Raw genomic sequence first — 72,089 nt, 5'->3', positions numbered from 1 at the left:
CATCCGAGCTTTCCCAATGCCTCGCAAACCAGCCAGGAGTTTATTTTTGCGCTTAGCAATTGAGCCAAAAGTTGATCTATTCCATTCTTCTAAAGCACCTTGCAAGGTCTTCAAGTTTTTCGCAATGTCCTCACTATTCGCCCAAGAAGACTGCCACCAAAGTCGCAATGAGTCTGCCAGGAGAAGACAAAATTTTAATATGTTTTTGGAACATTTTGTTTTGCATGCAGAAATTTTATCACGTTGAGTGTATTAAAACTGTGACTACAAGTTTGTTAACATACAAAAATTTAATAATTTCTTTTTAATTTATAACTGAACCTGTAAATCACGAAATCGTTTTGAAAATTACTCTAATGATTAACATGATTCTTGAGTTTCGATCGTTACATTTGGATTGAGTCCAAGGGTTATAAACTTACAATACATGAATCTAGATTTGATACATTTATGTGCAAAAGTTGTTAACTATAAGCAGTTTAATTAAAATCAAAACATATATATTCAATGATAAAATATATTAAGGTCTTTCTAAATATGAATATATTTATATATTTGTACATCAGGGAATATTTTCACTCAAGCATGTGGTGAATTAGCCTCTCATTTGCCAGATATATGGATTTGAGTATATACGGATTGATTTTTTTATGATCATTTGTTTACCCTTGTCCTTTAACTTCAATTGTAGTGAAATGGTATTCAGACTTTACATTACTTCTCTTAATCTTGTTCAATTATTGTACTAAAAAAAACCTAATAAGAAGAGGAAAAGGACAAGGAGATGATTAATGTCACGTGCATGGATTGTTTAGTTAATTTCTTTTTGTTTCAAAAGTGGTTTTCATATACTATTTTAATGTAAAATTAATCTAGTTTTATATATTTATATAATTTTATAAATATATTAATAGATCAATAGTTAGATTTAATAACATAAATGATATTCATCTACATATTAAAGGGAAAGTAATTAGGAATCACACTGAGCTGACAAGCCAGGTATGTCTAGTTTAAAGGCCTTTCCCTTTCACCTGTTCAGTTTTCTAAGCCCTTTCGATTTTAATCCCATGAGCATCTTGTAACAAAAATGACATACATATAATTAAATGAACATGGATGAATGTTAAGGAGGTACTCGATTGTGATTCACGTGCCCTGCCACATGATTATGATATTTTTAATCCACATGAAGCCAGAAATGAAGTGTATTAATTAATAGTCAAATTCTGCACATCACATGCTTGGCACTTGGCAACTTCAAAGTTAAATGTCCGTGAAAGAGATTTGATGAATATATCAAGTAAATACTGATACCTGATTGCCCAAATATGTATATTTGACTTGGTTGTCATTTCATATGGCTCTTCTAGAAAACAAACACAAGGCATCCAATTTCCTTCTTGGAAACATAAAATCAATCATCAATGTTTAACCGTATATAATGGGAAAAAATATATCTAGTAGTATCTAACTATTACTTTTGTTTTATTTTAGTTATTTAATTATTTTTTATTTCAAAATAATGTCTTTTTGGTATTATTTTGGTCATCTAGCATTAAAAAATTAACAATAATAGTGGCATGACATGAAATCATAAAATAATGTCATGTCACTATTAACAATAATTTAAAAATACTATATCAACAATTATGTTACTTTTTAATGACGGATGCCTTAAATGAAACAAAAATGTAACATTAGATATTGTTTTGAAAATAATAATAGCTAAGTGATTAAAACAAAATAAAAGTGATAATTAGGGTATTAAATGTGTAATTTATCCTAAACATAAATATTAATTTTATGTTAAAGGTAGTGGGTTTATGACAAACCACGTGCAAAAGAACTCGCATGCATGACTTCCCTTATAAACCTGTTTTACATCCTTTGAATGATTTCTCATTCACCATTTTCATTTTTGCTTCACTGAACCTCCATACTGATGAAGATCAGTTCCGTAAATTTGACTGCGTTAGTTCTACTTCACATCCTCATCTCATGCTCCTCGTGGTGTCTCGGCCACGGCGAAGTCGTCGTTTCCTCCGGAGAAACAAATCGGATTGCTATCTCGAGGAAGGTGCTGTCATCGGTGGCTTCATTTGCCACCGGTAACGGAGCAGCCGTGAGAGAGCCCAAGAAAGCTGTGGAGCCAAGTCTGAGGAAAGCGCCACCCAGTGTCCCAAATCCTACCCAGAATTAGCTTTCTTATGATCTCTCAACCATGAGTTGAAGGATTCATAGATTTTTGTTTTATGTTTTTTTCAAGCTTTGGATCTCTAGTTTTGAAATTTTTTATTCTTTGATTTCATCTCTCTCGGGATATAATGAATTTCTTTCCTACAGAAACCAGATTTTGATCAATGCACTAAAAAGTAGATCAAATGCAAACCCATTCCTAAGTATTGAAATGAGTTTTTCCAAATTCAACCCTTCAAGACTAAAGATATTTTGATAAATATTTTTTGTTTAAATCATGAAATGACACTGTAGTTGTCAAGTTTTGCCAAACTGGTTCCCGAAGTTTTTGGGTCAAATTGGCCCTTAATTTATTTTGGGATCAAATCGATTCTTAACTTGATAACTTCCATCAAGTTAACTCCTGACTAAATAAGTTGTTGTAAAAAGTTAAGACCAATTTGATTTTTAAAAACTGAGTTAATCGAATCACATGTCCTCAAAGTATGAAACTCATTTTAAATTGGTCCCTAAACTTTTAAATATTTCAATTTCATACCTAAACTATGACCAACATTCAAAATTAGTCCTCAAACTTTTGAACATTTCAATTTCATCCCCAAACTATGATCTTCATTCTAAATTGGTCCCAAAACTTTTTAAATATTCCAATTTCATCCCAAACTAGACATATATACTAATCACACACCTTGTTAATAAAATCGTTAGGACAAGTTATATTATTATATGTTTGGAAAAAAACAAAATTTAAGTTAAACTATTGTTGAAACTAATTATATATTTGGATAACTTTGTGGATGGAATTGAAATATTCAAAAGTTTGGGGACTAATTTAGAAAGATATCATAGTTTAGGGATCAAAATAGAATGTTCAAAAGTTTAAGGACTAATTTAAAATGATAGTCATAATTTAGGGATAAATTTAAAATATTCAAATGTTTAAGGACTAATTTAAAATAAAAGTTATAGTTTTGATGACATGCAATTAACTCTAAAAGTTTAGAGATTAATTTGACCAAACTTATCAACTTTATAAAAAAATTAGACCCTATCAAGTTTAAGACCAATTTATGTTTTAAGTTGAAATGTTTTTAGTATTTTTTAAATTAAATATTTTAAAAAAAATTATTTAAATATTTTTATAATTAAAATATTATTTTTACTTCCCTTCCTCATATTATACAAAATTATGGTTTATAAAATTTTTAGGTAAAAAGGTATTAGGAATCCTTGTACTTTTAAAGAAAAATAATAATGTGACCCTCGTATTATTTTTTTCTCTCAATGTGACCTCTAACTCAGAAAACAGATTCAATGTGATTCATTGACCAATGTTTTCTGTCATTGACCATTACGGTGATGATACAAGGCCTATAACCTAATTATTTCAGAAGGTATCAATACTCTTATTTTGGTATCGATATCATCCTTCAGTAAAGATACTAAAATGAGCCTCAAAATGAATTTAATGAAAATGGGTATCAATACACTTATACCAGTATCTATACCGCCCCATTAGGTATCTATACTCACCTTAAGTATTAATACTAATTTAAGCTTTAAAGTTTCAAATTTAAAATAGGTATCGATTCCACCATATGTATCGATACTCTACTAGAGTACCAATACTATTTTTCACTCTCGATGTTTGATTAAATCCCTAAATATTGATAACATGTCATCAGTATCGATACCCTAAGAGTAATATCGATAATGTGAAAAATATATCGTAATCAAGGCATATTTTGTTTAGATTTTTATACTCGTTCAATTTGTATCTAGGGATGGAAATTTCACCCGCATCCGACATGCTTCAACCTGATCGGGTCTTTTTTTTAAAAAATCGGGTTCGGGTTGGGTTCAGCTGGAGGGTAAAAAAACTCCAACCTGACATGAGGATAATAATGTAATTTCCTTAAAATCTTTATTATTTTTTAAATAAATCCTTATTTTATACTGTGTCGGGTCAAATTTATACTCTAAAAAACCAGGTTGGGTTGGAGTCGGGTGGATGATATATAATCTTCAGTTCAGGTCGGATGTAAATTTTTTTGGCCGGGTTGGGTTTGGGTAGAGGATGCATATTTTCGTGTCGGGTTAGTTAATCAATAACCTGAACCTAACTCGACCCATTATCATCTCTATTTGTATCGATACTACATGAAGAATATCTACACTAAAACCGAAAATGTTGTTTAGTACATAAATATCCCATGTTAAACATCAAATCAAACACCCAAACTACAATTCATGTATATCTATGATAATCATGCTTCAAATTATAAACTACCTCATGACATCATTTTTATGCTAGTGATGATACAATAAGGGATTAAAATTATACTACTTTTCTTAAAATAAACTAATGAAGACATTGAGTTAATTCCATCCAAACTTTTCCTTGCCTCTAGGCTTAAAAGATTTTTTATTCTCTTTCACTAATCAAACAACATCAAAAGATGATTCTAGTCTTTCACGGACAAATTTTATAATCATTATATGCTCTAAATCTCCCTCTAACTAGCCTAGAGCCTTAAATACTTCTAAAACCTCTTTCAAGTTAATGCTGTCAAAATGAGCAATATGGAATTCATTTTGAAGCCCATGAAATTCTTGTATTGTTTCTTACCTGAGGAAGACGAGATTTTTTTTTCCCGAAGTTGCTAAGATGAAGGACTTTACTCTAGGAGAATGAGAGAGAGAAAAATAGTTATAGAAAGATGAAGAAGAGTAGGTGGAAAAACAAGGATTTCTCGATGTATGTCCCACGGTGAGGTCATCAATTTTAGTCCCAAATCAACCACAAAATATTCAATGGGCTAATTCTCTACTTTGCCCCTCAACCTTAGAATCCTCATAAAAATTCCCTTTTCTAGGCCCAATTAGATCCAATTCTAACCCAAATGAGGTCCAATATACTCTAAAGGTACAGTTAAGCTCTTAAACTGACCAAAAGATATATCCCGTGTCAACTCTCATACTCTTGCGACTACAGAAAGATTACTTCTCATACATTTAGATTGGATCTAAAGGATACACATAGAATCTTCCGGCTCCAACATTGCCTTTTCCACACCATGGTTCATCCATAAAACCTTTATCAACAGACTTCGCTTGCTTCTGAGCTCTTTTGCCTCTCGAGCTAAGATTCTCACTAGTTTTCTTCATACAACAAGTCACGACTCATTTCGATTTGTTCTACTAGAATGATGTGTGAAGGTCTAAGCGATGTATCCTCAACATAGACCCAAGGAATACAATATGGATCTACTCCAACTTGGCTGACAAAGTCAAACGATAAGCCACCGACTCAACCCTCTCTAGCACTTCATTGACAAATAAATCAAAGGATCAATTTTCCTTTGCACCTAAAGCGTATAAACTCTCTTCCGTGGTAACAACTTAAGGAAAACTTTATTCCATACCTCAAAATCTATGTCGTTATCTTCAAATCTGCGTAAGACTTTAAGCGATCAAATGTTCCCTTTAATCTTTCATGAATCAAGCGAACTTTCTCCTCAATTTCTCAAATCAAGTTGGGTCTAACAAATTTCCCCTCACTAAGTATGTTCCAAAAAAATGAAATTATGCACTTCCGACCATACAATGTCTCTAATTGAGCCATATGAGTACTCAATTGATAGTTGTTATAAGAGAACTTGACTAGCAGAAGGTTGTATTTTCAAATAAGAGAACTTGACTAGCAGAAGGTTGTATTTTCAACCTCCCTCGAAGTCAATAATGCAACTACAGGTCATATCTTCCAAAATATAGATGACTCACTCTGATTGTTTGTAAGTCTGCGAGTGAAAAACGATACTAAAATGTAATTGAGTGTCTAATGCCTCATGAACCCTCTTCTAGAATTACGAAGTGAAGCAGGGATATCTATCTGATTTGATTGGAGTTGGCACACGATGCAATCTCACAATCTCCTCGATGTACAATCGAGCCAATCTATCAAGAGAAAAATCCATATGAATTAGTAAGAAGTGTATTGTCTTGATCAACCAACCTATCATTGTGACAGTCGATCGAAGACGTGACAACAATGACAGTACCAGAAAATGTTTCAACGAATGCTAAACTCCAACAATCCTTCCTTTCTGCCTTTATTATCATTAAACAAAAAAATTAAAATAATGGGGACAACTGTCAACATTCAAGGCAAGAACATCTACAATGTCTTAATCAGGGACGTACGCAAGATTTTATGTTATGGGGGTGAATTTAAACTTAGAGGGAGAACTTGAATTTATAAAATTTCAAGGGACGAAAACATATTTTCAATAGAAAATACATAAAAAAAAGTCTAAAATATATAGTAATTTTAAATTTCCAGGGGTTGGCTGCCCCCACCTTCCCTCTTCGATCCATCAATGGACTTAGTATTTATATTCTAGGGGTGAACTAGAAATATTATCAATAAAAATACAAATAAAATATCTAAAATATAAGATAAATTGAAATTTTCAAGAGAAACAACAGGTCGGGTAATCCCTGGGTACAAAGATCAATTGGGACTTTATATCACCAGCTTCATGCCATGGCAATGGTGCAGAACTTTGATCGTATGAGATTTTCTTTACTTTTTTGCTCGAGTTGGAGTAGTGTTTTAACAAAACGTTCTCCCTTTTCTTCTTTCCTTTCCTTTTTTGGCGCTTCATAATACTGTTTCAAAGTGTGAAAAGATTAAAGGAAACTAAAATGACGTATTATATATTCTTGTGGGAAAGGGTTTTCTCAAAATTTATATTTGGCATGATCTCTTAAACTCAAATCTTTTTACAACTTTAACGATATATGATGATTGTTTATGACTACAAACGCATATGCACGAATAAAAAGATGACGCTCTTGAAGCATTTTAAGTCAAAAGTGATATGAACAACGGTTCTTTGCAATCAGCATGAGATATAAGTAGTTGAAAACCTAGTTTGCATGACTAGGAAAACTTGAGCCTTGGTAAATTTTCAAGGACAACTTAATAATTGGGATGATGTTGAGGAGCGGACATATGATTTTATGTTAGGGTGAATTTTTAAAATTTTAGGAATGGACGGACTTATCAAATTCAATGAGACGAAAATATATTTTCAATAAAAATACATAGACAAAATTTCAAATTATATGGTAATTTTAAATTTTTAGGTTGGACGGCTTATAAAATTCTATGGGACGAAAATATATTTTCAATAAAATATATAGACAAAAATTTCAAATTATTTGATAATTTTAAATTTTTAGGTGAAGCGACTACTTCATCTGATCCTCCTTAACCATCCTTGATGATCATCATCATGAATAGACTCGAAAATGTGCCTTCAAGTGTTGAAATTTCTTCAACAAATGAGTCAATAATATATATATATATATATATACACGCATCGAATTCAAAAGGTTAGTTTAATACATTGGTAGAAGTGTAACAACTTGAAAATTTTAAGATACTAATCCCAAATTAACATGATATATTAATGAGAATCCTAAAAAATCAATTTCTTATTTAAAGTTATATATATATGTTGAGATTATATTTTCTATTGGACTAAGATAGTTTAATTTTTTTATGAAAATTGAAGGGTGGAAAAGAACGAGAAAAATCAATCTGAAAATTTTAAGTGATTTGATCAAAAGATGTGTTGAATTAGCACTTAAGATCAGAAAAAAGATGAAGATTTTCTAGGAGTTTAATTCAAGTAAGATTCTAGGAGATTTATCCTTACAAGTGAAAATTAAAGCATGGCAAATTTCAAGAAAAATAACCCTCTTATCGTTTACACCCATACATTGGTCACATACTTCTGGCCATCGTCTCCTGGAATCTCCTGTAAGACTCCTGCTTCTCCAACTTAAACTTTTCATGACAATTACCGATGAACATTTCTGCTAACTCATCAATCTCATTCATATCCGTCTCACCCTTAGATTCTTTATCAACCTTATTTTCTTCAAGCCATTGAAGGTACCCTAAAAGCTCAGACTCCACATAATCCTCTTGATCGCAACGTCTGTAGTATGATACGGAGATGTGCGTCGTACTGCTCTTTAGTATTAGAATACACCAAAATATATTCAATGAACACATACACAAATTGATCCAAATACAGCTGAAACACTAGATTTATTAAATTCATAAATGTTGTTGGGGCATTGGTCAGTCCAAACAGCATCACAACAAACTCATAGTGACCATATTGGGATCTGAAAGCCATCTTCGGAATATCTTCCTCTTTTATCTTTAGCTGATGACCCTGATTGAGGATCAATCTTCGAAAATACTGAAGCACCTTTGAGCTGATAAAACATGTCATCTATCCTCGGAAGAGGGTATTTATTCTTCACTGTCACTTTATTCAATTTACGATAATCTATACATAATCGCATTGATCCATCTTTCTTTTTAACAAAAAGTACTGGTGCACCCCACTGAGATACACTCGATCTAATAAAACCTCGATCAAGTAGCTCCTGTAATTGCGCCTTTAATTCTCTAAGTTTCATTGGAGCCATCCTGTACGGAGCCATTAAGATAGGTGCAATACCCAGGAAAAAATTAATTTTAAACTCCACTTCTCGATTAGGAGGTAATCTGGGTAAATCATCAGGAAATAAATCTAGAAATTCTCGAACTGTCGGAATATCCTCCAATCGAATTTCAGAAGTTCGGGTATGAATCACATTTTCTAAGAAAGTTGTACAATTTTTTCATCATTTTCATTGGTGTCACTGCTGATATCGCATTGGGCAAATATTTCACTTTTTCAATTACTATTACCTCGGTACCCTCTACATTGTTTATAAATAATCGCTTCATGCGACAATCTACCCAACCATAATGTCGAGATAACCAATCCATGCCCAAAATAATCTTAAACTCGTCAAAAAGTAACTCCAAAAGATTCACCGGGAACACAACCCCTTGAATCTTTATCAGACAATTTCTACTAATTCATGTAACTCTAGCACTATGACCCAGTGGATTTACGACTATTATATCACTATTGATGGGTTCTAGTTGAATATTTTTATTTCTAACTAATTTCGAGCTAATATAGGAATACGTAGAACCCAGATCAACCAAAACAAATACAGGCTCATCATAAAGATAGAAAGTGTCTGCTATGATTTCTAGGTCGTCACGACCCTCGCTAGTCTTGATATTATAAATTTTGGCTGGAGCACAAACTTCGGACTGGGAGGTTGCCTCTGAATATCCCCTCCCTCTACGTCTGCCTCGACCACCTCTCTGAGGCATTGCCACTGATCGCTCTGTCTGAATAGATCTCTCTCCTACTATTGGGCAATCTCTCATATAATGACCAGGGTCTCCACATTGGAAACAAACTCCTAATCTTGTTATACATTCACCATGATGATATTTTCCACACCGTGGATATAATGGGTGTTATGCCCGAGACTAAGTTGATCTGCCAGCTCCTGTAGCGACTGTCTGTGTCTGACGCCATTTTTCCTTAGCCTTAGATCCTCTACGACTAGAAGCATCGACTTCTGATTTACTCTGGTACTGATATCCTGAACCTCAATGTAACATCCCAAATACTGGACTAGTGACTAAAGTGTAAGGTTTATAAACTTGGTGGTTAAATTATGATAAATTGAAAAATATAGAGACTTAATTGAAATATCTTTGTGTAGGGTTGAAGAGTAAAGAAGGAAAGTAGGAAGGGCATCTTGGTCATTAGTCAAGAAAATAATTAAAAACACATTATGGTTATTTATATAACCACGTGGAAGAGGGGAGAAAGAAATCAAAGAATTTGACACTTTCTTCATCATTTCTTCCTCAATCTACTGTGACTCCGTAAGTTAATTCTTCTAATTGGTTATTCCTTGTAATTTAAAAGAACTTTTGATTCTTGAGGTATTAGGAAAACTTAAGGAAAGCCTAAGGTTGCTTAAAACTCAAAGATTGATAAGATATGAGAGATTAAACATAAGAGGTTTTTAAGTGAGTTGCTGAGAAAGAGCTAGTAAGTGAAGTTTGAGGTTAAATTTGACTTGTCATCAATTAGAATAAGAGATTTATGAGGTTAGAAAGGTTTTATAACAAAGTTGAAAATTTGGTATAATTTTTTTTATTTCAAGTATATTATTGAAAATTTTGATGTTTAGGAGTACTAAAGTGAAATAAGTTGGTTTGGGAGAGTATAGTTGAGTTTAAAAGCTTTAAAGAAGAGTTAGATGAGAAATATAACAAAGTTTGGGAAAATTTTTTAGTTTCATGAGTCAGTTCTAGGTTAAGGGTATCAGTACTGGATGAAGAATATCGATACTTGAAAATGAAAATAGATGATATTTGGGTATGGGTATCGATACTGGATGAATAATATCGATACCATAAGTCAAAAAGTTGGTAAATTATTCATGGAGTATCGATACTGATGTAGTAGCATCAGTACTAGGGGTATTATCGATACCAATATAGAAGTATCGGTACCATTTTTAGAAATAAAATTCTAGAACCGAGAAAAGTTATCAATACTGAAGTATAGCATCAATACCATAGTAAAGAAGTATCATTATTGTACCTAAGGTATCGATACTATTCATATGGAAATTGTGAAATTAAGTGTTTTGTTTAGGATGTGTTCTTAAGAAATTTTTTATAGTAATTGAACTCTGATATTCATATAAGTCGTATATTTGTGTAGATATTGATCAAAGGCAAATATAAGACGGTTCGAAGTCATAAGAGTGTTCAAAAGTCATAAGTGTTTGATTTGACTAGTGAGGCCAAGGTGAGTGCATACTATTAGGATATATGTATTGTTATATGGAAATTAGACTCGGACAAGTCTATTTTTGATATTTTGAATATATGAATGCATAAGTAAAAGCATGATTATGACTTTGTACTACGTGAATATGCCTTGTTTGCATTACATGTTATGTAGTATAAACCTATGTGATATGAGTTATATGACAACGATCTATGTGAGTACATGAGAATGTGACATGAGCTATGTGATTACATTCCTATATGATATAAGTTATGTGAACTATTATCAATGGTAAAGCCCATAGTATATGATATGAGAGCTGATGGTATAATTGGTATGCCAAGAGTCAAGGGTTCTACGTGGTCCTTCGGGACAATTCTACGTGGTCCTTCAGTATATTTCTATGCAGTCATTCGGGACATCTATGGGTCTTTCAGGACATTTATATGTGTCACTTTGGTATAATTTCTACGCGACACTTCGGTGCAATTTATACGAGCTGTGGTGACAGAATTTGTGCACAACCTCAATCCACTCAAATACCTTAAGTTCTCAGTAATGTACCATGGGCTACTAAAAGACATAAGATGAACTAATAATGCATAATGTGATAAGTTCTTGTGGGATTAAATGATTAATGATATATTTACTCTTGTTAATTACATATATGATATTTTATGTACATAATGAAAGTATGTGATTGCATGTGTCATGATTTCATTTATATATTATATGCCTCACTAAGTTAATGACTTAGCGTGTGAGTGTTTCACACGTAGGTACAAAGAAGCAGGAAGAACAGAGTTAGGATCGATCAAGGCAGCATATCTTTAAAAAATATTAGATCAGAAGTGATTTAAAATGTATGCCATTTTGTTATATTAATTATGTTGGCATGTAACTAAATTTTGAATCACATATTATCTGATCGTTTTTGTAAACAGTACTATATTTATGTAAATTATATAGTTTTTAATTTCAATATAAGTTGAATTTTTGTTTATTTACTTTTGATAAAAGATTGTGTTATTTTATTCTTAGTAAATGTTTGAATTTCCACTATGTTTTAAAAAGTAAATGTTTTAGAAAGCTAATGTGACACATCGGATTCGTAATCAGGTCGGATATGGGTTTGGGTGTTACATTTAATGATATCAGAGCTAAGGTTTAGCCGATTCTAGGCATAAACCAAAGTCAAAAGTGTTTTAAAAAGTATTCATGCCAACAAAATGGTGAAAATTTCTGATCTGATAAGTAATGATTATGTTGTCTTGGTAATAGAATACATTGTTTATATCTTATTATATGTCTAACCATGAGAGCTACCAAAGTGAAGTGGGAGATGATAGACATGAGGGAAGTAGCAATTCACCTGCCCTGGCCAGGCAAGGTGAAGATCAGTCACCTCAGGGAGTGTATGTACAAGATCAGGGAGCATTCTTTAGGAAGTTGGATGCTATCTTGACGCATTTCCAACCTCATTCTGTCTCAACTACTGGAATGAATATCGAAAAAGAGTTGAAAGGACTAGGAGCTCCTAAATTCAAATGTGAAGCAGAGGAAGGTCATGTTGCGGTGGACCTCTGGTTGAATGATGTAAAGATAATACTAGATGGACTCCACTGTTCTTCGATGGAGAAGCTAGATGGAGTGGTTTCATTGCTTCGTGGACAAGCTAGAATATGGTGGACAATGTCACCATGAGAATGATTACTGACCAAGTGACATGGTCCTTGTTTTTGGAAGAGTTTAAACACAAGTATATTGGAGATCCGTTTGTCAGGAAAATGAAGCAAGAGTTTATAAGCTTAAAGCAAGGGAATCGCACTGTGTGCGAATACGAGTGTGAGTTTAATAATTTGAGTCGTTTTGCTACTGAGCTTGTTCCGGCTGAGAATGATGTATGTGAATGGTTTGTTCAGGGCTTGCTTCCGAGATTGAAAGAAATATTGAGTAATTTGTGGAGCTTGTTTTCAATGCGGGGATATTAGACATTTTATCGAAGATTGTCCAATGATGGCTAGAGAGCGTGTACAATCTGAACGATCTGATACGGCATCCCAGAGAGAAAGAGGTAGAGGAAGAAATAAGTCTGAGTTATCCACCCAACAGGAGTATGTTCAACTGCCCGTGTTTACAACATAAATACCAATGAAGATTGTGAAGATCCGAAGATCATTGCAGGTATTTTACAGTTACTTGATAAGTTTATTTTAGTTTTGATTGATCCAGGTTCCACTTATTTGTATGTTAGTTGCAAGTTGGTGAAAGAGTTGAGAATCCAACTAGAACCAACAAGTAGCGATGCGATAGTGACTAACCCATTAGGGCATAGTTCTCGGGTAAATCAGGTGTGTTGAGGGTGTCCCATAAGGATTCAGGGAATTGAATTCCCTGCTAAACTGATGGAATTACCCTTTGAAGAATTGAAGTGATTTTGAGAATGAATTGGCTTTATCGTTATCATGCCAATATTGATTGTAAACTGAAGAGGGTAATATTGATAAGTCCAAAGGGATTAGAAGTTATAGTGTTTAGCGAAAGATTTAATCCGTTAGCAAATGTAATATCAATGATGTCGGCAAAGAAGTTATTGTTACAAGGATGTCAGGGTTTTATTGCTAATGTGATTGATATTCGGGTTAAGGAAAGTGGAATAGAGAATATTCTGACGATCAGAGAGTTTTTATATGTTTTTCCTGCTGAATTGTCGGGATTACCTCCGGATAGGGAGGTTGAATTTCAAATATAGGTAATGCCTGGAATAACACCGATTGCAATGGTACCCTATAGAATGGTTCTGATAGAATTGAACGAGTTAAAGATCCAATTGCAAGAATTATTAGATAAGGGATTTATCAGACCAAGTGTGTCACCTTGGGGAGCTCCAGTGTTGTTTGTAAAGAAGAATGACAGTTCAATGCGTCTCTGCATTGATTATAGATAGCTCAACAAGGTGACCATAAAGAACAAGTATCAACTCCCAAGAATTGATGATTTGTTTGATCAGTTAAAGGGAGCTTCAGTCTTTTCTAAGATTGATTTGCGTTCTGGGTATCATCTATTGAAGATTCAAGAAAGATACATTCCAAAGACAACTTTAGAATAAGATATGGTCATCACCAGTTCATTGTTATGGCGTTTAGGTTAACTAATGCACCTGTTGTGTTTATGGATTTAATGAATAGAGTATTTCAACCCTATTTGGATAAGTTTTTGGTTATCTTCATTGATGATATTATGGTATATTCAAAGTCTAATGAGGAACATGATGTGCATATCAGGATAGTTATGCAAACTCTATGAGATAAAAAGTTATATGTCAAGCTATCTAAATGTGAGTTTTGGTTAAATGAGGTGGTATTTCTTAGGCATGTGATTTCTGCAGAAGGGATTCGAGTAGATCCTCAAAAGATCAAAGCTATTTTAGAATGGGAAGTTCCAAAGAATATTTCTGAAATTTGAAGTTTCTTAGGTCTTGTAGGTTATTATCAAAGGTTTGTTAAGAAGTTTTCGATGATAGCTTTGCCTTTGACAAGGTTGATGAGGAAAAATGTATCTTTTGTTTGGACCTCTAAATGTCAAAAGAGTTTTGAAGCGTTAAAGAGAATTTTGACAAAAGCTCCAGTGTTGGTCCAACCCAAGTCTAGTAAGAACTACGTGGTTTACAGTGATGCATCCTATAGTGGTTTGGGTTGTGTATTAATGCAAGAAGGGAAACTACTGGCATATACATCCAGACAATTGAAACCGCGTGAAAGGAATTATCTGATACATGATTTGGAGTTGGCTGCAGTAGTGTTCACTCTCAAGATATGGCATCACTGCTTATATGGTGAACGTTGATATCTCTATACATATCATAAAAGTTTGAAGTATCTGATGACCTAGAAGGAATTAAATCTGAGACATCGAAGGTGGATCGAGCTTCTCAAAGATTATGAAGTAGTTATTGATTTCCATCATGGAAAAGCAAATGTGGTAGCTGATGCGCTAAGTCAGAAAATGTTCTCAGCCTTACGAGCTTTAGATGTAAGATTGTCATTGAATGGAGATAGTGTTTTATGTGCAGAATTGAAGCTTAGGCCAACGTTATTGGATCGAATCAAAGAATTTCAAATTAAATATGAAAAGATTTTGAAAAGAATGGACCAATTAAATAATGAAGAAAATAAATATTTTGAGGTTAAGTTGGACGAAAATTTGTATTATCGATGGAGGCTTGTGATTCCGAATGATGAGGAGTTGAAGAATGATCTATTGACAGAAGCTCATTGTAGTCCGTTGACAATTCACTCTGATGGAAACAAAATGTATATGGATCTTAAGAGTCGATATTGGTGGACGGTAATGAAAAGAAGTATTACAAAATTTGTGTCTAAATGTTTGGCATGTCAGCAATTCAATGTTGAGCATTAAGTTCCTTCAAGATTATTGAAACCAATCTCCATTCCTCAGTGGAAATGGGAGAATGTGATGATGGACTTTGTGACGGGATAACCTCTGACTCCAAATAAAAGAGATTCAATTTGGGTAATAGTTGATCGATTAACCAAGTCAGCATATTTCATTCCTGTTCGAATTGATTTCTCCATGGAAAAGTATGTTGAGCAATACATTAAAGAGATAATTCGAATGCATGGAGTGCCTGTTTCGATTGTTTCTGACCGAGATCCTCTATTCACATCGAGATTTTGGAAAACTTTTCAGGAGTATTAGGGACTCGACTGAACTTCAGTACATCCTTTCATCCTCAGACAGATGGACAGTCTGAGAGAACCATTCAAATTTGAAAAGATATGTTAAGAGCTTGTGTAATTGAGTTAAAAGGATATTGGGAGAAGTATTTGCCACTTTCCGAATTTACTTACAACAATAGCTACCAGTCAAGCATTAAAATGGCTCCCTATGAAGATTTATATGGGAGGAAGTATCGCACACCATTGAATTGGTACGAGCTTAAGGATCGAGAAGTTCTTGGTCTTGATATGATTAAAGAAGTGGAGGAGAAAGTTGAAGTGATTCAACACAATCTTAAAGTGGCATCCGACATACATAAGTCATATGTTGATCTTAAGAGAAAATAAATTGAGTTATGTGGGAGATAAAGTTTTCCTGAAGGTATCTCCTTGGAAGAAAGTGTTACGGTTTGGATGGAAATGAAAACTTAGCCCTAGATTCATTAGGCCATATAAAATTATTAAGAGAGTGGGACCAGTGGCATATCAGTTACTGTTGCCACCGGAAATGGAGAAAATTCATAATGTTTTCTATGTTTCCATACTTTGGAAATATAGATCTGATGCATCTCATATCGTTGCACCAGAAGAGATAGAAGTTCAACCTGATTTAACTTATGAAGAAGAATCAATGCAAATCTTGGCATATAAGGTGAAACAATTGAGAAATAAGATGATTCCATTGGTTAAAGTTTCGTGGAGAAATCATAAAGTAGAAGAAGCAACATGGGAACTTGAAGATGATATGTGTAAACAATATCCCCATCGCTTTGTGCAATGAAAATTCGGGGACAAATTTTTTAACGGAGATTTGTAACATCCCAAATACCGGACTAGTGACCAAAGTGTAAGGTTTATAAACTTGGTGGTTAAATTATGATAAATTGAAAAGTATAGGGACTTAATTGAAATATCTTTGTGTAGGGAATCTTGGTCATTAGTCAAGAAAAATAATTAAAAACCTATTATGGTTGTTTATATAACCACGTGGAAAAGGAGAAAGAAATCAGAGAATTCTAGACACTTTCTTCATCCTTTCTTCCTCAACCTACCGTGACTCCATAAGCTAAGGATTCTTCTAATTGGTTATTCTTTGTAATTTATAAGAGGTTTTTATTCTTGAGGTATTAGGAAAACTTAAGGAAAGCCTAAGGTTGCTTAAAACTCAAACATTGATAAGTTATGAGAGATTGAACATAAGAGGTTTTTAAGTGAGTTGTTGAGAAAGAGCTAGTAAGTGAAGTTTAAGGTTAAATTTGACTTTTCATTAGTTAGAATAAGAGATTTATGACGTTAGAAAAGTTTTATAATAAAGTTGAAAATTTGGTATGATTTTTTATTTCAAGTATACTATTGAGAATTTGGATGTTTAGGAGTACTAAAGTGAAATAAGTTGGTTTGGGAGAGTATAGTTGAGTTTAAAAGCTTTAAAGAAGAGTTAGATGAGAAAGTTAGCAAAGTTTGGGAATACTTCTGAGTTTCATGAGTTAGTTCTAGGTTAGGGGTATCGGTACTGGATGAAGATTACCGATACTTCAAAATGAAAATAGATTATATTTGGGTATAGGTATCGATACTGGATGAACAGTATCGATACCATAAGTCAAAAAGTTGGTAAATTATTCATGGAGTATCGATACTGAAGTAGTAGCATCGGTACTTGGGGTATCGATGCTAATATAGAAGTTTCAGTACCATTTTTAGAAATGGAATTCAAGAACCGAGAAAGGGTATCAATACTGAAGTATATTATCGATATCATAGTAAAGAAGTATCAGTACTGTACCTAAGGTAACGATACTATTCATATGGAAATTGTGAAATTAAGTGTTTTGTTTAGCATATGTTCTTAAGAAATTATTTATAGTAATTGAACTACGATATTCATATAAGTCGTATATTTTTGTAGATATCGATCAAAGGCAAGTCCAAGACGATTCGAAGCCATAAGAGTGTTCAAAAGTCATAAGTTTTTTATTTGACTAGTGATGCCAAAGTGAGTGCATACTATTAGGATATATGTATTGCTATATGGAAATTAGACTTGCGACAAGTCTATTTTCGATATTTTGAATATATGACTGCATAAGTAGAAGCATGATTATGAATTTGTACTATGTGAATATGCCTTGTTTGCATTACATGTTATGTAGTATGAACCTATGTGATATAAGTTATATGACAATGATCTATGTGACCACATGAGAATGTGACATGAGCTATGTGATAATAAGCTATGTGATTACATTCCTATATGATATAAGTTATGTGAACTATTATCAATGGTAAAGCCCATAGTATATGATATGAGAGCTGAGGGTATAATTGAAATGCCAAGATTCGAGGGTTCTACGCGGTCCTTCGGGACAATTTTACGTGGTCCTTCAAGACATTTCTACGTGGTCCTTTGTGATATCTATGTGGTCATTGGACATTTATATGTGGCACTTTGGTGCAATTTCTACATGGTACTTCGATGCAATTTATACGAGCTGTGGTGACAACATTTGTGCACAACCTCAATGCACTCACATACCTTAAGTTCTCAGTAATGTACCATGGGCTACAAAAAGACATAAGATGAACTAATAATGCATAATGTGATAAGTTCTTGTAGGATTAAATAATTAATGATATATTTACTCTTGTTAATTGCATATATGATATTTTATGTACATAATGAAAGTATGTGATTGCATGTGTCATGATTTCATTTATGTATTATATGCCTCACTAAGTCAATGACTTAGCGTGTGAGTGTAACACCCATAACCCGTATAATTATACCTATACAGATTATAGATGTCACCCGAATTTATGAAAACCATTTTCCAATTTAAAAGCGATTTAGAATTTAAATTCCTTAATTAGTAATTGATATTATAAAAATATCATATCATATAATTTATATTCCGTTATAAATAAATTTAATTCAAAAGATTTTTTTTATGAATAGTGAATAGTACCCGTGAACAGTGAACAATGTACAGTGGGGGAATCGATTCCCTGTAGGATGTCTTACTGATATTGAAATATACTTCTCGATCTTTGATGTCATTCCGAACTCTTTATTCGACTACTGGCTTTTTACCTACGCATGAAAATCATCACACGCTAAGTATATACTTAGTGAGGCAATTAAAACATTTAACAGTGCAATACAATTCATGCATGATTTTCAATGTCAAAAATCAAATTTCTATAAAATCATTTTACTAACATATCCAATATTTTACCATGAGCAAAATAATATAAAATCTCTTACCATAAGCTCGTAACCTTATTTTACCAAAATACTTACCATTTAAATTCCATAAGCTCGTAAGCTTATTTTATCAATATACTTACCATTTATTTCCATAAGCTCGTAAGCTTATTTTACCAAAATACTTACCCTTTAAATTCCATAAGCTCGTAAGCTTATTTTATCAATATACTTACCATTTATTTCCATAAGCTCGTAAGCTTATTTTACCAATATACTTGCCATTATTCCATAACCATATACCATAGTCCATAAACCGTAGACAATAGCCCAATATAACACCCTGAAGACCCTGGGTATACGAGTAAAATACCAGCACCGTAGTGCTAAACTTGCACTAAGCTTACGCTATAGTGCTAATCCGGACAATAACCTATACTTAGTGTCCTTACACACTATAGTGCTAATATAAACCTGCAGCTGCTATACTCTATGGCATGCCAACTATACTCTGTCCCTCAATGACTTACTTGGGCATATAATCTATTTTATTTGATTCATCCATGGCAAAGTATATTATCAATATTTAATATTGGGCAGTTCATACTCAAAAACATTCATGGTAAAATATCACATTTTTCATGATCGGTGAATTATAATTTCATACTATGACATATCAATGTCCTGTCAATTTATAAAAATATGACATAATATCATGCTGATATAAACAAGGTCGACTTATCGCAAGTCTTCCTGATGATGTATAAAACATCCATGTATAATTTCATGCATGTATTGCACTCACCTTAACACTTATAATTTTCCAAATATTTGTGCCTCACCATTCTCCACAATAAACCTTTCCTTTTATACCCGAATCGCTTTGAACACCGAGTAAATCATTATCTGTACAAACTATAGATTCATACCTATATATATGTTAGTATTGTACTAACATAAATATATTTCCAAAATAAATTCCATAATCATACTTCAAACTATTCACCACCAAATACTTTAACACTTATTAATTCTTTTTAGTATTGGAACTAACTTTTCCAATTTACTCAAAATGGTCCTTCACCATTTTACCACTTAAATTCTTAATTCCAATAATTCCAGCATTGAGACTATTTCCATTCAAATGCTTTTACAAAAGCATAATTATGTTTAAGTACCCCAACCCTACAAATGTAGTACTTAAACCACAAATCTTTTCAAACTTCCAAAACAGTCATATATCACATCTAACTCTCATTTTAATTCCAAAACAACATTTTCCAGCATAGCATATCAATTATACAACAACCCATCAATTTTCCATATTCAGACAACTCGTACTACCTTTAAAGAATCAGTATTCTGTATTGATATACACACTGAAATTCAATTCCGTTTCTTCCTTTGAAAACTATACTCGAATATGAATCTATCCATATAAAGAACTCCTTCTAATCTATACAATTTATGGTGAATTTTCAAAGTTGATCAACAGAATCTGTTTTGCAGAATCTGCTGTCCGATTTGTCTGACCTTTCCTTGGGTAAAAATTCATATCTTTTTGTATACACCTTGAAATTGATCCCCGTTTGTTTTAAACAAAACTATATCGATATATGAACACAATATATAAAATAACCTCGAAATTATTTTTTTATAATTTCTGGTGAATTTTTGAACCTACTGCCAGATTCAAAATCCAAACTGTTTTTCTAACTTCATTATTAGGTTCTTCATCAATTCTTACAATCAATTCTTTAAAATCACTTAATTCTTCAAAACCCATAAAACACAAGAATCAAAATCGCCTTCATCAACTCAAGATGAACTTGAACATGAAACCCTAGTAATATTCATGTCAAAATGTAGATAATTGAACGTAGAACATTTTTCCTAATCACACCCAAGTCTAATTCTCAACAAGATTGCTTCAAAATTTAAAACAAGAATACCTACCTTGCAAGCTTGGGGGTGTCGGTCTTGGATGAAGAAGAAGCTGAATATGCTTCATCATATTTGATATTTTAATGTTAATTATATGGGGGTGCGGTCTTGGATGAAGAAGAAGCTGAATATTCATCATATTTGATATAATAATGGAAATTTTTTATTCAACACCATAGGAAATTCCATTTTTACCCTTAATGAATCTCCATAATCACCATAAAACCAAACCATATGATCCTTATCATCTTTCAAAGTCAAAGATGAATTATTTTGACTTTGACTCACGAAATTGCCCATAAATTTTCAAAAATTGCGTTTTAGTCACTAAATTCCACTATTTCGGATAAATCTGAAAAATTACACATTTCCAAACCAAATTTCTTTTATCCAAAATATTAAAATAATATTTCCAACCATTTTATAATATCCTACAAATATTTGTAAAATTTCAATTCGAGCCGAATTACCGATTCCTTATCGGCTTTAACCCTTTCTAGTTTTTCTTTACTAAAAATTCCAAATTCCAAAATATGATTTCCATAAAACTCCACTCTCAAGAGTAAACCATCTATTTATGGAATAAAATTCTTTTTAAGAAATTATCACTTAATTCCCTAAACTTTTTCCCAATTTTCTACTTTGACCATCAAACTTTCTAAATTTTCATTTTGGTCATTGTCTAAATTTTTGGGGTATTACAGTGAGTGTTTCACACGTAGGTACAAAGAAGTAGGAAGAACAGAGTTAGGATCGATCAAGGCAGCATATCTCTAAAACAAGATCATATCAGAAGTGATTTAAAAAGTATGTCATTTTGTTATATTAATTATGTTGGCATGTAACTAAATTTTGAATCACATATGCTCTGATTGTTTTTGTAAACACTACTATATTTATGTAAATTATAAAGTTTTTAATTTCAATATAATTTGAACTTTTGTTTATTTACTTTTGATAAAAGATTTTGTTATTTTATTCTTAGTAAATGTTTGAATTTCCACCATGTTTTAAAAACTAAATGTTTTGGAAAGCTAATGTGACACCTCGAATTCGTATTCGGGTCAGGGGTGTTACACTCAACCTCTTTTAGATTGAGATGAGGATAATCCTCTTGATCTCTTTGACTGTCTCCTCTGATCAAACATAACTCTTTCCTCTTGTGCCATTTCCAAATCCTTAGCTTTATTTACCACTTCCTAAAAGGTAGTCAGACTGGCAGTCAATAAAAGTTCCCTTAGTTTGGGGTGAAGACCTCGAATAAACTTCTGGCATATATCTTTCACTATGGGGACCATCTCCGAATCATATCGGGCGAGCTTATTAAACTTGTACTCATATTCATATACAGATATGTTCCCTATATTAGCTTGAAAATGTCTTGCTTCATCTTAATAATAAACTGCTCTCCAATATATTTCTTCTGAAAAGCCTCTAGGAAAAACTACCAAGTAATCTGATCTGAAGGGATATGTGTCGTAACATTTGTCCACCAGATCCTAGCATGTCCTCTCAACAATGAAACTACACATTTCAATCGTTCTTCATCAGAAAAATAAAGAATGTCCAACATAATCTTCACATCATTCAACCACATATAGGTCACAATTGAACCTTCATTTGCTTTACCTTTAAATTTAGAAGCTTTCAGCTCTTTAATTTTTTTTGGAATTGGCACTCTTGGAGCTGGAGGAGCAGAAGGTGGAGGCGGAGGAAGGGGATGTGTTGCGGCTAGCTGATATCTTGCTAATATAGCCTCAAGAGCTTGCAAGAAAGTCCCCTAATCAAGAGCTGACATTTCCTGTTGTGCCTGTGCTCCATGCTACTGAGGTTTATGTTCAACCTCATTACTACTTCCACTATTGATTCCTTCAAGAACCTCCTATTCGGTAACTCTTCTAGAGCCCTCCGCATTCGACATCTAACCACAAACACATAACATCACATTAGTAAGGAGAAAAATCCTAAATAAAATCATCAGACCATACCAGATCAGCAATTTCAACATCCTACTGGCATGTACATATTTATGATATAAAATATGCTCGGTTTAGACTAACAACCAGGTAAACATGCAACTTTGATACCAATAAATGTAATACCCTTAACTCATATGTGTCTCGATATACGAGTTAAAGATGTCACACCAACTCATAAAACATTTACTTAACTGAAATTTGCCTAAAAAATTGTTTTATTTTAAAACGTTTCTATCTTAACTTTAAAAAAACTATTTTAAAGATATCTCAACTTATAAATAAATTCTTGTCGTAGAAAAATAAATTCATTTGTTAATAATTGATTTTACCAATTCATGTCTTTTCGTGAAATCTTTTTAAAACATGATAATATAATATGCTCTTTTCATACATAAATATTGATAAAACTAAACCAAGTAAAATAAACTAAAATAGTTATAGTTTACTATGACATACTATTTAAAATAAATACGAAAAATAGAAACTACTGACATAATTATAAATGTCACTAAAAGTCAAAAGTAACATCATAGATGTCTTAATGATACTGATGATAGGTATGTCTTTCCAAAAAGATGCCCTGGTGACTCCTTATTGTTCGTACTTATCCATATTAGAACCTACATATGAAAATCATCACGCGCTAAGTATAACTTAGTAAGGTAGTAGTAATCTAAAATGAGAAAAATCTGAAAATATCATAAACATAAATAAAATAATTCGAATTCAAACATTAAATTGTCAAGCCAACTTATCCAAGTGGATTTCTTCACTTAGACCTATAATTTCTTTTAAGTCATGAAATCATGAATATTCTGAAAAACAATATCTAATAAAATAAGCATATCATGCTTTCAGTCAACTGGATATCATTCAAACTTTCATCTTCATTTTCATAGCCCAATGTAAATTTATGAGAACATAAGATACATGAGTAAGGTGCACACTATGCACAACACAGTGCAAATCATAATTGATATTGAGATATGATGCACTCCAGTGCAATCATAACTTGAACACCAACGGTGCTAGACATTGGTACATGAATGTACCAAAGCTGATATGATAACTGTTAACATTGGTACACGAATGTACCAAATATGATAATTGATAAGTACTCAATTAATGGCATGTCAAGTGTACCAACAATTCCCATTATACATACAATGGACTCATGTATCATAAATAAATTCATCATCAACAATATATTGGACAGTTCATACCCTAAATCATTCATAAAACTGATATAAAATATTATAAAAATATTCTTTATAAACTTTATAAACATGTTGTAAATTGAAATGAGGTTGACTTATCACAAGTCATCATCGATCAAAATAATTAAATAAATAATTGCACTCACTTTTGTCTCACTATAGTACCCTTTACACGATATTTCTAATCACGTGTTTTTTCTTTTCATTTCGAATCTTCCAGATTGTTAGATTTATCGTGCTCTGACAATACCAAATAATAACACAAAGTGTTTAAAATACATATTAGTATCGAACTAACATAAGTTGATTTAAACATTCAAATATTTATAAAATAAAAATCGGGAGTAAAATGATATTAAACTAAATCATATCTCCATTATAATTTGCAAGTTATTAATGGTAGATGTATTATAAATGGTATTATTTGCAAGGTCCCAAAACCTTGGGGACTTATTTGGGAGTAAAATGATATTAAACTAAATCATATTTTCAAGGTTTTGGGACCTTTCGAAATCCATCTCAAATCGGGAGTAAAATGATATTAAACTAAATCATATCTCCATTATAAAATAAGTCCCCAAGGTTTTGGGACCTTTCGAAATCCATGCAATTTGGTTCCAAACAACTTTCCAACTTAATTTCCAGCATTAAAAATATCAAAAATGAACATTGAATCCCTCAAATATTACATTCTTACGATAATATCCCATAATTCCAAGAACTTGTAATCTAGCCCTTTTACACTTTCAAGGTTCCAAATTGATCCAAACCAATCTCCAAATCACATGGAATACTTCTAATATCATTTATAATCCATAGGAATTTTTTTTAACATTTTTTTCAATTTTCTTCCCTATGGTCGAATACTTTTATCTCACCTACGAGGAACTTTTTATTCAATTTCAAGCATGAATTCAACCCCTATGATTAAATTCATGTATTTCCAATCATCACAACATCAAATTGAATCAAAATCCAATGATTATTCGTAAACCCTAACATGGCCAAATCTTATATACACATGTATAATTAATTCTAATCATTATACATGCTTTAGAAATAATCACTAACATCAAAAACAAAAAAAAACCTTCATCAACTCTTTAAAATCACTAAACTCTTCATAACCCTAATAATCAAATCTCATCACACAATCATCTTCACCATGAAATTTTGGTACCAAATGATAGAGAATATCATGTAGATTAATTCTCTATCTAATAGCTTAATCCAAAAACTAATCATATAACATGAAAAATGAAAATGAAAATCTTACCAATTTTTGCTTGAGAGGTTCGGACTTGGTGAAGAAAGAATATGAAAATGGCTTAATTTTCATAATTATTCTAGTATTTAAAAGATAAAACACATGGCATTTTCTAATTAATTGAATTTAATATTCAATTGATGAAAGATCTCAAAAATACCCTTAATAAATCTTGCAAATTACCAAATGTCATTGTATTATCTTCCATTAAAATATTCCTTGGTCAAATATGAATCAACTTGGCTTTTAATTTTCACTTTGGCCATGCAATTTTCGAAAATTACATTTTAGTCACTAAAATTCCAATGTTTCGGTCAAATCTGAAAAATTGCACTGTTCTGAGCCAAATTTTTCTGATATAAAATATGAAAATAATATTTTGAACTATTTTCTAACATCCTTCAAATTTTCATAAAATTTCGGTTCGATCCGAATATCCGATTTCAATACCGAACTTTACCACTTTATAGCTTTTAACACAAATCTAGTACAAAAAATTGATTCTCACTAAAATCTCTATTTTAATCCAAACTGTTCATTTGCATGCTAAAATATATAATTTTTTAAAAATTATAGTTTCAGTCCCTAAACTTTTCAAAGTTTATACTTTAGCCACTAAACTTTCAAAACTTACATTTTAGTCACTAGACAAAATTTGGGGTATTACAGCTCCGTAAAATGCTTGAAGATGGGCTCGAGGATCTTCCATGAATGAACCACTATATTACCCCATGGATTGTAACATTTGAAACATCACTGGTTTCAGCTCAAAATTGATAGCGTGAATGGTTGCTCGCACGATGCAGGATGTAAATCATCTAACGTTGCCACAACATGCTCTCAAATAGGTCGATTGCGATCATTCATGTTATAATATTGCTGATGCTCAACTCCATTGCCAGCTGGGAATTCTTCATTATTAGCATGTGGTAATGGTGGTAAAGCATTATTACCTCTATCTCGTACAACCATGTTTGATCGATGTAAACTTTAATCAAATCAAACCATTATTTGTCGATGAAAACTTTAGTCAAATCAAATAGATTTTCTTCGAACATATTTTGTATCCAATGATAACAAACATCAATGTGTTTTGTGTGAGAATCATAGATTAAATTCTTAGCTTAATGAATGACACTTTGACTATCAAAGTAGTTCTCCTTCTTGTGGCCCAATTCTAACATAAAATTCTTTATTCTTAATCATTCTTTACAAGCTTTAGTTGCAGCAATGTACTCGACTTTAGTTATCGATGATGCCACACATTTGTAGATTAACTGTCAAGAAACAGCTCCCCTCGAAAAAGTAGCCACATACTTGACGTTGATTTTCTTGAGTCAACATCTCCAACTATATTTGCATTTGGGTATGCTCTCACTTCCTACTTCCCTTTTCCAAAGCATAAACATTTCTTTGATGTCCAGCGTAAAAAAAAAAAATCATTTTACAATTTTCCAATAAGCTTCGTCGAGATTGGATAGAAATCGACTTACACCACTACTGCGGTATGAGCAATGTCAGGCCTACTACAAGTGGTGCCTATAAAATCTTCTTCATTTATTCTTGAAAGGCTTAAAACCATTCTACGCCATCCTTAAATGCATCGTCATTGATGAAAAATTTGGGCTCTTATAACCTGTTACTATCTTCGTTGCTGCTTGACTCACTCGGACAGTGACGTATACAATGCATTTCTATTTTATAATGATGGATCGTAATTTCCAGTGATATGGCTCTTGAATTCTTACAACTCAAGGTGTGGTGGAAAACCATAGATTTCTTCATGGCTTCAACAATTTCATTCCTAGCCTCTTTTCATAATGAACATGAAGTTTGATACGTAATACTACAAATATACATGAGCTAAGATCCATTTACAGTCAAACAGATCCTATCCCTCTCTATATATCCTCTCCCTGTTTAGCGATAAAGAAAAATCCTATGTTTGTAGCTGTTTAACTGATCCATCGGCATCCCAGCTTTTGACTCAGGTTGACTTTAAAAAGCAACTAACACGCGGAAAATTACCTGCTTCCACAAACTCCATTAGCAGAAAACTCAAACATCAGAGTGTGGGTGGAATGCCTTCACTATGACTCGGTTATAAAACACAAATTTCTCAGACAGTCTGAATAAACAAACTCTGGTCCACTCTAGTGGTCATCTTCATTGGTTCCAGGGCAGCTCGAGAAAAGTGCTTCCATCGATTCATACTGAAAAATGGAAGTTCAAATCATAAAACAATCAGGAATTCGGGATTTCGGAATATGATTTAGCTTAAAATTGTAGTTCGAAACATAAACAACCAAATGCAAAGCTTTAAATCAGTAAAAATGTTGAGGAAATCCAACTTACTTGAAATCCACAGAATGGGCAGTACTGATATTCCTCTCTCAGTTTCATCAATATATCTTGTAAATTCTACAAATTAAATTCTCACCCAGTTAAATAACAAGAAAGAAGACCATAAATTTCACGATCAAAAACATCTAAGGCTCTTCCCCGTAGCTCAAACAGAGAGACAGAAGTCGTAGCTCAATCAGAACCAGAATCTTCCTTCTGTAACAACCCAGACCCAATGCAGATAATAACAGAACGACATGTGTCAGAATTTATGGATGCATATAATTGCAGAATGGCATGCGACAAAATTTACGGATTTAAATAATAATAGAATGACATGCGACAGAATTTAAGGATACAGAATAAATGATCTGATCATAGCAGAGTGAGTATAAAATCAGAGGCATGCGGAATTCAGTATTTCCATCAGAAGTAACAGGCATGCATTACAGTGATTTTTAACAGAATCAGAGAACACGCTGATACAGGCAACAACAAGAGATCTGATGGCATCAGTCAACAATAGAGTAACTCAAGGCATGACTAAAACGGGCACGTGAGCCTATGTCGAGTGCGCATATTCTAATGTTGCAAGCTGATACCACTAACGCAGTTACTTTTCAGACCTAATCGTAGGATCGGTTTCGCAATCAGATTCTATCCTCTAGGACCTCTACATGTCATATCATAGTGGTCTAGGTCTAAAATGTAGTTTGGCCATTTGTGTCTAGGTCGAATATGATTATGAGGCATTATTAGACATGTATATTTGTGATGCATCTGTGTTTGAATTCATCAACAATGTTTAAACTACTAAAAAATCTTTCATGCTTAAAAGACAGCCGTAAATGCCAACCTAGTTTGCATGTTAGCTAGCATAAAGCAGTCAAACAATTTAGCCAACATAAAATCATCACCTAGATGCTCAATCTTAATTATTCCTCAATCAGAATGTTCTGAACTCTGTTATTCACAATACACTTCAGTTGAAGCACTCGTGCTGATAGAAACATGAAACCAGGACAGCTGGAAAACCTACTAAAACTAGATAAATGCAACACAAGGAAATGAGACAAATCTAATCCAATACATAACTGTATGTAACATAGGCATTAATAAAATATGTAAAGTTGGCCTAAAATAAGTTGGTACAGCAGTATACTCTGTGTATATATACATATATGCAAGTTCACATACCTCTCCTGTTACTACTTCTTCCTCTTCCTCTTCCTCTTGATCCCCCTCTTCTTCATCATTCTTCTTTGGCACAACAATTTCTTTATTCTCAAGTTGATCAAGGGCAGCCTTTGCCTTCTTGTAATTTACAACAACTCTCCGACTGCGCCACTGTGACTTTTGCCAGGAACCAAATTCTTCCATCAAAGCCTCCTCATTCTTCCTTTTTCTCTCAAACTCAATCTCCTCTCTTTTTCTTTTCTCCTTAAGTGGGTCATCCCGTCCAATCCCTGCTCGAGACCTCCGAATGTCAAGCCCCACTGGTTCAGCTCGACCTGACGCCTCCTTTCCAAGTGCTGAGCCTGGGGTGTAACCCATTTGCTTTAACAACTTGAAGTCAATGTTAGATTGAGGAATTGGAGCATCTATTTTTGCTAAGGTTTGCTCGTCCTCATCTAGCTGCTTTCTCTCTCTTTCAAGTTTACGTTGTTCTTGCCAGATCAACTTTTTCGACTTTTTCTTGAATGGTTGGGAGCTCAAAGGATTGTTGTTAGGAATCTGAAGAGAATTACTAAAAATATAATAACCTAATAGACTATACCAGTTTCCAAAAACGTAGCAATGAAAGAGCGGTATTTCAAATTTCATTTCATAACAATATATAAGATTTTATTAACAAAACACAGTTTCAAACAATTTTATCTCTGCATTTCTCCGAAGTTTGTTCCCTTCATGATTCTTGGTATTACTCTGTTTGGTTTCCATGAAACATAGGAAAATTCAAGAAACATGGTTAAACTTTCCACCAAAACCGAAATCTTATCACTGTCGTAACCGATTTTCGTCCGGCACAAATTTTTCTTGACGGGAAAAGTATGTAAATGAATAAATGGTTTTTTAAGGAAATGTTTTGGAGTCGTCATCAACCTTTTGGTTAGGTAGGTCGAATACTTAAAAATCATATTTTAAAAGAATTTTTAAGAAAATAGCAGTTAAAAGATAAATTGGTCTGCGAATAACTAAAAATTCATTCTTTTTAGTAATAAAGAGGGATTCGTGGTCGGTTACGTTTGGAGAAGGATTAGCACCCCCATAACGCCCAAAATTGATACCTTCAATTATAAATTGTCTCTAGTATTGGAAATGTTTTGGAGTCGTCATCAACCTTTTGGGTTAGGTAGGTCGAATACGTAAAAATCATCTTTTAAAAGAGTTTTTAAGAAAATAGCAGTTAAAAGATAAATTGGTCTGCGAATAACCAAAAATTCATTCTTTTTAGTAATAAAAAGGGATTCGTGGTCGGTTACGTTTGGGAAGGATTAGCACCCCCATAACGCCTAAAATGGTTATTCCTTCTCATTTATTCATTTTTCTATTCTCTCTCTAAGGAGAGAGAAGCTCTCCCTTCTCTCTAAACTCCCTCATCGGAGGGAGAGCCGGCCACCGTCGATCACTATTCACGGTGGTCAAAAAATATAAAAATACACCAAATCGAAGGTCAAGATCTCCTAAACCCAAATCCGGCTTTCTTTCTTCCTAAAAAGCCTTAGTATTTCCTAGATTTAGGTTTATACCTTTGTATTTTGGGTGCTCCAACGATGTTCGGAATCTCCTCAGTGGTAAGTTGCTTATTTCCTTTGTTTTTTCTTTTGATTTGTTGTTGACTGCTATTTGGGTAGCTCGGTTTTTGCTTGCTCTCGGTGGCAGTTGGTATCGTATTTGGGTTCTTCTATTTTTTTTCTTGTAGGGGATCGATGGCTTTTATAAGCCATCATGGTTTTTCTCTTGGACCGGTCAAAAGAATGGCTTTTGGTGAGTCACCGAACTATGGTGGTGACTCACCCTAGAGCTGCAACGTGGAGGGGCAGCTCGCTTCTGGTGTCTTCTAGCGAGGCATTGGCGTGGCAGTAGGGGGTCGGCAGCAGCTGGTTGGAACACATGGCAGTGGAGCAGCGGTTGTTCATCAACGATATGAGGCAGTGGTATTGGAGATAGGGTTTAGAAACTCTAACAGAAACCCTAAATGGGTTTTAGGTCTTCTCAGGTCTGGACCAGGTCTGGACCTCTCATCTGGGCCTGGACCGAGTATAAATCTGTTGTCTGGGCTTCTCTTTGGGTTTAGGCCTCGGGTTGTAATTGGGCTCCGAGATTAATATATTCGGGCCTATAATAATATATTTTATTAATAATAATAATAATTTAATAATAATAATAATAATAAATATTTATAATAATAATAAATATTTATAATAATAAAAAATGATAAATAAAAAATAAAAAATGGGATGAAACTTAGTGTCTACAGTTGCCCCTCTTTGCTCATTCTTGTGTTAATAAGAATGGGGCAAAGATGAAAAGACAATAAGTTTTTGTCTAGTTAACTTTTCTTTATTAAGACGGAGTTGTTGAACCCTCAAGTGATAGATTCAAATCTTTGCTGAAATCCATATTTTCAAAGCTTTGAAAAGTATAGTAATTCTTTGCTGAAATCTTTGCTAATCTCTGGAATTCCTGTCAAATATTCAATATCTGGATAAAAATGTGAAATGAATGCAAAGAAGTTTGTTCGAAGAGGAACTATCTCTGGTGTGATAAAATTTGTTTTGAGAGACGTTGTTTATTCGAAATATCGTGAATCAAGCTTAGTTTCTTGGTTATCAAGGAACCCCTTAAAAGGTTTAGCTTCCTTTAACAACTCTTTCGAGATAATTAAGAAACCCCTAAAATAGGCTTAGTTTTTAAAATCTCATTTGAAAACATCTTGTACTGAAGGTCTTACGGATGGCCCGAAGGCTTTAACATCTTGCTTAAAAGGCTTACATATGACCCGGGGGGTTTAAACATCATGCTCGAAAGACTTACTGATGGCCCGAAGGACTTAAAAATCAAGAACCCTCGAAAGCTTAGTTTCTTAGTTGTCAAAGAACCCCTTTGTTAGGCTTAGCTTCCTTTAATAACTCTTTTGAGATAGTTAAGAAACCCCTAAAACAGGCTTAGTTTTTAAAATCTCATTTGAAAACATCCTGCACTGAAGGTCTTATGGATGACCCAGAGGCTTTAACATCTTGCTCGAAAGGCTTACAGATGATCCGGAGGATTTAAACATCATGCTCGAAAGACTTACTGATGGCCCGAAGGACTTACAAATTAAGAAACCCTCGAAAGCTTTGTTTCTTAGTTGTCAAGGAACCCCTTTGTTAGGCTTATCTTCCTTTAACAACTCTTTTGAGATAATTAAGAAACCCCTAAAATAAGCTTAGTTTTTAAAACTTCATTTGAAAACATCATGCACTAAAGGTCTTATGGATGACCCGAAGGCTTTAACATCATGCTTGAAAGACTTACAGATGGCTCGAAGGACATACAAATTAAGAAACCCTCGAAAGCTTAGTTTCTTAGTTGTCAAATAACCCCTTTGTTAGGCTTAGCTTCCTTTAACAACTCTTTTGAGATAATTAAGAAAACCCTAAAACATACTTAGTTTTTTAAAATCTCATTTGAAAACATCCTGCACTGAAGTCTTATGGATGGCCCAGAGGACTTATAAATTTGACAAAAACCTTGTGTTTGAATGCAATAAAATGTATCAATGTAATGCATATTCTTTTATGCAAATGATGTTCTTATGAGTGCAAAAATGTTGATGTAATCTTCATTTGACTTCAAAGTGGTGAACTCGGTCTTCTTTCACTTAGTCAAAATATCATTTCAAGCTGGAATTCATTCTCTTTTTTAAAAGAGCAATCTTTGTGTTTTCTTTTCTTCATTTGCATGAAAGTCTCAGAAAAAATGTTTCATTCATGGAACTCTTGCTGCAGTCAGAATTATGACCTTGATGCCCCCATTTTTATCTTTGATAACACCGTCTTTCTTTGCTTAGGCTTGTGTAAAAATCCAATAAAGCTTTCATCTTTGAAAGGAGTATCTATCATCTTTGAAGAATGTAGATTTAGATATGCAAAACTCATCAGAGATTAATTAGGAGAACAACATCTGTTCTAATTTGACTCTTGAAACACATTACAAGGAGGTTTTATCCTATTTCATTTCATGTCTCCACATCTAATTGGATATTGAACAAAGCCATTCATACCATATCATGTCGAGATGTTTAACAACAACCTGTTGTTTAACCTTAGTTGGCTCCACTAGTTTCTTGTTGTTAAAATTTCAGCTTCCCTTCTCATGGAAAGAAATCTTCATTATATCTCACTTCTAACCTTGGGGTTGAAGAAGATAAACTTCATCTTGGGTCCACATATGGAAACACCATATGATCGCAATATTGGTTCAGCATTATAATTACTAGTTTGTAAAACATTTGACAACACATTCATCTTTTCTTGTAGCTTCTGCCCAAATTTCTCAATCAGTGAAGCTCTTTGCATAGTGTTTGGAGATTTTGTAGGACGTCACAAGGACACTTAAAAACAAAGCTCAGTGGGAATACAAGTGGGATGCTTTAACTGCCAGCATCAAATCACCAGAATAATGCAACTTTGTGTCTCATTGGAAATATTTTCTCCATTCAATGATCTTTCCATAAGAGGATATATGCCTTCAGTGTGCCCCAACATTTGTTGATACGAACGTTCAAAATGCATTCAACATTACTTCTTGTTGATGTGAGTCCTCAAAATGCCCCACATGGATCATTTCTAGTTGAAATTGGCTTTCAGCATGCCCCTTCCTTCTTGATGAGTTGCTGATAATGTCTCAAGAGAGTATTACAAGTTCAAGTCTCCAGACTATCTAGCTTCTTGGACCACTTGCTTTCAAGAATGTGAAATGCTTCATCATTTTAGCATCGTTTATTCTTTTTCTACAATAGAGGTAGAATATGCAACAACTTGCTTCAAGGACCTTCCTCATTTGAGATTGTTCTATTTGAAAATGTTTTCCTCCTTTATTTATCGATGAATGAAAGAATTTTGTAAAATATTGCTTATTACAGGTTCACAATAGAATCAAATCATAAGCATGAGTTCAAAGAATATTAAAAGAATGAACAACTCTTTGATGTTTGAGAATTATAGCTCTTTGACAAGTATCAAAATTTAGTTTGGTTTCAGGATGGCTTTCCTATTTTCTATGGTTACATCTATTTAAGATGTCACTCCTCTCTCACTCTTTGTGAACGTTGCCACATGCCTCACTTTAAGGACTTGGTATTTTAACCGGATGCGGACAAAATGAACTAGCATAGCCAATTACTAGACTTTATAGAATACTTCTATTTTAGTTCTCTAGAATCTTTCATTTATACTTATCTAACCAAAGCAGTGCGAAAATATCGGTCTAAAAATGAAATTTCTGAGTGCTTGTGTGAAATTGACTATAACCGGTGTTTCTTAACTCCCTTAATCCATCTTTATGTAGTAACTTTTTGCCTTTTTCCCTTTCTTTTTCTCTTTCTTTTTCTTTTTCTCTTTCTTATTCTTTTTTTTCTTTTTGCTATTTGAAACATATATATACAGCCAGGGTGATTAACCAATTGCTCTAGAGGGATAGCTCAATCTTTATTGCATATAATAGTATAATAGGCTAGCTGAATATTATCCATAAAGTCGGGGTGATTAACCAATTGCTTTAGGGGGATAACTCAAGTTTTATTGTATATAATAATATAATATGAATATACAACTCCAACTTCTTAAGCTTGTTAAGAAGAACCTGTTATAGTCTATGTGTTTTGGAGGAAGTCAAAAGATTTCTTCGTTAGAGTTCAATTCTCAAGCAACTGATTTAAACTAGATTTACCTATTTGTGAAGATTACGTTCATCATCAAACGCTGTCAATAGAAAAGTAGTCTAGTTGGTTTTGCAATGTAATACACAAATAATGCACCATGTTGTATGTTCCTGTATATAAATACCAAGCCTTTTGTGTAATTCCTTTCAATAGGAGAAGGATATCTCATATTTGTAATAGGATGTGTTTGGGTATGTTTCTTCTGAGGTAAGGTCAAGGGCCCTTGTTTTACCAGTTTTCAATCTTGATATCTTGTCAAAGATTATAACTCTAATCATGAAGAGTTTTTTAATCTTGTTTATATTCAAAGAACTGCAAGATTGCAAAATTGATTCAATGCTCATAACCTTAAAAGCAACACAAATTTATTTACACAAAAGGCGGAGAAAGGAACAAAAAAAACAAGTTCAAACAAGATGCTGAAAATAGAAAGTACTATGACTGATGAAATGATCTTTTCTTTGATTTGGATGCCCCTTTACTTATCCAATGCAACAACACTTGATTCAATCATGCTTTAATGCTCTACTTTGAGTTTGTCATCCATTGTTCCACCAACTCTCTTGTCAATGTCTCATTGTCAACAAGTATCTCTATTTCTTTTAACAGTGGCCTATAATTATCGGTAGAATGCCCAGATATCCCCAAGTGGAAATCACAAACACTATCTTCATCATAGCTATAAGCAGAAGGGTTTGGTGGAACTTTCATTGGTCTTGGTGTGATGTACTGACCTTTAATCAAATGAGGGTACAAGTCTGAAATGGAAGTTTGGAACACCTCCAAAGTATCTCTCAATCGCGTGACTTTATTTGGTCGATCCGAACAACTACTTGATCTTTTTCTTTTGCAATTGCGGGGACTCTAGATGCGACATTCATTCACATCATCATCTTTTTCTTTTTGATCCGTCAGGCTTTTGGATGTGACTTTTAATTTTCCTTCACTTATTACATTTTTAATTAATTCTCCATTTTTCAGTAAATTCTGGAATTCCTTTGTTGTATTTTCCAGTATTAACTCAAAGAAAGGAGCGGGAAGGGAATCGTGAAACGTATGTGATATCTCTTCTTCTAACATAGGAGGTTGAACTTGTGCTGCCACTCCTCTCCATCTTAAGGAATACTCTTGAAACCTTCATTGGCTTTCATTTTTACTCCTTGAAGATCTTTACGTTTGGGAGCTAAACCTTTAACATATCGATATTGTCCCAAAAATGCATCAGCTAGATCAACCTATCTCTTAATCTGCTCTTGGTTCAAATGATTGTACCATACTACTGTTGGCCTAACGAGGCTATCATGGAAGGAGTGAATTAACAAATCATTAGAATTTAAATATCCTTCCATTTTTATGTAAAACATTCTTAGGTGGATTAGGGGACAACTGGTGTCATCTTATTTCTCAAAATCAGGCATCCTGAATTCATAGGGAATAACCAAATCTGAAACCAAGCTGAGCTCTCTTGCTTCTAATTATTTGTGAAGGGCATTAATACCTTTCATATTTTTGATTGCTTCATCCACCCTATTGAATCCCTCTTCATATTATGAATAATTAATGAGGCTATTCTTTAGGTTCGAGAGGGATTCACCAGGGTATGTTATCCTTTTCGACTCATTAATCTGATAGTATCGTTGCTCTTTAGCATTTATCTCTTCTTTATCAGTTGTCATCACCTGAATAATTTGATTCGATCCATCTTGTAGAGAATCTTATGCTTCTTTCCTTGTATCTTGATGTAACCCTGTCAATTGTTCTGACCATGGATATTGTAATCCTTCACAAGATTGCTCTATTGCTTTCATAATGATAATATAGTAGTATGAATGAATGATCTCAGTTTTACTATTACAAAACCTTTCATGAATTATTTACATGTTTTTATAATTGATGCATATAACAATACTAAAATAATAATAAAAAATGTAATGTAAATGCAAAAATGCAAAAATGTGAACACAAATTATGCAAAAAGGTATCAATTAAGAGTGATCATCTTAAAACAACTTTCATTAAACACAAAAGTTTCGACACATCAAACAAAACTTTACATATATGGGATAACTTTCACTCCTAACTTCTCTATTTCCCTTAAAACCCAAGTTAACTTCCACTCATGCTCAGGTGTGGTGTTGTCAATCTATTTTAATTCTCTTGTGAAGCCAGCTTAATCAACCAATTTATGAGCCACATTATTTGCTTGAGCAGTAATTTCTTTCATGATATTGTCTTTTTCCTTCATCTTTTGTGTTAATTCTCGGAGTTGTAGACAATGTTGTTCTTTTTTTCTTGTGAGAGAATCTTTGTGTTCAAGAAGTTCTCATAAAAGATTTCCATAATCATCGAAACATTTCATCAATATCTTGTTCTTAGATTTAGTGGCTTTTAATTCAGTATCAATCTAATAATGATGGATCTGATATGATGCTTTCATGTTCGTTATAGCACTATTCAACATTTGATTTTTGGTTTGACATTTTCCCAATTCAATGAAAGTTGTATTGCGTATTTCTTCTGCAACTCGTAAATCATGAGAAAACTTCTTGGCTCGTCATTCATGTATCTTGCAGTTCTTTTTCAGTTTGGTGACCCCTTTTATCCACTCTTTTGGGGTATTTCTTATACCCACATCTTCAAAGGCTTGACTGATCTTTTGGAAATCCTCACACATGATTTTCATTTTTGTGCTCAATTTATCATTTTGAATCTTTAAATGACTTATTTGAGCCTCGTACATCAGCAAGTCTTATTCATTCTGGACGCCCCTACTGATATTCTTACCTTTGAACACTTTCAGTATTAATCTAGTAGGACCCTCAGTTGCCAAACTAGGTCAATCATTTATCATAAACTCTAAGATTCCATGATCTAAAAGACATTGGACTCGATGTTTGAAGGTAATGCAATTTTCAATGGTATGTCCTTGAGCTCTGGCATGATATTCATAATAAACGTTGATGTCATACCAATTCAGATACGGAGGTTGCAACGGTTTCACATAATGTGGAACCGCTTCTCGCACTTCAAGTAGCTTTTCGTACAACTCCTTATATGATATAGAGATAGTATCAAAATGAGATCCACCTATTATCTTGGATTGAACCTGAGTTTTCGACGTTGGGAGCAGACTAACTCTCGACGATTTCAGATTACATGATTTCTTCTCATTTCTGGGAGCTTTTACAGTTGTCACCATTTCCTTGGTATCTCCAGACAACTTGTGAATAAGAATGATGACTGTATGTAATTTCTCACATTGATTAGGATCAGAAGTCTCTTATATATCTGAGATTGCAGGATTATATTCATTGAGCTTTCTCTCTTTTTGTGCATGATTCTCTTTTTCTTTGGCAAAAACAGATATTCTATCCATCATCTTGGACATTTGCTCTCTTATTTCTCGTATCTTATTTTACTCTTCAACGGGTATACGATCCTTGGGTGCATAGTTCTTCTCCATCCTTGGAGTTCCTTCAGGATGTCATTTCTTGGCTGCGTCATAGTTTGCTTGATCATAAAACTTTTTGTCCATATATGAAAACTTTTCAATTTGATGTCCACTCTTGAATCAATACCTTCTAATCATGTCATGACCATGCAATGCAAACAAAAGAAATATAAACAAGTTAGATAAAAATAAAATTCATGGAAAAATAAGAAAAAATAAAATGGTTAGTACCAATTAATGGAAAGAAAAGATTATATCTATCATGGTATCTATATATATCCTAACCTCATGCTTTCTAGTTCCATGCTTTGTTTGGAAAAATTAACCTAACCGCATGATTACTAGTTCGCACGCATTTATTCAGAAAACAATCAGATAATTTAAAAGACGAAAGTTAGAGTTCATTTCTCCTTTGTGTACACCTACGGACAAAGTTTCAACATTGTCTTAGATCGGGTGAATTTCTACGATTTATTATATGCAGAGTTTCGGTTCTAGGAGTAAAGGTACTCAAATTGTCCTTGTTGGTGCCCCTTGGGCTGCCAAACCCTCAATCCTAGTCCATTACAGACTTAAGCGGATCGAGTTCAATTCGAGGGGACATATTTCTCTCTGCCTAACACGGAGAATAAATCCTTACGAAGATATAGGGTATATAAACCCCGAAAGCTACTTGCTAGGTATGACACGGAGAATAACTTCTCACGAAGACGTCACTTTCACTCCCACTTAAAAGGGAAAGAGCTCAATTATAGAGCTTATGTTTATGCAATGCACGTGTTGTGTGTGAGGAGAAATTCTCAAACCCTTAACAAACAACTATTTTAAACAAATGAATCATAATATCTGAAAATCAATCAAATATAAACATTAATACAAGGATAAAAGTAATTGAAATAAATCAAAAGAATCATAAATTAAATAAATTTGAATTCTTAATTAATTATGGAGACAATATATAATCGACTTAGGTTTGACCAGGGTCCCTAGTGGAGTCGCCAAGCTGTTGTAACCAGTTTTTGCTCGGGCACGAATTTTTCTTGGCGGGATAATATGTAAATGAATAAATGGCTTTTTAAGGAATTTTTGGGAGTTGCCATCAACCTTTTGGGTTAGGTAGGTCGAATACCTAAAAATCATCTTTTAAAAGTGTTTTTAAGAAAATATCATTTAAAAGATAAATTGGTCTACGAATAACAAAAAATTCATTCTTTTTAGTAATAAAAAAGGGATTCGTGGTCATTACGTTTGGGGAAGGATTAACACCCCCCATAACGCCTAAAATCGGTACCATTCGATTATAAATTGTCTCTAGTATTGGAAGTTTAAGAATTCAAATATGAATTTAATTTACGATCTTGTTATTTCAAATTAAATCGGATAATTCTAAGGATCAATATATTAAAATAATTTTTATAAAATTAAAGTAAATAAATATATATTTTTAGGGTTTTATAACTGGGGTATTAATTCATTTAAAAATATCAGAAAATGACATCTAGTTACTTTAAGACAGTCTCTTTCTTTAAAATTAAAAAATAAATAAATATTAATAAGAATATGATAGTTTTTCCTAAAAAATAATTTAAATAAAACTGAAGTAAATATATATATATTATAAGTAAAATATTTATTTATTTAAAAATATTAAAAAATGACATCTAGTTACTTTAAGACGACCGCTTTCTTTAATAGTAAAAATAAATAAATATTATCCTTTCAAATATATATATTCATATGATTAAAATAAAATAAAAATAAAAAATAATAATTAAAGTAATAAAAAATTTGAAACTAAAGGGGTAATAATAAAACTATAATTAAATAGTGATCAAATTAAAAAAATTATTAAAGCTATGTAATTAAATTAAAAAGTAATAAAATTTATGATCAAAAATAAAAATTATTAAAATATCAGGGATTAAATTATAAAATATATAAATTAATAGTCATAAATCAAAATATCATGAAATATAAGCACTAATAGTGTAATTTAACCCTAAATGACTATTTGGGATTAAAATATAAATTATTAATATAATAGGGACTAGTAAGCTATTTTACCTAAAATATATATAATATTAGTAGGGACTAAAATATAAATAAAACAAAATACGAAATCCAAATTAAAAGGCACAAAAACATGATTTTAGTGACCAAATTGAAACTATTATAAATTCAAGGGACAACGGAAAGGGTTTTCCTATAATGGAATTACTTAGAAGTCCTTCCCAAAACGACGTAGTTTTGAGTTGGTTTAAATACCCCAAAATTGGCCCAAAATGGTCATTTCTTCTCATTTCTTCATTTGAAGCTCTCCGTTCTCTCTAAACTCACTCACCCGAGGGAGAGACGGTCACCGGCCAGCCACCGTCTTCACTATTTCAGCCACTTCTGTCACTATTTCGGCCACCGCCAATCACTATTCACGGTGGTCAAAAAATATAAAAATACACCAAATCGAAGGTCGAGATCTCCTAAACCCAAATCCGACATTCTTTCTTCCTAAAAAGCCCTAGTATTTCCTAGATCTAGGTTTATACCTTCGTATTTTGGGTGCTCCGACGACGTTTGGAATCTCCTCAGTGGTAAGTTGCTTCTTTCCTTTGTTTTTTCTTTTGATTTGTTGTTGACTACTGTTTGGGTTGCTCGGTTTTTACTTGCTAGGTGGCTATTGGTGTCGTATTTGGGTTCTTCTGTTTTTTTTCTTGCAGGGGATCGATGGCTTTTATAAGCCACCATGGTTCTTCTCTCGGACTGGTCACAAGAACGGCTTTTGGTGAGTCACCGAACTATGGTGGTGACTCACCCTAAAGCTGCAACATGGAGGGGTAACTGGCTTCTGGAGTCTTCTGGCGAGGCGTTGGCTGGTTGGAACACATGGCAGTGGAGCGGCGACTGTTCATCCACGATCTGAGGGAGCGGCGTTGGAGATAGGGTTTGGAAACCCTAACAAAAAGCCTAAATGGGTTTTAGGTCTTCTCGGGTTTGGATCGGGTCTGGACCTGGATCGGGTATAGATGTGCTTTCTGGGCTTCTCTTTGGGTTTGGGTCTTGGGTTGTAATTGGGCTCCGAGATTAATGTATTTGGGCCTGTAATAATATATTTTATTAATAATAATAATAATAATAATAATAATAATAATAATAATAATAATTATAATAATAATAATAATAAAAATGATAAATAAATAATAAAAAAATGGGGCAAAAACTTGGTGTCTACGACAAGCTTAGTCTGATTTAAGAAACATTGAAGTATTTTTGTTTTTCTATCGATTTTTCCTCGGAAACCTTCTAGGAATCTGTTTTTCTTTGTGATCATTACCTATTTTTTCGTCTATTTGTCCTTTTTTTTTCTCTCCCGATCACAGGAAAAGCTAAGATTTGAGACGAAAATGCACAAAGAGCTGTTGTGTTTGCATTTCATTGTGGTTGTTTTCTCGGCGGCTTTGCTTCCAGAATCCAAGGCTACTACTGATAAACTTGATGGTAATAATATTCCAATCTGTTTTTCCCTCTCAACTTTCTTGATTATTTCTTTTTCATATAATTTTTCTGTAGGGTTTTTATTACTGTTTAAGTACTTTATTAGTTAATTTACTTTATGCATGGGATTTTTTTTTAAATATAACAGAGGCGTAATCTCTGGCGAAGAGAGAAATACAGTAGGTGAGAAAAAGTAGATAATTTTTCTGGTAATCATGTATTACTTTATCTGTTGACTAAAATATCATGCTTAAATTTATGAGTTCATAACTTCTGCACTGCATCATAGTCTTAATATATTAAGAAAGAAAGTGTTCATGGATGTGATCAAATTAACTTGATTTTATGGACCAGAAACACTGTTGTTCATAATCCTTATGCCATTTGTTATCAACTAGTACGCGTTCTTTGCTTTAGTTACCGTTTCAGTGATCAACTTATGCTGATAGCATAGCATTACTAATCTGTGTTTTACTTGTCTATTACCATTTGGCCTTTTTCAGTTATAGCTTTAAATAGTTTGTTCAAGGACCTGAACTTTGCGTCCCAGCTAAAAGGGTGGAAACTTGACGGCAGTGATCCATGTGGAGATGTCTGGACTGGAGTAGCATGTTCTGGGTCTTCCGTGACACGCCTGTAATGATGTTTAGCTTAAATAAACCTTGCATTCTAGTAGCATTTTTGTTGCTTTGTTTTGTACAGACTAAATAAACTATTATCCATACCCTTTCGCAGGACAATTCCAACACTAAATCTTGGTGGATATCTAGGCCAACTTGATAATCTCCATAACCTGGCTCAGGCATCTGTGAGTAACTTTTACTTCGTCTTATGTTTTGTACTTCAGAAAATGTCACTCATATTGAGCTGGTTTTATATCTGTTAGGGATGTAAGCTCCAATAATATTGAAGGTGAAATTCCTTATGGCTTACCACCCAATGTCACTCATGTGTAAGATGCTTGATCTCTATAGTTTTGGTTCATTATTTAATTAATTTATTAAATCTCAATTTAGACTTTATCCCCCAATATTTCATTCTCATTTGATGATTGCAGAAATATGGCATGCAACAGGTTCATAAAAAATATACCTCACTCGATATCTTTCTCGACAAATCTAAGGCATTTGTAAGCTGCTTTTACGCTGACTACCTAGTTAGATGGCTTCATTGATGTAATTATGATCATTCCTTTCCTTTCCTTTTCAGGAATCTAAGCCACAACCCTTTGTCTGGACCTATTGGCGATGTGTTTACTCAATTGCAGAGTCTGAAAACAATGTATTCTTTTATATTCCATTTTGTTACTAGTTTCCACACCTCCATGGACTCCAAACTCGAATGATGGTTGATATAAAATCTTAACCTATCATGATAGGGATCTATCGAACAATAAGTTCGCTGGAGATCTTCCAAAATCTTTTGCATCACTGACTAATCTTACCGAACTGTGAGTTACATGCCAGCTTAATCTTCTTCTTTTGTTGAACTCCCCTTCTTCTTTCAGCCATTATACAGGCAATGTTACCATATGTTTCTTCGGTCTCCTTACAGGTCCTTGGAAAATAACAACTTCACTGGATCAGTGATATATTTGGCTGAGCTTCCCCTAAGTTACCTGTACGTGTATGAGGACTGGTTTCCACTACATTTTTCGGCTAATTTTGATATTTTACGAGTTACTCATATTTCTCAGGAACCTTGAAGGCAGCCATTTTACTGGCAGAATTCCAAGGCAGTTTCAGTCTATTCAAAATTTATGGTGAGCAATGCAATCTCAGGGGTGTTAGCTTGCATAAGCAAACAAATTATACTATAACCATTTTACTATTTTACTTCTGAACAGGTTTTGGGGCAATAGATTCGACACAGTGGCCATATACCCTCCTTGGAATTTCCCTTTGGACAGTGATCCACATGAGCAAAATATTAGCAGCCCACCATCATCTCAGCAGAGTGCTATGGTGGACTACCCCTCCTCTGAAACAAGTAAAAGAAAGAAGAAAAGGCTAAGCCCCCTTGGAATATCTTCTGTGGTCGTTGGGGCAGCTGCAGCGGCAATCTGTGTTGCAGTATTCTTTGTGATCCACATTAAGCGATCTAATGCGAAAAAGCTAGAAAGCTTGGACAGCAGCGTTAGCACGCATCATTCTCCTATAATCAGTCCAAGTATTGGCGAGAACTCCACTTTTTGCATTGATGAGAATTGGGGAAATCAGTTGTACCTATCTCACTTATTAGTTATAATTAAACCATTTCTCTTTCGTCCCCATATGAGTATAGACTTTTCCACTGCTGCACAAACCGCAAGTCTACCATTTGCCAATATCAGCAGTGCATTCAATCTGGCCCCAAGGCGAAATCCATCTGTTCTTCCGAATAATACTGAGAATACAGCTAGAAGAAAAAGCTTCGCAGGATAACTCAAATTTTCTACGAATTCAAGAGTATACAGTGGCAGAGCTTCAATTAGCTACCAACAGCTTCAGTGAAGAAAACCTTCTTGGAGAGGGAACTGTTGGTCCTGTTTACAAAGCTGAGCTCCCTGATGGCCAAGTAACTTTGTTAACTGATATGGGCTTTTATGTAATGTTCAAAGTGACGTTAAAATTCTATACAAGGTTTTATCAATGTTTTACAGAAATACCGTTCTTTTCTTTTTACGGCTTTTGCTGTGAAAGTCATCAACATCGCATCTTTGTCATTCCATGAAGAAGAGAAATTTATGGATGTCATTCAGATGGCATCGCAACTTAGGCATCCTAATATCGTAAGACTTATTGGCTACTGTGTAGAACATGATCAGCATCTTGTGGTGTATGAATATGTGAGAAACTTGTCCCTTGAAGATGCTTTGCACAATTAAGTCTTACGTCTTCGTATTGCTCGGGCCTTGGTGTAAGTTTTTCTTGTTGTACACAAGCATTGATCATTCAAATTCACTGGCTGTAAGATTTTATATTCATCAATAAAATTGAACCATACACTTTTCTATCATGAAGATAGGGTTATATATGATCTCCTTATTTAAGGCTTCTTTGTCAATAAATCCAGACATGATTTTCCCTTGTTTTTAATGGTTTCAATAATTATTATTTTTTTTATAGGAATTGAATGCCTCATTAAAAACGTATTTCTTGATTAAATGGACTTATAGAGAAGCTCTTTAATCAGCGGAAGGAGGAAAAGAGTGTCTTAAGATTTTATTAAACATAAGAAAACCAAGATAAAACCAGAGATACACCCCAACATAAAACAAAACACCAAAAACAAACCCAAACAGCAACAGTAGCGCAGCCTAATCCAAACATAGCTACAACAACAACCTCTAAAGGATTGACCCGACTAAAAGCCTAACTCTTGGCCCGACGGCTACCCAAAACAAAACACCTAAAATAAAAGAAAAAAATAACAGCTAACTGAAATCATAGAAGCCAAAATAAAACACTACACCAGGAGCTTCCACATGAAGAGTGCAGAAAACCAAGCAACAAAAACACTCAAAACGCCTTTCTGCCACTGAATCTCGTCTTGTCGATGGAGGCCATCTGAACCTCCAACTCCTAAAAACAAAAAATCCAAAGTGAATCACCTGAAATACCTCGCATATGTGACTGTGGTTTATCAGTTCTAAGACCGCTTACAAGCAACTCTGCGAAAACTAAGGTAAGAACATCAAGGAATAGTTTGATGGGGTTCATGGAAACAGTAAGTTGATAGTAAGAGCAACCGTACTTTTCTTGCCACTGGATTGAGCTAAATTTTATAAATAAACTTGCATTTGCTGAGAAAGAACTTGGGCCACCAGAATTATATGCTTACATGCAATTTTATTTTATTTTATTTTTTATCAAGTCCTTTGGAGAAAGCTACAAGCTGCAAGAACTTGAATTCAGCTAAAAACGTCATTTGCAGGCTTCGGAAATTGCTATCATGAACACTGGTTACATTGCACCTGAACACGGGCAGCCAGGGAATGATAAACAGTGATGCATACGCCTTTGGAGTGTTGGTTTTGGAGTTATTAACAGCAAGATGACCACTGGACAGATGCTATATTCGATATCCTTTTTTTTTTTTTTTTTACATTTGGTGTCAACTCTTTGATTTCTTTTTTCTCTTGTTTGATGTTAGAACACAATTCAAAACCTCAAGATTAGCAATCATTGGTGGAGTGGGCTTTATTCCGTCTTCACGATAACGAGTCTTCGCAACAGATGGTTGATCCTGGCAACAGAAGAACGTTCCCTGCCAGGTTTCTCTCCGGTTTTGCACTGTGTCCTTATGTATTCAGGTATTGCAGATATATTCAAATTTCGTACATTAGTTGTCTATAAATAATGAAAAATAGTTTATTATTTACCTAAAACGCAGCCTGAGAAAGAATTCCGACCACGCATGTCTGAAATCGTGGAAGCTCTGACACTTCTATTACAGAAGATGGGGATAACAAAGAGCAACACAGCAACAGATGGAACTGAAGTTGAACCGCTCGTCGACAGATCTTTCAGGTCAACTCAAACTCGCTTTGTGGGCTCTCCAATGGCTAGCTTGGCCATTGATGGTACATAGTCTTGACTGACACATTTATTCAACTAAGCAATAGCATGCACGAGAGTTCTTCAGATCCTTGTTCTTTGGCAAACAATAATCACCGTTAAACTTTCTAGAATAGATTCTTAGATCAATAATGAATTCTGGATCGATTCTCTTTCGCTCATAGCAATTGAGTCACAGGTCCTTGTTCACCTGTGTTAATTTTTTCCTTTAGATAAAAATTCCAGTGAGAATATTAAGTGTCACGGTTAACTGATTTTCACAAAATGTTAAAGATCAGTCATTAAAAGTATCTGTATGCTCTTCGGACTTATGATAGTTTTCCTACACGATAAATCAAACTAGAAAATGTTCAAATAAACAGGGTTTGTATTCGACTTCACAAGGCAAGTAGTCGTCTCTGTTTCTAATTTACATAAAGTCAACTCATGCAGTGATACCACTATTCAACAAGGCATTGATCTCTCCGATTATATTAACGGGTCTTCCATCAAATACCAATGAAATGGTACTTTCACATAGTTTTTTCAGATCCCTGGTGTTTGCAAGAGTAGCTTCCTGCAGTCAAATTATCCCCTTCTTTTCTTAGCATGAATTTCAATTTTATACTCAACTAGAGTGACAATATGGAAAGACTTACTTGCTTTGGCCATGAAGAAGATAGTGAATTCTGAAGCTCCATACGTTTGGCAGCCACATCCTTCAACTCTTCTTTTAACTTCACTTCATGATGTTTCTTTTCCTCCAATGTACTAACTAGTCTGTCTAGGAATCTGAAATATTTAACAACAAAATCAGTGTTATGTATAATTCAACCTCGCTATCGATATTTATGACCAAAAAGAAAATGAAAACCCTCTAAAGATGAAAGCTATGCTCAGCATGCTAAAATATGCAGTGGTACAGAAAAAAGGTTGCCCGATGAGGCTGGTGAAATAGTTAAAGCAATGACCTGAACATCACAACACTAACCCAGTTCTAATCCTTACAGAAGCAAAAGTAATCACAGAACGCTTTCGAGATAGAAACTAATGACAAGAAAAAACAGCTAATGCGTCGGAGAGTTGTAAAAGCACGATCCTCTCTGACAACTATCATTTTTCAGACTATTTCGTACTGAATCTGATTACACTCCTTGTGACGCTCCAGTAAACAAAGCAGCCATTTTATGGCTTGATCAAACCATTAAGTCACCTGGGTTAATTTGTACTAATCTAAAAATTACACCAGATTAGCAATTTAAAACTTCTTAAGAGGGAGGAAAACATATAAACTTGAATTTAGTTATTGATTTGCACCTTTTAGAGTTGAGAATCATGATTAAATCCCGTGTTTTTCTATTTGTTAGCAGTGAAATCGCTAATGAAACATCAGTGATCATCTTCTGAATGGCATCAGCTGTATACTGCTGCAGCACCAAGGGAGCAACTGCTTGTACTTGATTTTGCAAGGACAGTGTCTTCATTCCTCAACTCCACCAAACGCTGATTCAAAAATGCCTTCATCTGATAACATCACGTTAAACCAAACATAAAGCGAGAAACGAGAAATATGCTATGATCCAAAAACATAAATAATTACACCATAACGACTAGTATGCATGCATTAGATGAGTTTCAATCCTGTTGTACTTCTCTTATTTTGTTCCTACAAAAGAAAAAAGGGTTATTGCCAAAACAGTCACCAATCCCAATCACAAAAACTTGGTCATTAATGAACACATTTTTTTTTTATAAGAATAGTAGGCCTCATTAAAAACCTCCCTTCATGATTAACGGAACTTGAAAATAGTTCCTTAATCAGCGGAAGGAGGAAAAGAGTTCCCTAGGAATTCATTAACCTCAAAAAAATTACAAAGTAATACAAAGTCTAATCTCCCTCCAGAGATAAAAAGCCAAAAAGAAACAGCCCTTAACAGAACATAATTCTCAACCAATAACAGCCTTAGCTAGAACATCCGCCTCTATATTGGCTGTCCTACTAACCCATCTAATAAGACCTTCATAAACACTAAGCTTTTGAATAATGTCCTTAACAACTTGAACATAAACGACAGGACAAGAAACAACATCCTTGACCCAACCAATTGCCACCTTACTATCACTCTCGATAATCAATCTCTCTTTAAATCTGTGGCGAATGCATTCATAATAATCTAACCCCTTTAGGATAGCTTTCAATTCCATCAAAGTAGGAGGTCCCGGACCAACAGGCTCTTTGAAGGAGCCAAGAATCGAACCAGAAATGTCTTTCAGAACACCACCTAAACCACTCCTCTTCCAATCACTAGAAGTAGCCGCATCCACATTAAGTTTAATAAAACCCTTTGGAGGAGGCGACCAAGAAAACTTAGTTGAAATCCGATTAGTATGAGACGAGCAAGAATCCACTAAGGACGGGTCGGCAATAAGAGCATCCTTGGAAATAGAAATCTGAGTTTCCCTAGCTAGAAACCATGAAGCAAGCTTGCACCTTGCTAGAAAGAATATTTCTGCTCGATCAAGCTTCCCTCCTTCAAACACTATATAATTCCTAGTATTCCATATTGTCCATAAAACCACTCCAGGGGTAAATGACCACATAAGAGAGTTGGTCTTCAAGTTAGTCCATGCTACTAGGAATTTTTTAGTATTTTCATGAAAAACAGACTGAAAATTCCAATAGCCCATGAATTTAGTCCATATTGGCCAAACAACCGAACAGGAAAAAAATAGATGAGATGAAGACTCTTCTTCTAGATTACAAAAAGAACACAGAGAATCATTTATGCCCTGAGCACCTCTCTTAACCAGAGCTGTCTTCACTGCCAGCTTCTTTAAGATAACTTGCCAAAGAAAAGTCTCCACTCTTGGAGGCAGCAGGCCCCTCCAAACAATAGACTTCCAAAAATTAGCTTCCTCCGAATCGGAAATACCCGAATAATATAGATTGGCACATGATTTAACAGTGAAAACCCCTTCTCCAGTCCCCTTCCAAAACAGTCCATCAAAAGCATCAGCAGAAATAGAAAAATCTGAAATAACAGCCATCAAGTTTGACCATTGTTCAAATTCCCAATCATTCAACTCCCTTCACAACTGGACGTTCCAAAACCAACCCCCATAACTGTAATCCCCAAACTGAAATAATCTTCCAATTTTGTTCACTGCAATAGATAATAGTCTAGGGAACATGACCATCAAAGGATGATCCAATGCCCAATTGTCTTGCCAAAACCGAATATTCCTCCCATTGCCAATTTTATAGCTATAATTGCTTCTGATACTACAGTCCATCGAATCAACTTTAAAATGATTATTCACCAAAGATCTCCATATCCAAGAAAATTTAGGAGAAACCTTACTGTCAAACTACATCAATGAAGAATCCCTTTTATATTTAATGCAAAGCATTTCCCTCCAAATCACCTTCCTCTCAATAGCAAACCTCCAAGCCCACTTTTCCAATAGAGCCCTATTCATCGTATTTATATTAGGAACTCCCAAGCCTCTTTCAATTTTTGGTTTACAAACGTCGGTCCAGCTTACCCAATGGATCTTCTTCCTCCCATCTCCTCCACCCATAAAAAATTTGACATAATAGAGTTTAGGGTCTTGTATACTGAAGCTGGAACCTTAAACAATGACAAATAGTATATAGGAAGTGAACATAGGACTGATTTAATCAGAACCAGCCTGCCCGCCAGTGGCAAAGGAGAGCCTTTCCGACCTGCTAACCTCTTATTGAAGCTTTGAATCACTGGATCCCACTGAATGTTAGAGTTCCTGTGTGGACCAAGAGGGAGTCCCAAATATTCTGAGGGAAAAGAACTCACTGAACATCCAATCGTAGCAACTCAATCCTTAATTTCCTCTTCCTTTAAGTTCACCCCAAACAATTTGCACTTCTTCAAGTTCAACTGAAGTCCAGAAATAATCTCAAACACTCGAAGCACCCTCTTCATATTCAAGATCTGTTTTTTTGACGCACCACAGAAAATTATAAGGTCGTCAGCAAATTGTAAATGAGTTAAATTAAAATTCCTCTCCTCATTTCTAATCATCAAACCCGAGAAGAGTCCCCCTGAAACAGCCTTAAGTATCAATAAATTCAAGAGTTCCCCAACTATATTAAACAACAACGGAGACAAGGAACAGCCTTGATGAAGACCCTTAGGCATTGGAATTTCCTCGGTTGGAACCCCATTCACCAAGACTGAAACAGTTGCTGAAGTGATGCACTTCGAAATCCACCCTATCCATCTAGAACCAAAGCCCATTTCCTTCATAATTTTGAACAAAATAGGCCAGTCAAGAGTATTATATGCCTTCTTGAAATCAGCTTTAAAAACACATCCTTTTAAACTATTCTTCTTCCAAAAGTCAATCCCTTCATTGGCTATAAGGGAACAATCCAAGATTTGTCGACCGGGAATAAAAGCGAATTGACATGGACTGATCAAATTTGAAATGCAGCTCTTAAGTCTCCTTGACAGACATTTAGAGAGGATCTTATACAAACCACCAACTAAGCTAATATGTCTAAAATCATCCAAACCACCAATGTTTGAAATCTTTGGAATAAGAGTGATGAAAGTGTGATTTGGGGAAGGATCATAATATCTTCACAACATCCCAAACTTCCTCCTCTGAAAATTCTGGAAAAATCCAGATTTAATTCATCAATTTCTAAAGTAGATCGATCATTGTAGATCTTAAAAAAATAATCCTTAACAATGGCCTTAATTGCAATTGGGTCTTCAACTGTTTCTCCTTTAAAATTAAGTGCCACCAGAGCATTCCTCTTCTTCCTAACCGTAGCACAGGTATGGAAGTATTTAGTGTTGCGATCCCCGTCTTCAATCCATTTAGATCTCGAATACTGAAACCAAATCTGTTCCCGGATCCTGTGCAGCTTCCACAATTCTGCTCTACAATTATTCAACTCAGTTAATACCTCAGTGTCGACATCACCCTGCTTTTGTTGAATATCAGCCTCTATCTTCGAAATTTTCTTCTCTAACTCAGAAATCAAGTCTCCTGGATACTTATCTCTGTTTCCAGACCACTTCTTTATGGCATGTTTGGCATTCCTTAAAAGACTAAAAGCACCTACCTTTTTCTGACTTTTCTTAAAACTCTGAATAGAAGAAATAACCATATCCTCAAAACCCTCCTCATCCATCAAATAGTTGAACATTCTAAACTGTTTTTGACCCCAGTCCACTCCTTTATTCACAAAAATTATGGCATTGTGATCTGACAATGATCTTGGTAGAAGAGACTGCAAAATGTCCGGAAATAACGCTAGAAATTGACTGTCAACCAAAAAACGATCCAATCTTACAAAAGTGGGATTCTCTTGGTTATTACACCAGGTGAACCTTCCCCCATTCATAGGAAGATCAATTAAGCCCGTATGAAGAATGAACTCATTAAAGATCTCTATTGAGCTCCTACTTTGACCTCTGCCCATCTTCTCATCTTCTTGTAAATAGACATTGAAGTCCTCTCCCACACAAACGGGAAAATTCTGTCCACTAAGAAAACTGCTTAATTCTTCAAAAAAATCAGCTTTCTCTTCCTCCACTGCTGGACCGTATACATTGATGAAACCACAACTGAAGTTTTTATTCCGAAATTTACCAAAAGTAGCTATATATCTCCTACTAATAAACTGACTCTCCAACTCAGATATTGTCATCCCAACAACACAACAGGCCCCCCGCTGATCCAATTGAAGGAGATTCCTAAACTCCTTTAAGCTTATTAATCCCACTTCTCCTAAAAAAAGACCTCTTAAATTTTTCAGTCTTGGTTTCTTGCAACCAAAGGAAAGTAGGATTTACGCTAGTGACTAAATTCTGAACAACCCTCTTTTTTTCATTTTTCCCCAAACCCCTAACATTCCATGAACATATTACTAACTTTGTCATCTTCATAAAGGGAAAAAGGTACAAACAAAACCCTCAATCAACCAAACCTTAATTAATCCCAATCAAGCCTTTCTCTAGAGCTATGATTTTTTCCAAAAATGCTTCTTTCCCTTCCTTAAAAGATACTCCCAAAAGCTTACTAAACTCCCAAGTTTCTACAGCTTCTTTCAATAAACTCGAGAAAGCTGAGGAAGCTGTATCAATGCTCACCTGGTCAAGGGCTTCTCGAAACAGGATCCTTCTAGCTCTCCTCTTCCTTCTAATTAACAAACCAGATTTGGATCTTAAGCATTCACCTTCAGAAAAGTAACCTTCAATCTCCCTCTCTACTGTCCCATCCCCAAGACCATTATCAATGCTAGGAAGAAGACTCCCATCAGCAATGAGCTCTGCTGATATACAAAGCTGTTTTGCATTACTGGAATCCACATCCAACTTCCTCTGCCCAACCTTGGTGCCATCTATTTCATTCGTGAAGTTCAACAAATCTCCAAACCAATATCTTCTTTCCCTCGACCTGCTATAGACCCTTTTGCAACTGCTCAAACTTCTAGTTTCCAGCACCTCACTCTCAGTTGAGACCTTTCTTCTAGAACGGTGTAACTGTCTCCCCCTTAAGGTGTTTCCTAAATTAGTTGTAACCAGTTCAACCAACCTTAAGCTTTCTTCTTCAGCCTCTATTTCTGCATTAACCAAATTCTCTGTAATTAGGCTCGTCTCCAATACTCTAAACGTTTTCCTGTTTTTTCCTGCTAAATTAAGGTTCTCCACCAATTCCCCAAACTTATTAATTGTAAATGCTGGCCCAGAAATGAAACCCGAAAAATCTTTTGACCCAGACTGCCCAGAGTCTTCAAAATGGGCCTGAGATCCATCAGCCGAATAATGTTGACTTCTAATCCCCAAACCTGCAAGCTCACCAACTTTTAAGCTCCCAACATTTTGACTTTCTGGCAGACTACAATTTATACCTTTCCTATCTAAGGAAAGCCTTGCTAGTTGTCTGATCTCACTAACTCCTCCAGAACCACTGAACACACCCTGATCAATCCAATTGTCCACTGACAGATGATTTTTTCTTGCTGCACATGCCTCACCTTCCCCATGATCTGACAACAACCTGTCTGCATCCTCCTCAGACATAATTTCTTCAGAAAAGGCCTCACCGGAAAATTACTGAAAAACGAACTTGAATACTCACTTGCTGATCCAATCTTGATACTTATTTTGAATGATCTTCCATAAGATCCAAGAGTGATCACCTCTGGAACATCAAAGGGGCTTTCCACCCTCAATAAAATTCTTGCCATTGTAAGGTCTTCTCTTTTCCTCGTACTCTCATGAATACCTACCACTTTACCCCATCTACCAGCCAGCTTCTCGAAGAAAGATTCATTCCAGCATAACAAAGGAACCCCTATTAATTATGCCATGCAGTTCAGTAAAGGTTCCACTCGTTCAAACCACTATTTTAAAACATCTTCCTTTTTGCTCCATAAATCCAGCATCTCCTCATGGGAATTAAGAACTAAAACGCAAGAGTTCCAAACATAACCCCATCTAGCAATTTGAACATCATAGCCTTCCTTAAATAAGGCATTCCGAATGAACTCAACTTGAAAAGAGTATTTGATAATCCCTGTTAACGACCTCTTCACCCAATTGGCACTTTTTGATGGAATATGCATCTCCAGAATATTTTTCTTGACATTCCTCCTTTGGATATCCTCAAACGATAGTTCTTTGTTCCCCCTTGTATTCCCATTTGACATCAGAGCATCCTTATAAGTTCTGTCGTCCCTTCTACTTCTGATAATATTTTCTCTTTCTCTTTATTTTGAAGAATCTGCATTCATCTGACCAGAAGTCTCGTTTGAAGAAGTATGCACCACCCTTGACCTTGAACGTTCATCCTTAAATCTGGCAGGACTAACTAAGATCTTCCTTCCATCAATCACAACCCCGTTTAACTCATCCACATCCCTCCTTAAATCTTCCTCCCTCTTAAAATGAACAAAAGCAAAGGTGGAAAATCTGTACTTTAGATTTCTTATTTGATTGGGAATAAAAACTCTCATAACCGGACCATGGACTAAGAATATTTCCCTAAGCGTATGACGAGAAACCCTCCTACTCAGGTTGTCGATAAACGCCGACCAACACTCATCGGGAACTGACTTTTCTTTAAAATTCTCTCTCTACGTTTTTCTCTCTCTCACTCATTTTCTCCACTTTACTTTTCCCCAAATATTTGGTTTTATTAATGAACACATTTGATTGAATAAGTAATTAGAAAAAGATATAAACAAATTTTACAGCAATATTAGCCAATCAGATATTCCTATGAAGATCAATTAAATATATACCTCATATAAATCATCCAGAATCTTATTTCTGTATTCAGTCTCCAAAAGTTGGCTCCTCTCCTCCCTGTTTCCCCGGGTAAGAGGTAAGGAATCTGGAGTATATGTCTGATTTTCCAATTGTGTATTTGTTAAGCCGACGTAATCAATCACATCAACTTGTGGCGTTTCAACACTAATGTCCCAGGATATATCTGACACAGAAATTTCAGGTGCGTTTTCTGCTTTATCTAATGGGGTTTTATCAGATTCAGCTACTTCATTTTGTCACGCCCTTAGAACTTCGATGCCTCGGAACGTGCGGCCTTAGTCGCTTTCTTAGTGATCGCGGCTAAGTAAGCCTGAAAAATATCCTAAGCAAGGATGCTTAGAACCTCGACGGAAGCTAGACAAGAGAATTAGCACAAGAAGAAGGATAAGAAAGCTTTGAGAGAAGAATGCTCTTATGATTTCTCAAAGTGAAGGAGTGAGTACAAATGAGGAGGGGAGGCCTCTATTTATAGCTAAAGCTCCCCTCAATGAACGGCTAAGATCTAATTACATCGACGGTCGAGATTAATCTTTACCTACCAAAAACAAGTGGGCATTATCTATACATATTTAAATGCCACCTAAGTCTTTGTGGCTTCTAGAAGGTCCAAAACACCACTTGGGCTGCTCTTCATGGGCTAACCTCGGTTGTGGGCTCGTGGTCCGTGACATTCTCCCCCACTCGTTCTGGTGACGCCCTCGTCACTCTTCTGGCATGAAATTGATCTATTCGGGTTTTGAATTGCCAGAGTCCCTCGGCATGCTCCCAACTCCCTTCGCACTCGGGTTGTCCCTTCCACAAAACGAAGTACTCATGCCTCGTGCGGTGTCCTGGTCGTCTAATAACTCTCTCTCCGCCTGTATATCTTGGATCTCCTTGTCATAGGAGATCGCTACTACGACTGGCGCTCGGTGTGACTTGCCTCGATCTGGATCCTCGGTATCCTGATGGTATGGTTTGAGCAGGCTAACATGGATGACGGGATACGCTCGAATGGTTGGAGGCAACTCCAATTTGTAGGCCATGGTGCCTACTCGCTTCACGACTCGAAAGGGACCCTCGTATCTTCGAACAAGCCCCTTGTGCACGTCCGCATGGCGCAAAACGTTGGCCAATTTTGCAAGGACAAGGTCGCCAACTTCAAAGTTTACGTCCCTCCGCTTTCGGTCAGCCCACTTCTTGGTCCGTTTTCCTGCCTTGTTCAAACAAGCTCGGGCTAAGTCGTGCTGCTCGTGCCACTCCTTGGCAACGTTGTGTGCTGATAGATTGGGCCCCTCATATTTGGTAACAACCGTGTTGGGTGTCAATGGTTGTTGCCCGGTCACGATCTCGAACGGACTTTGGTTTGTCGCCTCGCTCCGTTGCAAGTTGTAGGAAAATTGGGCCACATCCAACAGCTTTGGCCAGTCTCGTTGGTTGGCACTCACATAGTGCCTCAAATAGATCTCTAACAGAGCATTCACTCGCTCAGTTTGCCCATCGGTTTGTGGATGAACTGCGGTGGAAAAGTTCAAGCTCGATCCCATCAGTTTGAACAACTTCGTCCAGAACCTCCCAGTGAACCGTGTGTCCCGGTCACTAATGATGGTTTTCGGCATTCCCCAGTACTTCACCACGTGCTTAAGGAAAAGTCGAGCGGCTTCTACAGCTGGACACACCTTAGATGCAGGTATAAACGTCGCATACTTCGAAAACCTGTCAACCACAACCATGATACTTGAAAGTCCATTAGTTTTGGGCAAACCGATTATAAAATCCATGGAAATACTTTCCCATGGGCGTTCCGGAATGGGCAATGGTTGCAGCAGTCCTGCCGGTTTCTTTGCCTCAATCTTGTCTTGTTGGCATACAAGACAAGTCTTCACATAGGCCTGCACATCTTCAGCCATATGCGGCCAATAGTATTGCTCCGAAAGTAGGGCCATAGTCCGATCAACTCCCGGGTGTCCCGCCCACTTGGAATCATGGCATTCCTTTATGAGCTCCTTGCGTAACTTCCCATATCGAGGCACAAAGAGACGATTGCCTCGGTGGTACAGCAATTCTTCTTCGAGCCAAAACTCTCGGGTTCGCCCCTCCTTGGCTCCCTCGATGATTCGTTCAGCCCACAGGATCATGGGGTAATCCTTCCTTGATTCTCTCGAGGAGAGTACCTTCCACAGTCTCGATGGCATACCTCCGACTTAAGCCATCTGCAACACAGTTCACCTTCCCGGGCTTGTACTCCAAGGAAAAGTCGAACTCGGCAAGAAACTCTTGCCAACGAGCTTGCTTGGGAGAAAGCTTCTTCTGGGTGAGGAAGTAACTGTTGGCAACATTGTCCGTGAACACCACGAACTTGGACCCAAGCAAGTAATGTCGCCATGTGCGTAAGCAGTGTACAACTGCTGTCATCTCCTTCTCATGAACCGAGTACCTCTTCTCGGTCTCGTTGAGCTTCCGGCTCTCGTATGCAACCGGATGTCCCTCTTGCATGAGGACTCCACCAATGGCAACATCGGATGCATCAGTGAAGACTACAAAAGGCTTGGTGTAGTCTCTGGCAACACCAACACGGGCTCATTCACCATGGCCTCCTTGAGCTTTTTAAAAGCATCTTGACATTTCGTGCTCCATTCCCACACCTTGTCCTTCTTGAGTAGCTCAGTCAAAGGTGTTGCGATCTTGGAATAGCCCTTCACGAACCGTCGGTAGTAGTTGGCTAACCCCAAGAATGCTCGTAATTCAGTTACCTTGGTGGGTGGCTTCCACTCATCAATCGCTCGGATCTTGTCTTTGTCCATCTGGAGCTTGCCTCCTCCAACGACATGGCCTAGGAATGGAACCTCCTTCTGAGCGAACGAGCACTTTTCCTCTTTAACATAGAGCTCGTTATCTCGTAAGACTTGGAACACTCTTCTCAAATGTTCGATGTGTTCCTCTAAGGTCTTACTATAAACCACAATATCGTCAAGGTAAACTACAACGAAATGATCTAGAAAGGGTTGTAGTACCTTGTTCATCAATGTGCAGAAGGTGGCCGGAGCATTCGTGAGGCCAAATGGTATCACAAGGTATTCGTAAGAACCGTACCTGATCACACAAGCTGTCTTCGGTTCATCTCCTTCGGCTATCCTGACTTGGTAATAGCCTGATCGTAAATCTAGCTTGGTGAACCACCTTGCACCACCAAGTTGATCGAACAAGTCCGCAATGAGGGGAATGGGATACTTGTTCTTTACCGTGAGCTTGTTTAAAGCTCGGTAATCTATGCACATCCGTAGAGAACCATCGTGCTTCTTTTGAAATAGCACCGGTGCACCATAGGGGGACTTGGATGGTCGGATGTATCCAGCATCGAGGAGATCCTTCAATTGTCTACGCATCTCCTCTAACTCGGGTGGAGCCATTCGGTAAGGGGCCCGAGTGGGTGGCTTTGCATTCTCCACCAATTCAATCTTGTGATCCACCTCCCTCTTTGGAGGTAATTTCTTGGGTAACTCAGCAGGCATCACATCTTTGAATTCCGCCAATACTTGTCCCACTTCTCTTGGGACTTCCTCGGTCATTGTGGGTTCAGTTCCCACCAATGAAGCCACAAAGGTGGGTTCCTCCTTGCGCACCCCCTTTGAGAACTGGATTGCGGACAACATTTTGGCCTCGATTCCAGGCCCTCGGCTCACTGGAACAATGCATTGTTGCTTTGGATCCAGGATGCACAAGTAATCGGCAAAAGGCACTGGGAAAGCATTTATTCGGTCCAAAAAACTTAACCCAAGAACAAAATCGAAGTCGTCGAGAGGAATTACCTTGATGGCTTCCTTTCCGGACCAACCTCCGACGGTTAGCTCGATTCCCTTTGCGACCCCCGCAATTGGAACTTCCTCGGCATTCACGGTTTTGATGGATCCCGTTGCCTTCTCCACATGAAGGCCAAGTCTCTTGGCAATTTGTTCGGACATGAACAATTCTGAGGCACCTGTGTCCACCAGTGCGCTCATCTTTTGGCCTGCGACGGTGATGTCTACGTACATCAATCCCTTCTTCTTGCGGCCTTTCTTGACCTCCATGGTGCTAAGGATGGAGCCAAGTTTGAGAGTCTCACTCTCCACCCCATCATTCTCCTTGATGGCAGCAACTTTCACAAGTTGAGGACAATCTCGTTTCATATGATTTCCTCCACAGCATGATAATTCCCCCTTTTTCTCCCAAGGATTGAAGAGCTTTTTGGGTCGATCATTCGGCTTCCCATGATTTCCCGTTGGCTTGTGAAAGTTTCCTTTGGCTTTTTCTCCCCCACTATTACCTTTGGGTTTCGACCTGGATTGGAGAGAGTCGGTCCTTTTTACTTCAAACGGGGCAATAGCCTCGGCTGCATCTAATGCCTTGGAGAGTTCGGTCACTCCCCTCCTTTGGATCTCCATGTTGGCCCAACGTTGTAGTCCATCCATAAATGCAAAGTAACCTTCGGACTCGCCCAAGTCCGGGATTTGCATCTTGATCTCTGTGAAGTTTTTGACATACTCCAAGATGGATCGATCATGCTTTAATTGTTTCAATTTTGCTCGAGCCTCGAGCACAGCATTCTTCGGATAGAAATGCTCCTTGAGTTCTCCCACGAACTCCTCCCACGTCCCGATTGGTTTTGTAATCTCGGAACACCTACGACGCCACCATAACATAGCAACATCGGTAAGATAATTGGAAGCAACATTTACCTTGGTGGTATCATCCCCGATACCCATACCACGGAAGAATTGCTCCATGCCCCAGATGAAATTCTCCACATCTTGGGCAGTCCGACTCCCTTTGAACTCCTTCGGCTTAGGGATGTCGATCCTGGGTCTTGGTGTTTGCGCCTCCCCAGTCACTCCATTCAGCACGGCAGCCTTGTAGACGAGCAGCTCGCTCTTGAGCTCCTTTACCTCCTGCATTATTTCGGCCCTCATGGCCAAGTACATGCTCTCGAGGCCTCTGGTACGGTCGTCTACGTTATCCGACAACTCGCTGATGAGTGCTTGAGTTTCTTCACGGAGTATATCCTCTACGGACTCCACCTTCTCTAAGCGAGATTCAACTGAGTCTTGAGTCTCTTGAACTTCATTATATCGATCTTCTAATCTACCGACCATTTGCTCAAAAGAGGCCACGATATCCTTCGAGCTCCCTCGTTTCTTTGCCACTGCAGCGCGAGTCTCCATCACTTCGCTTGTGGGGACCTCGTCTTGGTTATGTTGTGCCATCTCTTGTAAAACTAGCTCTGATACCACTTGTCACGCCCTTAGAACTTCGATGCCTCGGAACGTGCGGCCTTAGTCGCTTTCTTAGTGATCGCGGCTAAGTAAGCCTGAAAATATCCTAAGCAAGGATGCTTAGAACCTCGACGGAAGCTAGACAAGAGAATTAGCACAAGAAGGATAAGAAAGCTTTGAGAGAAGAATGCTCTTATGATTTCTCAAAGTGAAGGAGTGAGTACAAATGAGGAGGGGAGGCCTCTATTTATAGCTAAAGCTCCCCTCAATGAACGGCTAAGATCTAATTACATCGACGGTCGAGATTAATCTTTACCTACCAAAAACAAGTGGGTATTATCTATACATATTTAAATGCCACCTAAGTCTTTGTGGCTTCTAGAAGGTCCAAAACACCACTTGGGCTGCTCTTCATGGGCTAACCTCGGTTGTGGGCTCGTGGTCCGTGACAATTTGATGAAGAATTCTGCAAGATCTCACTGGCATTAACTATTTCATATGGGCCCAAACCATTACTGCCATCATCAGTTTCTTCCAAAGTACCAATATCCCAATCAATTTGAGCACTGTCAACAGAGATATCCCAATCAATAGAGTCTGCTTTGACATCTATATCTCCCATCGCAAAGTTTATTTCATTATGAGTATTTTCTAAATCAAGGGTCTCAGAAGCTGCAGAAACATTCAAAGATGGAGGATTTTCACGGACGTCTTTCAAACTGAGCAAGACAGCAAGAAAAGATTTCTGCAAATCAGTTTGTAAGCAACAACATTATATAACTCACAAAAGTCAACTGCCAATGCAGACCAAAAGGACAAACAAAAAACAACAACACGGACAAGCATTATCAGATTTTGATGATTATCTTACATCTTTTTCTGTATGAGCATCTCTAACAAAATTAGAATAATACTGAATCCCCCATGAAACATAATCACCATCAATGACTTCTAGAATCCTTTTAAATGTACTTGGGAGAGAGTTAGCCGTCTCTAAGAGTTCAAGCCTGACATTTTTTCCCTGTAATGTTGGAATGATTGCCACTTTAATGCATTAATAGCAAAAACGAACATAAATCAGACCTAGTTGCAACCATCATTAAATATAATAACCTGCAAACCAAGCTCTTGGCAAGCCTCAGCATATTAAGCAGCTGATAGAGCTGCACTTCTTTTTATATCTGCTTCCTTGCGATCAAGTTCAGCCAGTTGTTGCTGAATCTTTTGCACCTGTTTTTTCTGATATGGACTTTACATTTTACGAAAACTTATTAACACAGTGCATCAATCAACAAAAAAGCAATAATTCTGTTATTTGTTCAAAAGAAGATCAAAACCAAGAAAGAAAGAAAAAAACTCACATTTCATAGTTTACATTTTGAATAATTAACTGAGCAGCCTCACCAAGGTATAGATGATCTTTCTCAAAAGAACGCACAATTGCTTCCCAAGATCCCTGTCAAAGGATTAATAGCATTTCATATTTATTATAAAGATCCACTGATATACTCAATTGGTGTGTAAGGAAGTGTCTGAGTCTTTGTGTATATGCATGTGCATGGCGAGAGAGAGAGAGAGAGAGATGAAGTTATTGTCTTACAGCAGCACCTGATAACCGGCCAAATATGTTCCGGCTTTCTGGAGTCAACTTAAGAAGAATATCATATATCTTTTTGACCTCTAAGTAACCAATTCCTGAAAACAGTATGTTAGTCATTATATAACCAGAAAAGGGGGGTGTAGTCTGAGAACTCTAGTAGTCTAGAAAAGCACATTATGACAAATGCGAGAGAGAAAAATCACATACAAAGCAATAAAATCGAGTTGATATTTTGGGACACATTATACCAGGCACTGCAGAACATAATTATCTCAATCAGCACGAGAATCATAGAGTGATAACATGCACTAAAAAGTCAAAAAATGAATTTTATTGAAAAAATCACTTGTCAACTTATGCTCAATGTTTGTAGCCAATAACACACATCCTGCCACGCATAATACATCACACAGTCACATAAGAAACTATCTTGCCTGTTTCACGCGCTGATCACTATTCTGGTTTGCTAATGACCAGTATGGCTCTTCTATCAACTACACAGTTCTCATTTCAGTTTCAAGTCCTTTTAGAAAGCTCTAGTCTGATGGTTGGTGGTGAAGATTAAGATTTTGAACATACAAAAATAAAGCTGAAATGTTTTTTTTTATAAAAGTTGGAGGTCTCATTAAAAACTCCCTTTGTATTCTTCCACATACTAAGAAGTATGTTGAAGAACATTGGAAGGAAGAAAAGAGTGCCTCATAATTTATTAAATAGAACACCCAGTACATATGAAAACACCGAATACCCTCATACGGGGGTATACACCATTACACAAAAACCATATCACCTAAAAATCTACCATCTTCAACCACAAAGCCCTAAAGATAATAACCCTATTTCTAAAATACACCGCAATCAAAAGGGAAAAAAAACGCAAAAGTTTTTAGGAGAACAGAAAACCAACATTGTCAACCGTGAAAACTAAAAGAAGCGCCTCTGAATAGAGCTCCATAACAGTTACGATCCAATTGAAGGGACAAGTTCTAATGAATTATTGCAAACTTCAAGGACCCAAGAATTTGGTTTGAAGGAAAAATCGATTTCATGCACCATGATTTTGAAGAAATTAGCACCGACCTTCAACTCCAACGACTGATCAATTCTCACTTGAGACTTTGTGAGTATTTGAATTTTTGCCCGATCAAAAGACGATCGAAACTCGCATCTGTCGTTGATTGCTAATAATTTGCCCCACTTAGCTGCAATGTTTTTGAAAGTATCCCAGTTCCAAGCGTGAAAGGGAACCCCTTCGCAAACTAACTACACTCGACGACACTCCACCACTAGACTCTCTGACCATGCTTTAACTCTGGAAAACCATTTTGCAAGAGTCTCTAATTTATCATTCTTCACACTTCTCAACGAAGCAGAGTCTTCAAAAACCATTAGAACTACATTTCCAGCAGCTTTCATTAACGTGAAACCAGTGAGTCCTTCGGCTTGCATTTGGCTAGCAAGATTACCGATTTTGATAAAATTCTTGCACCACCCCACCAGACAGTTACTCAACACTTGAAGTTTATCTTCATCCACAACACCCTAAACTTCACAGTGTTTATTCCTCGAAACAACTTCCATCCCAGACTTACGTTGAACAACTGTCGATGACTTTCTCCAATAAGACTGTTGAGGATTATATTTAGCCAAAGAGACACTAATTTTGCTGCCGTAAATATGAGAACCATTCATCTTTGATATCGCTTTCCTTGCTTCTTCAATTGTTGCAAAACGAATGAACCCAAAACGAACCCCTTTCGAATTTCTTTTGTTTAGAATGAAGTCATCAATTACATGATCGTGAATACAGAATAAAGATCCAAGTCTCTTCCAATGGATCTTCTCTGGTAAGTTTACAATGAGTAACGTGAAGCATCCACTTCTGTACCCATTCCTAACATTTGTATGGCCTTTCTTCCACCAATCATTTTTTTTTTGATAGAAGTTGGAGGTCTCATTAAAAACTCCCTTTGTATTCGTCCACATACTAAGAAGTATGTTAACGAACATAGGAAGGAAGAAAAGAGTACCTCATATTTCATTGAATAAAACGTCTCATTACATATGAAAACACGAAATACCCTCAAACGAGGATAAACACCATTACAAAAAACATAATCACCTAAAACTCTCACCTTCTCGACCACAAAAATCAAAAGGCAATCACCCTATACCTAAGATAAACCTCCATCAATAGGAAAACAACCCAACATTTAATGACATAACATACATAAAAAAACACCTAAAACCATTAAACCAAAAAACATCCGCCTTTGAAGGGAACTCCACAAAAATACCAACATGTATCAAAATCACCAAAAAAATCAGCTCGATAATTATCTTTAATGAACCAAAACCACACTTCCTTCCCTTCAATCAATGTTTCCTTGCCAATAAATTCAGAACTCTTTTCTTTGTCTTGCATTTCTTCGCCACACGATTAGTTCTTAATTTCGCAGGGATAGGGGGCACCACTGGGATATCTTCCTTTAATTGAAATGTGTCAGTAGATGAACCATGAGAAGTAATGAGACCCATCATAAGAGCATCTTTCGAGGCCCTGAGGCTAACACCATCAGAATGATCAACTGATTTATTAGCTAGATGCTCCACGATATTTAATTTTGAATGATCCACAGCCTCCATTGTGTGCAACCCCAATTTATTACTCGGTTTCTCATCGCTTATGACTCTTATGAGTGAAACCTTTTCTAAGTGGGGACCTTCAATTGCAACATCTTCGACGGGGCAATTTAAACCTGGGGATGACACTGACGATCCTGACAGAGAATTCTCCAACGTTGCCCCGAGAAAACAATTCAGATCTGGAGAATCATCGACTTCCTCAGGGATCCAAGAGTTTGGTTTGAAAGAAGGCTCAACTTCATGCACCATGATTTCAAAAGAATTAGAACCGACCTTCAAACTCAAGGACTCATCAATCCTTACTTTAGTCTCTGTGAGGATTTGAAGTTTTTCACGATCAAAAGATGAAGGAAACTGAGAGCTTTCATCAATTGATACTAATTTGCCCCACCTAGCCGCAATGTTCTTGAAAGTACCCCAATTCCACACGTGAAAAGGAATCCCTTCGCAAACTACCCATACTCGACGGCATTCTACCACTAGATTCTCCGACCAAACTTCAACTCTAGAAAACCACCCTGCAAGAGTCTCTGATTGTCATTCTTAACCCTTCTCAACGTATCAGAATCCTCGAATATCATGAGAACTACATTCCCAGCAGCTCTCATTAACGAGAAACCGTTGAGTCCTTTGTCTTGCATTTGGCTAGCAAGATCACCGATTTTGGTATAATTCTAGCACCACCCTATTAAGCAGTTATCCAAAACTTGAAGTTTAGCTTCGTCAACAACACCATTTACTGTATAGAGATTATTTCTTGTAACATTTTCTCTCTCGGGCTTTAGGTGGACAACTGGCGAAGACTTTCTCCAAAAAGAATGTCTTGTGTTGTATTTAGAAAAAGAGACTCCAATTTTACTACCATCAATGCGAGCGCCATTCATCTTTGAGATCGCTCTCCGTGCTTCTCTAATTCTTGCTCCTTCACCAGACTTGTTATCAGAACACCCCTTTGTGATGATCTCCTTGGTTCCAGCGTGGTCAACATCTTCTGCAGGTTGAGCTGCTGATGCCTCTACTAAAGATAGCTTTCCATTCCCATAATTCCTTCCTTGTGAAGGAGGCAAACCTTCAGGCCTAGATTTATTATCCGCCTTTTTGATGCCAAAAAAAAGTCTCCTTATTCGCCGACGGAAATTTCTGGATGTAGAAGCACTTGTCGAATGCTTCTGATTACCACCAGAACCATCATTGACAGTCTCCTTCACAACAACTGGATTCTTCCATACACGACCCTCAGCAAGAGATTGCATATGATCACGGTAAATACTCGCAGCAGTAGTGTTATACTTTGTAACGATATCAGTTTCTTTAGGAATACCATATTGTGCCAGAAAAGCGTTGAGTTTGTCGTTACTACCTGATTCCATTTTCTTTATCTGAATATCTGACCACGAATCCATGTTAACAGATTAAACGAACGAGATGTGTACACCTAAGCCTTGGTGTTTGCAGGAACACTCTGAGCACATGAAAACACTGTAGGTTACCGAAGCCCACTATGGATTTTTATTTTTAAATTCCACACAAATTTTGTTACTCTGCCGAGATTGTATGAACTGTAATCTGCTTGTTGTTGCCGACCTTGTAGCTGCCGACCTTGAAGCAAAGTTCTCGGACGAGCCTTCAACTTTAGTCTTGCCTCTCGTTTGGCTAAACCCAAAGGTGAGTAGGCATAGAAACTCCCCGGGAACAACATACCTTGTATCCGAGACGATCCCGCGAGGGATATAGATTTTGTAATTCCATAATTCTGCGAAGGCGGCTGTGGTAATGGCAAAATCCCGTTAGTGCTCTCAGTCTCCATATATTTCTGCAGTGAACCAGACTCGAAGAAAATCTCAAGCTTGGATTTAACACCAAATCCGATATAACTCAAGCACACGCGTTGAAGATTGAACTAATTTCTCAACTCGGAAGGCAATTAAATTCAGATTATAACAAAAATCTGAAGCAAAGCAGAATTTGAAAACATATTGGAATCCTTATTTCTTCAAAGATACGGAGAATGCTCAGTGGAACCAATGAGGAAAGGTCAAACAGGAAGTTTATACGAAGGTAGACGGATCAAAACACTGAATCTGAAGAACAGTGCAAATAAAATTACTGGACGGCGAGGAAAGATCGAGAGAGGCGAAGCCCGATAGCTACCTACTACGGATCCGAGAAGATTCAATGTCTACCGAAGAAGATCTGAACATTTGAAGCCGAAATGATGTAGGTCGTTTTTGTAAAGATGGGGGCCTTTTCTAGCGAATCCAAGCTCAAATATGCATTATCGTTGTCGGAGCGAGTCAACCAACGTAGTTTGTGCCTCAACTGCCACCGATGACGGTGGCCTATACGGTGTGTGTCGACGTAGATCCACTATGATGTAGTCTCTCCCTCATGAACAGAAGCCTATAACGAAATGATGTAGGTCGTTTTTGTAAAGATGGGGGCCTTTTCTAGCGAATCCAAGCTCAAATATGCATTATCGTTGTCGGAGCGAGTCAACCAACGTAGTTTGTGCCTCAACTGCCACCGATGACGGTGGCCTATACGGTGTGTGTCGACGTAGATCCACTATGATGTAGTCTCTCCCTCATGAACAGAAGCCTATAACCTTGTTGTTGGCGTCGAGGCGATCAAATCTAGAAGATTCGGTTGTCAACGGCCACCGGAGGTGGCGGTCGGCACGACTTTTGACGACGGTGATGACTGTGGCAATTTAGAATGTGTGTGGAAGAAAGCAACAGAATTGGGGTAATGGGTTTATTTTACATTGTAAACATGTTTATCTTTGAAAAGGAAATAAGGCAGTCCTTGAGGTAACTAGACTCCTGAAATCCCACTTATTAAATCACCATGAGTTGTGTTTGTGAACTTGGATTGCAATAAATACTATTTAATGGGCTTATTATATACCTATTTAATGGTGAAGTTGAAACTCTTATGGATATTTGTGAGTTTGACATTCTTGTTTATATGCCTTACAATTATATAAGCTGTTGAATTGAATCTTAACTAATTTATGCATAATATACGCAATTCATTCTAAAAATTTATATAACAAATCAAATCCAAATCCAAAATTTCAAAATCATATCTCAAGATTAACATCAAATCGTTAGGGTTGAGATTAGAGTAGTTCACATCAATGATTTGGTCTCTTTTGACACCTCCTCCTCTTATCTTAGTTTAAATCAAGCCGCAAAGGGTACACTAATAAGTAATAAAAGCTAGCTTATATACTTGCCAATATATCATTCTCTCAAATTCAACCTGAAATAAATGTAACGAGTATTTTACTGCACTCTCCTCAATTCTCCACCCAATTACTCGTCACCTTCAAACTCCCAGCAGATGTTAAGAGTGTGCCAGCACCAACGACAAGCTATAATGCGGGAGAAAAGACTAATTCAAACAAAATGTTTCTATCTACAAGTACACTTGAAGTAGGTTAAACCATAGGCGTACTTGAGTATTTAGCTCAACAGTAGGTAGACATATTATCTCCACTAAAGAGAGAGTCCAAAACCCCTTCTCCGAAAATAGAAAACAAAAATGATTTTTAAAAAATAATTCACGATTATTTCTCAAAGTTGAAAAGCCAATCTTAATTTTGAATTCAACAACAAATTTTAAGGTTTCGCTTCTAAAGCCCCAAGAGAACACGACCCAAACAAAACAAAAAAACTCAGGCCTTCGAGCAAAGATATTGCAAACTTCCGCTTCTTAATCAGAACCAAACAACGAATCCATCAATTTTCTCCTCATAAAGAAAAACAACATCAATCGTAAAAATGATATTTTAATAGAACATAGCATTCAACTATTTAGGGTAATATGTAAAATTAATTAATTAGAATAAAACCATTAAAATAACTGACCTTCGGGGTCAAGGGTTTGGACATAGGGATCAATATCCTTAGGCAACGCCAAGAACTCCTTCGAAATCTTGGATCGTACCGCCGCCAATTTCTTTCTCCAATCCGATGGCATTCTCTTGCGATCTACCAGCCATTCTGCAGTAAACCAAAACCGTTAAATCAATATAAAGTGCAGTTTACTTTTCAGGGTTAACCGAAATTATAATTAAGGGCGATACCTCCAAGACGAGAAAATGTGATGTCGATTGGGAGATTACGGATGTCCTCCGCTGCTTGCATTGTTGAGAAAACTATGCAATCGGAAAGCTGAAAGCGTGAACGGATTCCTTTGAATTTGATGTTGCTAATGCAATGACGACTGAAACTGAAACTTTAGTAATGTTAAAACCTTGACGCAGAACCCATCCCTTTAATATAGAGTCTTTTCTTTTTCTTTTTTTGCTTAATTATAAAACAAGGACTAAACTATAGTGTTTTTTTTACGAACAAATGTCTAAACTAATTTTTTTTAATGATAGTGTTTAACGTCATAAATGCACTGTAGGTGTTTAGACGGTAATTAATGGCAATTTTATCGTTAAGTGACAGTAATACATTCTAATGATTTTGAAATTTATTTAAAAAATTAAAAATATTTTATAAAAAAACTAATTTATCTTAAATTATAAAAACACTCAAATCTCTAAAAATCCTAAATCCCTAACCCACCGATGTCATATTGCCAGCCACGACTAAGGTCATCAACGTAGTTCCCACCATCTTACTAGTAATAGGTCATCATAGTTGTCATCGATTGGCCGTCGAGATTACGTAAGATCGTAATTTTCATCTTAGGATTCATGAGATACAAAACGTCGATTAGACATTGATTGATCATCGATTTGTCGCAATTTCATAAGATTATTGATTGTCGGGGAAGGTATGGTCGGGTGGTACTTCGTTAACGGAAAAAAACGACGACCAACGTGAGTTTAATATTAGAGTTTTCAAAGCTTTGGGACTATTTCAAAATTTTATTTTTTTAAATAATTTTAATTTTCCAATAACACCCGAAACACTATAGTCGAAGGTGCCACTTTACTGATACCAGTACAGTCTTCTAATAAGACAGACCCTATTATCAACAATAATGTACATATTTAGAAATATAAACTTTTGCGTAAAAGGCGGAGTTCCATATATTAAACATTTAACAAATTAAAATAGACTTTCATTTTACCTCATATCATTCAAAATAAAACACCCTTAGACTTGTATAATATACATATATCGATACGTCTGACGCAACAAAGAAAATCTAGGAGTATATTCTGATAAAGGTGTCGGGATTTCCACAACGATGGCACTCCTCACAGATGTTTACTACTAGGAGGAAACATTTTAAAGTATGAGCAACAATGGCCAGTAACAAATAAGGAAAATATAATCATAGGTATATCTTCAGCTTCGTAATAGTACTTCTAAGGGATACTAGAAAATTTCGTTTGAGGTCCCCCGTGCAAGTCACCTGTTATAATTCTGATTAGGTGCTCTTGTTCGTGTCACTCTAATCATTCGGGGCTCTCGTATAAGTCACCCCGGAATAATTATGATTAGTTGCTTCCGTGTGAGTCACTTTAATCATTCGAGGCTCATGTGCGAATCACCTGGAATTAGGGGTGTTCAAAAATATCTGACTCATTGACTCGGTAAAATATAACGGGCATTCATTATGAAAATACCCGAAACTGCGGGTCGGGTACCCGACCCTTTAATTTTTTTAGATTTTCGTGTCGGGTTCGTGTAGAAAAAAATTATTTAATTGGGTACCCTCCGACCTAGAACCTTTTTTTTAAGTTTAATTTTATTATTTATTTTATTTTACTATCATTTGAGGCAATTTTTTTATCTTTCTTTATTAATTTGAGTCCTTATTATGTTCAATTCAATCTCAAATTCCCTTTCTTTTTTTCTTTCTTTGCTTGTTTTTCTGGAACCGTTTTGCAGCAACAGCACCCTAGCAAATGTGTAATTCAGATTTTCAGGAGCCATTACATTTTAGCCTACTATGTTAGGCGCTTTTAATTCGTAAAAATAAAGGGAGAAATCGGGTATCCTATTACCTGAACCAACGGGTACCCGGGTTTTGTGGGTAACCGCAAGTCGAGTACCCATATATTACGGGTCGGGTTATGGGCCAATTTTTTAGTACTCGAACACACCGGGTACTCGGATTTGAATATCCCTACCTGGAATAATTATAATTAGGCGCTCCCATGCGAGTCACTCTAATTCTTTGAGGCTCCCATGCGAGTCACTTGGAATAATTATGATTAGGTGCTCCCGTGTGAGTCACTCTAATCTTTTGGGGCTCTCGTACGTGACACCCCAGATAATTATGATTATGTGCTCTCGTGCGACTCACTTATATCATTCATTTTCTACTAAATTCTCAATAGAGTATCGATACTAGTAGCCTTGGTATCGATATTCACCGAACAATATTGATACTTAAACCACACTATCGTTAGTGCTTTGATATTTTCTACCCAATTCTCTAGAAATCTCCAGGTGTCGGTACTGATATAATAGTGTCGATACTCAAATCCAGATTTCCAATTTTTCAAAGGTTTGAAACGTGATTGGGGTCTCATAACCCCTTTCTTCATTGCTTAAGTCATAACAAAGTACCCTTAGACTCGTACAATATACATACATGGATACGTCTGACCCAACAAAAGAATCTAGAGGTGTACTCTGGTAAAGGTGTCGGGATTCCTACAACGATAGTTCTCCTAACAGATGTTTACTGCTACAATCCTGAGGAGGAAACATTTAAAAGTATGAGCAACAATGCCTAGTAATGAACAATGTTCTATATGGTTCATATGTTATTCATATTTCAGTAAAAAAATTAGGACAAATATAATCCTAGGGATATCTCAATCTTCGTATTAAATACTTCCAAGGGATACTAGAAAATTTCCTTCGGGGTTCCCGTGCGAGTCTCCCAAAATAATTATGATTAGGTGCTCCCATGTGAGTCATTCGAATCCTTCAGGGCTCCCGTGCGAGTCATCCGAAATAATTATAATCAGGTGCTCCCGTGCAAATATCTCTAATCCTTCAGGGCTCCCATACGAGTCACCTGAAATAATTATGATTTGGTACTCTCGTGCAAGTCACTCTAATCCTTTAGGACTCCTGTGCGAGTCACCCAAAATAATTATGATTAGGTGCTCATGTGTGAGTCAATCTAATCCTTCGAGGCTCCGTGCGAGTCATCCGAAATAATTATGATTAGGTGCTCTTGTGCGAGTCACTCTAATCCTTTGTTTTCAAAATTCTCCATAGAGTATCGATACTAGTAGTCTCGGTATTGATACTTGCCCAAAAATATCGATACTGTAACCCACAATATTGGTATTGCTCTAATATCTTTGTCCCTATTCTCTAGAAATCTTCAAGGTACCGATATTGTTCTAACAGTATCGATACTCGAACCCATATTTCCACTTTTTCAAAGGCTTGAAATGTGATGGAGGTCTTATAACCCCTTCCTTCCTTGCTTAACTCATAATAGATATGCATATTACACATTTTACCTAATTATAATACATGAAACCCCCTTTCATCACCTTAAACTTTCTCTTTGCCTTTTGAATTAAATGGTCTCCCAACCTCTTTCTCTAAAAATAGAAGATGTTAGATTAAAGGAACAAAGGATTGACAACAATAATATATGTATATATACATGTAATAACAAAGCCTTTATCCTAACTCCCAAATCTTTCCTTACAACTAACCTTTTTTTTCTCTTAATCTAAAAGCATTCCTAGTATGGGGATCCAACATGTCTTACCTTGCTTTGAAATAATTAGCTTCAAAAGTCTTGATTAAAACCAAAGAGATCAAAGGAAAGTTGTGAATGAAAATAAAAATATTAGTATCCCTCTTTCCTTAGGATTTCCGTTTTTTATTTCCAAAAAGTGGGAAAAGTCTAACCAAAATGGGATTTACCCTATTAATCCTTATATTTCTATACTTTTACATCCGAATCTTTTGCGCTTATAAGCTTAGGCCCCTTTACAATGGTCTATTCTTCTAATAACCCAATCCATTACAATTCCCCTCATATTTCTATACTTTTACATCCAACTCTTTTAGGCTTATCCCACTTTTTAATTTGGTGTTATTCTCAACTGTTGAGTTAATCGATCGATGGAATCGGGCAAGAGGGGGGTGAATTGGCAATTAAAATTTTGGTGGAAGCTTTTGCAGAAAATTGAAAGTAATTGCACAACGATTTAGAGTGGTTCGACTTTCTCAACCAAAGTCTACGTCCACTACCTTAGCTATCCACACTAAAGATTTTCCAACAAATTCACTAA

General features: G+C 35.9%; 1 protein-coding gene and 2 pseudogenes across 1 annotated transcript; 1 reads left to right on the top strand and 2 right to left on the bottom strand.

Annotated features, from left to right (window-relative positions):
* Positions 1 to 27,410: 27,410 nt before the first annotated feature.
* Positions 27,411 to 29,461, bottom strand: LOC120201999 (G patch domain-containing protein 11-like). Its single transcript, XM_039202494.1, has 3 exons — positions 28,835 to 29,461; positions 27,650 to 27,715; positions 27,411 to 27,507 (listed from the first exon to the last, which is right to left on the bottom strand). Exons 1-3 carry the CDS (start codon positions 29,459 to 29,461, stop codon positions 27,448 to 27,450), a joined length of 753 nt encoding a protein of 250 aa, XP_039058425.1. The 3' UTR covers positions 27,411 to 27,447.
* A 1,125-nt stretch (positions 29,462 to 30,586) lies between these two features.
* LOC120201998 lies at positions 30,587 to 46,156 on the top strand (annotated as a pseudogene).
* A 317-nt stretch (positions 46,157 to 46,473) lies between these two features.
* On the bottom strand, positions 46,474 to 68,094 carry LOC120202030 (annotated as a pseudogene).
* Between the last annotated feature and the right edge of the window lie 3,995 nt (positions 68,095 to 72,089).

Source organism: Hibiscus syriacus, unplaced genomic scaffold, assembly GCF_006381635.1.
Source record: "Hibiscus syriacus cultivar Baekdansim isolate YM2019G1 unplaced genomic scaffold, ASM638163v2 tig00008145_pilon, whole genome shotgun sequence".
Lineage (NCBI taxonomy): Eukaryota > Viridiplantae > Streptophyta > Magnoliopsida > Malvales > Malvaceae > Hibiscus > Hibiscus syriacus.
The sequence above is the reverse complement of the archived record's forward strand: the minus strand, read 5'-3'. Positions and strand labels throughout refer to the sequence as shown.

Excerpts from the sequence above, each read along its gene's own strand:
- LOC120201999 (XM_039202494.1), bottom strand. The coding sequence starts at position 29,461 with ATGAAATTTGAAATACCGCTCTTTCATTGCTACGTTTTTGGAAACTGG. Across the intron at positions 27,716-28,834 it reads AAGAAGTAGTAACAGGAGAG|AATTTACAAGATATATTGAT; the intron begins GTATGTGAACTT and ends TTTAATTTGTAG. Across the intron at positions 27,508-27,649 it reads GCCCATTCTGTGGATTTCAA|TATGAATCGATGGAAGCACT; the intron begins GTAAGTTGGATT and ends TCCATTTTTCAG.